The 71,535-nt window shown below is 41.2% G+C and overlaps 4 protein-coding genes across 6 annotated transcripts; all 4 read left to right on the top strand.

Annotated features, from left to right (window-relative positions):
• Positions 1–266: 266 nt before the first annotated feature.
• On the top strand, positions 267–6,831 carry tspan36 (tetraspanin 36). Its single transcript, XM_076099438.1, has 7 exons — positions 267–480; positions 3,390–3,581; positions 3,670–3,744; positions 4,718–4,813; positions 5,343–5,489; positions 5,795–5,878; positions 6,138–6,831. The coding sequence occupies exons 1-7, from the start codon at positions 421–423 to the stop codon at positions 6,216–6,218; spliced, it is 735 nt and encodes a 244-aa protein (XP_075955553.1). The 5' UTR covers positions 267–420; the 3' UTR covers positions 6,219–6,831.
• Positions 6,832–14,900: 8,069 nt separating this feature from the next.
• mapk4 (mitogen-activated protein kinase 4) lies at positions 14,901–25,585 on the top strand. 2 transcript variants are annotated; one of them, XM_076099437.1, is made up of 8 exons: positions 14,901–15,267; positions 15,773–15,948; positions 21,540–21,684; positions 23,177–23,259; positions 23,563–23,641; positions 23,934–24,153; positions 24,310–24,475; positions 24,626–25,585. In XM_076099437.1, the coding sequence occupies exons 1-8, from the start codon at positions 14,901–14,903 to the stop codon at positions 25,583–25,585; spliced, it is 2,196 nt and encodes a 731-aa protein (XP_075955552.1). The 2 variants fall into 2 exon arrangements, with proteins under 2 accessions (XP_075955552.1, XP_075955551.1); XM_076099436.1 differs by having other exon boundaries at positions 23,563–23,665.
• A 4,249-nt stretch (positions 25,586–29,834) lies between these two features.
• me2 (malic enzyme 2, NAD(+)-dependent, mitochondrial) lies at positions 29,835–43,821 on the top strand. 2 transcript variants are annotated; one of them, XM_076099444.1, is made up of 15 exons: positions 29,835–29,983; positions 33,198–33,351; positions 36,294–36,427; positions 36,569–36,718; positions 38,005–38,080; positions 38,388–38,549; positions 38,640–38,853; positions 39,334–39,431; positions 39,779–39,892; positions 40,033–40,144; positions 40,343–40,485; positions 40,637–40,739; positions 40,966–41,036; positions 41,619–41,717; positions 42,072–43,821. In XM_076099444.1, exons 2-15 carry the CDS (start codon positions 33,238–33,240, stop codon positions 42,231–42,233), a joined length of 1,752 nt encoding a protein of 583 aa, XP_075955559.1. In that variant the 5' UTR covers positions 29,835–29,983; positions 33,198–33,237; the 3' UTR covers positions 42,234–43,821. The 2 variants fall into 2 exon arrangements, with proteins under 2 accessions (XP_075955559.1, XP_075955558.1); XM_076099443.1 differs by having other exon boundaries at positions 33,195–33,351.
• A 1,234-nt stretch (positions 43,822–45,055) lies between these two features.
• On the top strand, positions 45,056–49,634 carry elac1 (elaC ribonuclease Z 1). The gene is made up of 5 exons (XM_076099540.1): positions 45,056–45,316; positions 45,729–45,932; positions 46,527–46,585; positions 47,195–47,405; positions 48,337–49,634. The coding sequence occupies exons 1-5, from the start codon at positions 45,160–45,162 to the stop codon at positions 48,813–48,815; spliced, it is 1,110 nt and encodes a 369-aa protein (XP_075955655.1). The 5' UTR covers positions 45,056–45,159; the 3' UTR covers positions 48,816–49,634.
• Positions 49,635–71,535: the final 21,901 nt, after the last annotated feature.

The raw sequence follows: 71,535 nt of genomic DNA, 5'->3' as shown, positions 1-71,535 counted from the left end.
TAATCTTTTCTAAATCAAAGTGGATCCAAAAGCACATTAAATCAAATTAAGTTAAAAGTATTTTCATAGCTCAATGTTAAAACGTTTAGAGTTAAAGTCCTTGGATTTAAGATGAATTCGCCTGTGTGTGATTGTTTCCCCTCCCCTCGGAGGAAGTGGTATGTGATGTGATGTGATGTGATGTGATGTGATTCAGAGGGGGGGGGCTGAGCGGTTGTAGGACCTGCTCTGTTACATCTCCTCCCCAAAGCATGTGACCATGTGATCACAGTCACTGCAGGCAGACAGACGGAGAAAACTTGTGACCAAAGGCAGCAGGAGAAGCAAGCAGCTCGGCGCCCCGCGACATAAAGACTCTGCACCGCATCGCAGACTCAACGGTCCCCCCTTCACTCAACCTCTTCATCTCCGCCAGACAACATGGACTGCGGGATTTTCACGTCCAAGACCGTCCTCCTCTTCCTCAGCCTGGTGTTTTGGGTAAGGCGCGGTGTTATTCCTCCACCTGCGGGCAATCTAATTCATGCCGATGTTCTCTTTAGGAAGGAGAACTGTAAACGGCTTTGCCACCGTACAATCTTCGCCTTTATTTCCGTCGCTCGTCGCTATTTGTTGTTGTTCTGTAGTCTGTGTGTCGTGGGCGCTTTAAGTTTACACCCTGCAAATCGGTTATGTCCTGATAAACATCTTAGCCTGTCCCAGTTTTCTGACTGGTGGAGTCGTTATCGCTTCACTGAACTTCCTCATTTTGACTCTATCTCGATATAGTTCATATATCTGCGTAGGCCATTACAAACATGATTCAAATGATTCCTTACAGGCTATATGAGTAACATTTTCCAATCATGTGCATTTACGTCCAGCTGTGGTCAGGGTGACTGAGCGGGTTTATCTGTCACATTATCAGCCTGAACTCTGACTCACTTAGTTTGACCAGAGTTCATTATGTGGGTTTGTGTATTGTTTGCTCAGCCAATTCACCAGACTCTCCCCAGCTGTCAGCCACCCCTTCAGAGGAAATGGGTTTGAAAGGACTTCAACTTTTCTGCCCTGCTGTGGCTCTTGTCTGTGTAATTTGATTACTGTGAGAGAGAAAACTCTGCATTGCTTTCTCGTAGCCTCACCCTTCTGGTTTCCTCACCTGGAGCAGGTATATTGATTTGATTGTAGGTGTCTTTTCTTGTTTTTCTCACCAGTCGGGCATTACACACAGCATATCCCTACAACAACCGTATGTGACACACATTGAAGCGTTCTTGTTGCAAAGCAGTAAAAATGTATTGAGAGACCTCAAAGCTTCACACACATCTGGATTGGTCCTGTTTTTCTCCAACAGCTCAGTTATGTAGCCCGCTAATCTAAACAAGCTAAATCCATGTATTAGAATCTAACAGTAAGCAGGCCGAGAGTAACCAGTACGGTACTTTTTGGTTTGGTTTGCTTTTAGCATCAATTTTTGTAGTCAGCTTCACCATCATTACTGAATCAAGCAACAGTGCTGGTCTACGCTGTGAGAAAGTGCACATTTTGAACAAGGTTAACTGTAATTTGGGTATAGGAGATAGTTATTGAGAATTATTTATTGTTTTATCATAATTAAAAAAATTCCTTACTAAATCATATCGTGCAGCTCAACATTGTTCAAACCCCCCAAAAGGTTTATTTTACATTCTGAATTTTCAAAAGATTGCAGATATTTCATAGGGAAGATGTGTTCAAAAGCTCCACTGAACAATTAGAATATTTTTGATGTGACTGTAAGAAAAATGTTTTTTTTCCTGTTCAAATTGGGTGATTAAAGGCGAAGATCACAAGTTCAAAGGTCAATGTGCTATGAATGTTTGGAAGCACACGAGCAGAAATATCTTGTCCTGCTTTCTCCCCCAAAACTACCATCAAGTCCTCCCCCTGGACTTTGGTCTAAGACACAGTACTAGTACGTCTGTCACGCGGGTCCTGCTAAAATCACCGAGAGACATCGCCTCAGAGGTTTCTCACATTCCAGAGAGGTGGCACCGTGCATGGGCGCTGTATGTTGTGTAAGCCTCTTTGTGCTGCTTCTTAGGCACAGGATCAGAATTTCTGGAAAGATTAGGGGTGAGCGGTGGAGGGGGGGGTGTAACAACCCCACAGTGAATCCCGTGACTTTGGAGTGATTAACAGAAGTGAGTCATGTGGCTGAAGTGGAGGATGGATTGTTAGGCTGCACATCACACAAATGGAAACAAAGACAAGCACACAAACTATAACTCACACCATTACAGGGGAAGTGATACTGAGAATGACGCCGATCCGCAGACACCATGAGGGGGGATTTCTGACTTTAAGTAAGAAAGGATAGCGGCGCCGTCTTTTTGCCACACATTTAACATCCCTCGTGCATATTTGCCTGACAACATATTCTCATATTCTAGCTGAATATGATTCACACAAACAGTTACAGTATATAGTACAATTGAGTTTCAATACAGTGAGTTTCAAACTGTTGATGGGATAAATACTTAAGAGCCATTGTTTTTTCTTAACAGTCATCTCTGTTCTTGAAGTTTCTGTAGCTTTGACTATCGAGAGACTTTTGGGGGTTTTTAGAAGCAGAACTGCGTCATTTTACAATGAAAGGAACAATCTGTTTCAAAGCGGCCGGTGTGATTCCAGTCTGTACTGTGCGCGCACAAAATTGGCCAACCAACACGCACGTCTTGTGATTGGTGAGCTCACTGCTGAAGTATGAAAAGCATAACTACTAATGCCTACGTCACAGCTGAAAACACATCAGTGACCTTCACAGCCTGTGTTCATCACATGAGATCACAGCAGATAATAGGAGAACAAATCTCTTTCTGATTTATCTAACAGTCTTTCAACAAGCAGCTGATCAAGGTTACTTTCCTTACTATTTTTTGCTGTCAGGTCAGCAGACCAAGACTAAACTGACTTAAATGCCATATCAGTATTCATGAATGGAAGATTTAAAAATGGTTGTTTTCTCTCAAATGTGTGCTATTTGATGTACAGAATTTGAACATGTTTTTAGCTACAGCATAGAGAGGAAAACACACATCATGTGACAAATCCCTTCAGTTCTATCGATGTGTGTTGCTTTGTTAAATGCAAAAAATTAAGTACACTAATGGTTTGATTATTCCCAGAATAACAACGATGTCAAACATACAGAATAATAGGAAAACTAATGTCTTCTATTGATCATTAAAGAAGAAAAAACATGTTCTTTGTTCTCAGCGCTTAACTGATTATACATGTAATAGAAAAGCATTCTGATCTGTATGCAGACATGTTAAATGTTTATTCTCACCATAACCATATGGCTAAATTCTCAATTGTGAGTTAACACCTTGATGTGTAACATATGTCGTTTCTCCTCCCGGCAGGTTGCAGGAGCGGCGTTGGCCTATGTCGGTGCCTACGTGATCAAGAGCTATGGCAAATTTGACAGTTTCATTCAGGACAAGTACACATTGGTCCCAGCAGCTATCATCATTGGCGTCAGCGTGGTGATGTTCATCTTTGGTCTGGTGGGATGCTGCGCCACACTGTGGGAGTCCAAAGTCGGGCTTAGCTTCGTAAGTGTGTGTGAGCGTTCATGAGCTTTTTGTTTACCCTTTCAGTTTATTTTATGCACTCATTTTCTCCTGTTTTCTCTCACTGCAGTTCTTTCTGATCATCATGGGGATCTTTGCAGCAGAAGTGGCTGCTCTGGTATGTAGCTTCATCTACCAAGGCAAGGTGAGTCACAGATAATATGTGTGTTCTGTCACATTGGGCCTCATTCACCAAATCTCTTCTTGAAACACACACACGGTTTTCACAATGATTATGACATTCACCAATGTTAAAATGCTGATTAAATCATTTACTTATAGTAATAAAGTAGCCGCTTACAGTGTTCATTTTGGGTCTTTTCATACATTGACAGGATATATTAAAAAAATTATACTGTGACTCTATTTTTATATTAAGCAATGATGGCCTACAGTTTATATTCAGGCTTGATAAGAATTTAGAAATGCTCTAAAACATCCGCCAGGCTGTGGCTTAGTAGCCTATTTGCACTACTGATGTAACTGTATATGTAAACAGCACAATACTGTGTTAGGCTAGAGCCTGATTACAATTTGAAATACAATAACATATATTTTTTTATATATAAACATCAAATGTAGATATTTGAATAATGCACAGTACAGTCATTTGAAAAGCTTTTGAAACACTCAATAAAATTCAGTAAATAGCAAAGCTGTCTATTTCATTACTTCATAGAATAAATATACAAATGTCAATTAGGTGGTAATCTGCATGAGAAATAAGGAAAAAGAAAGAAATCATTATAATAATCATCCGCTTATAGTAATCAATTCGACCCGGAGAATCGTGATCACTACAAGAGGTTTCCACTGTATTTTACAAAGCATTATAATCTATTACAATATTAAAAATCACTACACTGACACGCTCACACTGAACGAGTGACATGCACCTTCTTTGTCTTACCTTCACTCCTGACACTAGTAAAGTACCATAAGTACCTCCACTTCAGAGACACACGACCCTGTAGGGTGTTTACTTGTGCTGATTAGGATCGACTGGCAGGATGTTTTGCTGCTGACAGTATGTTGTGTATTTAATTTAGTTTAAATTCTACTGTGGCACATTTGTACGTGCCTGCCAACATTGTGTTTTTTTTCTTATGTCTGTCCAGATAAACGGAGACCTGGAGCGCTCCATGAATGATGTCTTCATGAAGTATGATGGACAGGGCGCTGAGACCAAAGCTGTGGACTACCTGCAGACTCAGGTTGGTGTCATATCCTACTGTCTATAAATAGCTTTGGTTTCTCAGTACTTGCATTCTCTCTTAATTTCCTACTCTTTTGCTTTAATTTTACTCCTCAGTCTATATTTCTCTCTCGCCTTTTTAGACACGGATACTAAAACACAGTATATTGTTCATTTTGTTGGTGATATATTTGTTTTATTACTTGCTAGTACTGTATTTCAATATCACAGTATATGGTAAAAATATATAATGTACGTGTTCCTAATGCACCAAATTGACAGCTCTGGGTCTGTGAGATGTCATTCTGGGAAATGCAGTAGTAGTAGAAGATTAAGCAGGTCGATTGAAAGTGTGAGGGTCAAAAAATATCCAAGACATCATCACACATTCCCAAATAACTTTCTGTACCGTGACTCGCTTAAACATTATAGGTTGATGATGCAACCTTCTCATAAAGTGTCAGTCTTTCCTTTTCTCTTTTTGACTCATTTTGTTGTCTTTTAGTTGTATATTCACTCCTGTCTGTCCCCTCTTTGTCTTTGTGCAGTTGCAGTGCTGTGGTGTCATGAATTACACCAGCTGGTCCAACACCACCTGGTTTAGCAGCAACAACAACACCGTACCTGCGTCCTGCTGTAAAAACAGCACTCAGTGCACTGGCAGACTGGACCAACCGGACCAACTTAACACACAGGTCAATACTGCGGAAGCACACATTCCTCTATTTGACGTACAGTAAATACTGTGTGTACATGCGGTTACATTGAGCTGTTCATTTGGTATTGCCTTAGAAATGCTTTTATCTGCTTCTCCAACTGCGACTCGGAGAAGACTTTGAAACAGGATTTTATATTTCATTGAATGCTTTTAGGACTCAAAATATAAAGTCTACAAACAATCTCCCACCACTGAGGCATTAATGCAATAGCTACCCTTCAGACAGACATTGTTCAATGATGTACACAGTGTGCACTCACTGTACTTGTGCGTGTATTTTAGGGTTGTGAGGTGAAGCTGGATCGCCTCCTACAGGGTGTGTTGGGTTACGCCATGCTGGTCATTCTGGGCTTCGCCATCATCAAGGTAAAGACGGTCACATCCAGTTCAGCAGCTGTGAATGAGCATTACTGTAATTCCCACTCTCTGTTATCAGTATGCAGTGTGCGACACTCAATGGAGTCGTCCATTACACCACCACCTACTAAATGTGTAATATGTTGAATAATCTATTCAAATATACAAAATGAAAGTACTTGACCTGGTCCCGTCACATATCACATGAGCCTCCAGAAGATAGATTTTAAGAGCTCGAGTCTGACTACCTTTAACTTTTCTGTTGCAGTTCTTTGGGATGCTGAGCGTTTGTGTGATCACCTGTAAAACCGGCAGCCGGAGGATCGGCTACCAGCCTCTGTATGCCTAAACCACTTCAAGCAACCACCTACCACCTCATCATTTAGCTTGACTAGGTTTTACTGACCACTCAATCAGCAGTAACACATCCACGCCTAGTTGTATTTAAACAATGGCATGTAAAGTACACACAAGTGGCAGACAGTGTCTCGATATTAATTAAGGGGATCTTGCCAGAGCGTTCCTCCACATATGAAAGCAGCACGAATGTTCCTCTGACTTGTTAAATCATTTTGCTGAATGTGGTTTTCAATTTTGAGTTATTGTTGTCTACATTTTCCACTTTAGAGATTTTCCATAAGGTTGAGTGGCCCAAGGTCTCTGCACTGGTTCAGCCCAGCTACTGTGTTATTCTCTGATGAAGGACTTCAAACTGTATTTTAAGCTTTTTGTGATTGTGAACAAAAGGACAGCGGTTTAATGTTTTCTTTAGGGTTGCAATATTTATAGCCAACTGAATGACTCAATTTAATATTAAAAAATATATATATATATATATACATACACACGCGCACATTTTATGGTCAGTTAACTGTATTGAGTTATGTGACAATTCTAAATAGCTAGACTTTGGTTGTGTTTATCATGTTTCTAAATTAAAATGGGTGAACATTTCACAATAATTTGGAGTTTGGAGCAGTTCATATCACATCATTGGTGTTGTTGCCTTGCCTTCAGTGTTTTTTGTGTTTTTACAATCTTCCATCAGTCTATATAGATGGGTCATACTGGCAGTTGAACACGTGTATTATGTGTAATTATGAAATTAGGGGGAAACGGCTGTGTCTAATCCTGTCGTCGTGTTGTGTCATTTCCTAGCCTATTTTCAAAAAGCAGGATAATTTAACAGCAGACCAGTGTTGCAGAGCATCATATGAAACGTGTCCCAGAGCGGTTGTCTCTCTTACCTCTTGACTCTGCTGATAAAGAGGCCCTTAGTGCCGTACATACGGAAGATAGTAGCGTTCATCTTACATAAACCTTGTCAGTGTTCAGAAAGATTAATGCCAGTATATGTCCATGCTCATTATAGTCATCAATCATTGCAGAGCTCAGATTAAAGGATAAGTCACCTGTTGATGAGGCTGTGGATTCAACTCATTTAAACCAGTTTAATTCAAATCTAAAGTGTTTCTTTACCATTTTCATGTGTGATGCATTCAAACCAGCTATGTATCAACCTGATTGTCTCCCCATTATAGTATCCATTAGCATCAACTGCAACACTTTATCATGCATTATAGCCTGTTGCTGTTGTATGTGTAGTGGCAGTAACAAAGAAAATCCTGCAGGTGGTGTTAAAGAACCTGCTCTGAGTTTAGAGTCAAAACCAGCATTTGTCGTGGTGGAGGGGCCTAAAAGACAACTACTCTGTTCGGAGGTGGTAGAAGATAAATGAGTTATTGTTTTTGTATATTTAAGGACAAATGCATGCAGGAAGTCTGTGTTCAAACAATGGTACACATATGATTTGCAGATGTTTCAAAGCTCAAAGCCACACAATTATTTATCTGATTCATATTGACAAAACGTGTGTGTGCGCGTGTGTGCTGCTGTATTAATGACCTCCACTTAGGTCACTGTAAAGGACCTTGCTGCCCTGCCTCAGTCAGTGTCCCTCTCGTATCTCTCGACTGCATATCTTATTCAGTGCATATCGTTGCTGTTCCGCGCTGTGTTGACATTTAGACAGGCCCGTCCTTTTCAGAGAGGACTGTTGGCACACACAGGACAAGATAACCTTGTCGGCTCCCTCCTTCCTTAAGCTGTCTGTCTTTCCCGTCTGTTTATCTCTGTGTGAATGTGTCTGTTTCTCAGCTCACCTTTTCTCTCTTGCCATGCATCTTTCACTACCTTTTTTTTTAATTTGGGGTTTATTTGCATCCTTATTTCCTACCAAGACCACCTATCTGTTTTGTCTTCGTTTTGTTTTTAACTTCCCTCGCTCTGTAGTATCTCAAGTGTTCAATCTGAGCAGAGCAGCTGTATTTTGAAGTTAATTATCAGTAAATAACACAAGAACAAAAACCAAGAAGATTTTTATTGATTATTAGTTAATTTCGCTTGCTCTATGTGGGCCAGTAAGGTGAACGCTTACTTAGGGGTTCTGACAATAATAGATAGTTATAGATACTTTTCACTGTTGGGGCATTTTTCGATTGCTTTTCTAATTGTCTTTGTATTATAACTAAGGTGTAGGTCTTGGTGGTGTGGATGTTTTGATGTAGGATTGTGTTGTTTTGATGTTCCCCTTGGTTTAATATATTATTATTATATAAGTTATAATTTGGTAACAAGGTTACCAAAATAAAGATAGAAGAAAGTAAACCAAGCCTGCGAGAGAAAGCTCATACACCTTGCTGTCATCTTCCCCTTTAATTACAGGGGTGTTCTAGTGATTTTGGACCTCTATAAAGTTTGGGGACCCTTCCTCCTAAATGCCCAACTCTGAAATAACAACAGGCCTAGTAGTATCCTTCTTGTAGCATTTGCTATTCCCTTATGAGTTATCATTGCACAGATGTGCCCTCATCTGTCTGTCTCTCTCCTGTTTGGGCCGTCACATCTCTGGAAAAATATTCCTCATGCACCCAGCGCGAGTGGACTAAACCAGATGTTCTCACATGGAAATTTCAGCCTGACCTCTAATTAATTTATTTTCTTTCCTACTTAGACAGGGATCTGTTTGAGGGAGGTAATCTGAGGAGGACGCATACACAATACTGCTGCTCACTCCGTGCTGAAGGTAGATCAACAGGCAGTTTCTCTGTGACTGTGTCCAGTGAATTCCTTCATGACTGTAACATTTCTAAACTAAGTGCATTTTCTGGATTTTCTTTGTTCCAAATCTGCCAGATTTTACATCAAACAAGTAGCAAAGAACCCGGCTTACAGTTCCAGTTTGTTTTGGAGCTGTAGCACATAGTAGATAATGTGGACTTTTCCTCCTCTTTATGAGGCATTGATACAAACAAACAGGGAAAAAGTGCAGTTTCAAGGTTTTATTTTGATTCCACCTTTCTTTTCAGGGCAGACTCACAAAAAGTAATCACACATTGTCACGGTCAGGAGTGTGTGTTTGTGTAAATAGGCACCCACCACTGACACTTTCATGTCTCCATTCATCAGATGTTATCATTGTTAATTAGAGAGGGCAGAAATACAGCATTTACGTAGCTTGTCTACTGCTGCCTCTTCTTTTCTTCCTGTACTTGTATTTTTCCTTTTCTCTTTTTTTTCTGGTTCGTTTCCGTGTTTCTCGTGAGCAGAGTTATTTAAAAGATGCCAGTGATTTTTATCTAGTTTTTGCCTAACCTCCAGTGCCTAATGACTTTCCCTCTGTCTCCAGCTACTATTCCATTTGAAGTACTTATAGAAGAACCTGTGTTACTCCCCTGGAAATAGTTTCAGGGAATTTAAATCACAGATGTTTCAAATTACTTAAAAATGCCAACAAGAAGTAATTCTTGTAACTTTCACCTTGGCTGGTACAGCATAGCACAGTTTTATTTGCTGCCATCTCATCTATTAGTTAGAAATAACACCAGGTTGTGATGTTGCAGTGCTTCAGAAGCTGTGCCAGTGCAGTAAAATCAAAAATGCACACATAAAACAGTAGAAAGTATTGTTTCGTGCCTTTGTGTGGCACCACTGTAAGTCCCAGTCATGACGAAAGCATATCAAAACCCTGACATAGAGACAAGAAGACTGATCAGTCAAAGGCCATACTTTGATGTGAGCTGGTTGGAATGTAAATGATGAAATAGCTTTAATAGCTTCATGGGATTTCAAGAACACTGAAAGGGAAAGAAAGGACTTTCATCTTTTTTAATGCAAAATGGTCTTCCATACGTTTTCTGACAGCTTTCCTTCTCACCAAATAAAAACATTAAAAAAAATACTTTTCTCTGACGCAACTGCAACAAAAGTATTTGACAATTTCCTCTTCACTACATTCCACTTAGAAAGCTCGTCCTATCTGGCCAACACAGGAAAAGGTGCAGATACACGCCTGGAAGATGTCAAGTCTGTTTGAGAGCTTCACAGTTGTTTGGTAAGGGGTGAGCATTTCTCTGTCACTTTCATTTTACTAACAGCACCAGCTCTCTGATTACAACCTGCCCTCTGTTACAAAGGAATCACTGACCCATCGTTTGATGGCTTGCATTTAGTAAATTATTCATCAGATTTATACATAACCTTTGAAAATTTAACTAAATGTTTCCAATGAAATAACAAAAGTAAAAAGACAGTGCCGTCTCTAGGTTGGTGAGTGGACATCTTTAACTCTATAAGGTCACAGAATGCTGTGGATTCCCGTGACCTTAGATGTCCCATCACCCATGAATTTAATTTAATGAAGCCGAAATAGCACACCAGAACCATTCGTGCACTTAATACAATCTCAAAAGCAAGCGGCGATGCATGCAGGCAATCGGCTCAAAGTTGTCTTATAATACACGTCATACAATCTTGCCAAAAACAATAATAACTCACCGAGCATTCTGCCTGCTTAGCAGCGCCTGAGTTGCGGCAGGTTAGCGGTTAAGCCGAACACACCGTCCAAAACACAAACTGCAGCTGTGAGGTACACAGCAGTGTGTGCACAAGTCGTTCCGTTAGCTGTTAGCCAAACACACAGCAAACTGTCTCCCATTGTGAGCACAAAGTAGCAGATGGGGGGTCGAGGATGCACTTAGCTTTGTTATCACTAGTGGCCCCTACTGGTCAGGGGCCGGTTTAAGAGTCATGAGTGAGGAGTCAGCAGGCAGTCAATGGCTTTATGAAACAGGCAATGAAAGGTGTTTTGAGAAAGTGTGAGTCACCACAACCTTGAGAGGTTATTGAGCCTGCAGTCATTACTGGGCACTAAAATCTTGTGCAGTTTGCAGAAAACGAGATTAGCCGAGGACAGACCCCGAGGTGAACAGTCACTCACTAACTGACGCACACATGGACCCTTCATGACAATTCACTAGGCTAAGAGGATTGTTTGGTAACCGGAAGGTCGACGGTTCGATCCTTGGCTGGGATGTGTCCTGTGTCGAAGTGTCCCCGAGCAAGACACTGAACCCCTAACGGCTCCCCGGGCTCCTGTCATGGGCAGCCCACTGCTCCCTGTATACAGGGATGGGTCAAATGCAGAGACAAATTTCCCCCTTACCGGGATAAATATAGTATAATAAAAAAATAAAAATAATTCCACCAGAGATAATAATAACCTCTGACAACGTACAATAATTGTTGTTTTATTTTAATGGTAATAAATTAATTTCCAGTGTAATTAAGCTGTTTTTTAGTGTTTTTAAGTGTCATCTCACAGAGGGGATATGCTTATATGTATCCCCCAACAGTATAGACTTTCTACATATCTCTTGTACAACTTGAACAAATCTTTATTTCTCATTGGGGTCCATGACATTTCCCCCACATGCCATCCTTGCTGCTGTAAAAAATATTATTTCTCTATGAACAAAGGATTCTCTCTTGCGTTCTCTCTGGGGGAATCTCAAACACAAATGCTGCACATGCATGTCTGGATGCATGGTAGACGACTAATGATCAAGCTATGATAATCCAGCTAGAATACGATGGAGGTTGATTTGGACTCTCCTTAAATAGAGTTAAATATGACCCCTCTAACTTTCATATATTGTTACTTTATTTCATCGGTAGGTTTGGAGAGGTTAGGGCGCTCGTGCGAGAGAGAGAGACAGAGAGAGAGAGAGACGGAAAAAAGTGTGAGAGGGGATTGGTACTTAATCATCCATGGTGCAATGTGATAGTGTGTGAAGCCGCTGAGGTCTGGCAGATGTATCTGTATCGGGGTGATCCCTCTCTCCTCCCTCCCTCAGATCACTGCTCTGACAGAGAGCGGACAGAGTCGCCCACAATAACCGGCTTTTTAGCAGCCTCTGGTTTATCTCATCTCGACGGATCGCCCCCGGTGTATCATCTAAATCACACAGACATAAGAGGGAGAGAGATGCGGCCGTGTTTCACTTTGCTTTCCTTCCAAGGACCCGTTTCTCTCTTCTATCTTTCCCCCGGATCTTTGTTTCTGGACGGCAGACTGCGGCTGCCTGATGTTCCGGTAAGTAGCTGCTGATGGTTGCTGCTGTTACCTTTCTTTCTTCTTCCTCTTGTTATTCCACACCGAACATATACTAAAACAACGTGAAGCTGGTTGAGAGGGATCTGTTTGTCGTTGGTATACTTATTGTTTCTTTCTTTAAAGAAATGGGGCTTTGTGTTTTATGCACTTCAACCTCTCTGTTTTTGTTCTGTCAGATGGGGCGTTACTGTATGTAGACACACAAAGGCAGCCGCATGAAGCCAGTGTGCAGAGAGGATGCAGCGGTTCCCATCTTAACCTAAACTGCTTGAACGCCTGTTGGGAAGTAAATTAAATTAAAAAGAAGAAAGAGAACAGCAAGGGACGCATGAAGCAGCTGCACACAGAGTACAACAGGATGGACCCTTCTCTGTTCCCATCGACTATCATTGGTTCAGTGTAGAAAACAGTTCAAATGTACTGCCTTATCATAAATGAAAGGATATTTCAAGCCAGTGTGATATATGTAAAAAAAAAATGTTGACAATTGGCTTCACAATTGCAAATTAATACATTTTACTGCACTGCATCAAAGAAATTATTATTCTTATTTAACATGTATTCTAGTTGCATAGCTTTAAGAAATATGGAAAATAAATGCACAGAGCGACCATCTCCAGTGGTTATGCATTATATATAAAGTTAGCCCAGTGCTGCGCCTCCCACCCAGCAACACTGTCAACGCTTCCTCTCTCTCTGTCTCTCTGTTCTCACCCCACACTCTTTCAGCCTCCGACAGTCAGCCCGATGGAGGTTTTGAAGGCTGTTAAAGACTAGTTATTGAGAGCACATCCCGTGTTTCCAGAAAGGTAGAGAGGGAGAGAGCTAATACTCAAGCCTGCCCTCAGGCCTTTGACAGCAAAGGGATTTGTTCTATGGATTGATGGATTGTTAGAGTTCTTACAGCCCAGGGATCTAAGAGTGCGGGAAAGTGAATGTGTTTGTTTTCTACCACTATATGACCCTTTCAAGGGGTGAAAATATAACTAAAATGTCAGGTAGGTTTATTAATCTTTAATCAGACAAAATTAAAGTTATGTTGTGTGATGCAAACGGAAAATGCAACAAGAAAAGTGTTTTTCATTGAAAACAGTGCTGCCCTGATAAACTACTTCGTCCTGTCAAATTGTCCCCCCTGCTTGGAAATGTCAGAAGCGTCATACAGCAGATATTAAAAGCATCATTGAATTGACGTGATTATGCATTAAGTTGCTGGTGTAGATTAGGTTTCACTGCCTTTCAATGTTATGTAAAGGCAACCCTCCTGGGACAGACTCTGTTAACACACTGGCTCTGTTGCTGTGCAACTTTCATCTTTATCTTCTCTCCTGTTCACCCCAGTTCTGCTTTTCCTCTCCAGCAGCGGCAGCAGCAGCGGCAGCAGATGTGTTGAGCGACTCACCTAATAGCAGCATCTTTCCACGGTGACCGCCACCTGATGCTGAAATCCCTACATTCATGAGAAGGCAACAGGAAAAGCAATTAAAGGGATTAAACGCATGCACACTTACGGGGATTTGCCGCTGTCCAACTGTGGATCTCACACTGAATGAACTTGTCTGACTGACTCATGGAAGAAGAGGATGAGTCTCATTGAATACAACTCATATAACACCAACCTCCTTTCTTCGACACCATCGAAGGCTTTGACTGGTCGATGATGATTACAGATTTATAAAAAACACAGCAGAGAGAGAGAGAGCGAGAGAGAGAGAGAGAGAGAGAGAGAGAAAGAGAGTGCAGAGCAGAGCAGAGCTGGACGTCTGCCTGCTGCTGTCCCATGATGCATCTACACATGTAAGAGCAGGATCGGCCACACAGAGGGCTGTTTCTATGGATACCCCAGCCCTGGGTAGTATTACAGTAATAAGACTCACTGATAACCTCACTATCTCTTGTGCGCAAAGAAAATACGGTGAGAGATGAGAAGTGCATTGCTGCAGCAGACTAAGGCATCAAATAACATCTTTGGATCAGAGAAAGATATCGTCATCAAGTGTCAAGAGGAAAAATGTTGAAGGAAAAACCTGTTATTTTTAAACATGTTCTGTGGATGCTTTATCCTTGTCCTAAACACCCCAAATGTTGTTATGTGATTCCCAGTGGATTCTCAGCTGGTTCAGTGAAAGGCTGATTTATTAAGAATCTACCCACGCCCACGAAGGACAGGAGGAGGAGGTGAAGATGATGCACAAAGACACTACCTAGGCTTGAAGGAAATACCTTATTTTTTAACCTGCTTGCAAGTACAGCTCGAACTCCTCGGCCCCAAATCTGGATAAAATAATCCTACTGCAACATTTGCGGGTCCCTAAAACTGCCACCACCTCTCACCGGATAAATTGTGAAACTGAATTTGGGTCTTGTCTACATGAAAACAGACATCTATGTGCACCAGCTATCAAGAGAAAAGTCAGGTCTTAAGTTAGGGTTCTGGACTCAACAGAAAGATGTAACATCATGTGCATTAGACAATAACAAAGCACATTTAATCTAAATATTGTGGAGATCCATCCAGCTTGAGGTACCTGGAATCTATCTGTCATCTGTTCACTAACACTTTCAGACTGAGCTATCATGGCCAGACAGGACACCCCCCTCTTCCTCCATGGCTTTGACCTGGGTGGTCACTTTGTTGACCTTCGACCTCTTGGCACGGGTGTTACAGGCCTGGTTCTCTCAGCTGTGGACCAGCGCACCGGACAGCGTGTGGCAATCAAAAAGCTGGTGATGCGGGATGCTGTGACGGTGAAGCACGCTCTGCGCGAGGTCAAAATCACCCGGCGGTTGCACCATGAAAATGTGGTGAGTGTCCATGAGGTTGTGGCGCCGTTTGGACGACCACTGCCCAGAGACCCGACCCAGCTGAGTGCCCTATACATCGTCCAGGAATGCATGGAGACGGACCTGGCTCGGCTGCTGGAGCAAGGTCCGCTAACCACAGGTATGGGAAACAAAAGGGAAATAAATTCAAGCTATAAACAAACACACAGTATTATTCTTCTTGAATTTGGACAGTTAAAGTCCTATTTTATTTGCACTACAGTGTGGCGCTTCATGTTGAAACACTATTGTTTTGTCGCTGCACTGCTGGCTGGATTTCATGGCAGTCCTTTTGAGACTCTCTTACTGAGACTACTTTATTCACAATTCACACATTTGAAAATCACATCACGATTTTTGCCCGAAATGTGTTGATTCATTCATTCAGCTTGTTTGCTTCCTTTTCATAAACATGCTTGGTAAGTATTGGAATAATGCAAATCATCATTTTGACATATGTGCCATAAAAGTTTTGCCCAAATCCACAAGTCATTACCCAAGTACCGTTCACTCGTTCATGTTGTGACAAATGACTGAGTTAGGAATAGGCATCGTTCTGGTAATTACACGAGTGAGAATAGAAGCGCTGCTGTGTATCCTGACACCTAATTTTTGTCCTTCAACAGGTCACGCTACTCTGCTGTTCTACCAGCTGCTGAGGGGACTGAAGTTCATCCACTCAGCTAACGTCTTGCACAGAGATCTGAAGCCTGCCAACATATTCATCAACACAGATCAACTGCTGCTCCAGATTGGAGACTTTGGGCTGGCCAGGATAGTCGACCCTCATTATTCTCATAAGGTAAAGGGGAAGGAAACCCACCACACAAACACACACCGCAAGCAGAGTCACACTCACACATACAGAAATGATGATGGTTGCCTTGGTTATATGCATTATGTTAGTAGTTGGATATCTTATTTCTCAAACTGAAAAGACTTTGACTGATTACCAAACATGACATAGACGTTTAAAATAATCAGCAACACTTGTACGAACATTTCCAGCCTTAACCTAAATACTCCGAGTGATCTTTCTGGGGCATGTATGTGTCCAAGTGTTCTTTTGACCAGAGGCCAATAAAAGCCTGTGATCATTATTTTCTTTCTCTGATTTACTTTAATCCATAATCTTCAGAGGACAAGCATAAAAGATTTCTGTCCACATAACATTGGCTGCATTATCTTGTTTTGGTACTTTTTCATACTTGTTTTGCAAAAATGTATTATATTTTCAATATTCAAGCCAGGAAAATTTATTCAGTTTGGAGGATTTTTGATTCTCCACATTGCAGTCTGAAGCAGTGTGGGCCGTTCTTCTGCTGACGGATGAATCTATGGGATAGTATTGTCATATTATCATTATCTCTGCTGCCTCTCATTGAGGTAGAGCTGTTATCAAGGAGGAGAACTCCTTGAACTCCGGGCCTGTGTGGTTATCAGACAGCAGTGCACAAATCCTTGTCCTTGTGTAGCGATGGAAAAACCATAGGATGGGATACTATTGCAAAAGAATCCACCTATAGAAAATCAGTATGTTTGCACACATGTTTTGTCCCCATCACAATTGAAACGTGGAATAATTGATGTCAGCCTGGTGTCCTCTCAATGTGGTCTCAGGTGACATCATCCGTCTGATTCTGACAAAGATCCAGATTCTACAAAGTACACCGCCTCACCAAATACAGCCAGAATCACAACATTTCAAACTTGAAACTAAAAGTGTTTTAGGTGTAACTCCTTCACCTCTTTTCACCTCGATTGCAGTACAACCAGGCCTCTTTTTTTCTATTGCATCTCCGATTACACACCCCCATGTCTGATGTCTTTCACACAAGGCCTCCTCTCCAGCCCCAAACCCTGCTATTACAGTAACATCTTCTTCACAAACCTGGTATCGAGTTTTGTGCTAATCAAACTCAGTGATTAGCCTGTCTATTGTACATAAAGGCTTCTGAGAGAATAATGTGACAATTTACTGCTCCATTGTTCTGCTTTATTATGCACGAAGATCCCACAGCAATGCTGTAACACTAGCAGGGCAGGGCAGGATGTGTGTGTGTGTGTGTGTGTGTGTGTGTGTGTGTGTGTGTGTGTGTGTGTGTTTGTGTGTTTTTTGGGTCTGTGCATGTGAAGAGGAGCTCTTGCGAAAGGCGATCTTTGTCAGCTCAGAACAGGGGATCAGCTGGATGCAGACACAGGGGGTGCGTCTGGAGGGAAGGATGAGAGGCGGGGGGGGGGGGGGAGGGGGGGGCGGCAGAGAACAGATGAGGAGCAAGGGTGATAAATATTGAGTCACGGAAGGGTGAAAGGAGGGGAGGTGAAAAGTGCAAAGGCAAAGAGAGAAGGAGGCTGCGCAAAAGACAAGACAAGAAAGAGATCAAACAGAGAAAAAGTGAGAGAGACAAAGGTAGTTTGGGTCATGCAGGAAGACGGTTTACTTCTATCTCACTGCTCCCCTGTGTGTATGTGTGTGTTTTGGGTGCATATTTTGCTTTCACATTGTGTACCTACAGAAAATGCTCTGCCTGTCATAGAACACAATGTTCAGATTACTGCACTGTTGCAAGGTAGGTATGTCAAGAGATAGACAGATAGATAGACAGATAGATAGATAGATAGATAGATAGATAGATAGATAGATAGATAGATAGATAGATAGATAGATAGACGGATAGATAGACAGATAGATAGATAGATAGATAGATAGATAGATAGATAGATAGATAGACAGATAGATAGATAGATAGATAGACGGATAGATAGACAGAGGGATAGATAGATAGATAGATAGATAGATAGATAGATAGATAGATAGACAGAGGGATAGATAGATAGACAGACAGACAGATAGAGAGAAAGACAGACAGACAGACAGACAGACAGACAGACAGATAGATAGATAGATAGAAGGATATATAGATAGATAGATAGACGGATAGATCAATAAATAAATAGTAAAGTAGTAAGGCCTACGCTTAAATGTGTCTGTCGTGTGCATATTTTATGTTTATAAACATGCATAATTCACTTCCACAACAAGTACTGCATCTCAGCTCATTCGGATAGTATTTCTCTCTTGTCTGGTGCTGCAGTATCAGCCTCTTTCTTTGCAGACGTCAGCCTCAAAGCTTTGATAATGGGGATGCATTAATAACCAATAAGACTGCTGGCTGCACATTACATTCTAATTTTAAACTGCTGACATGGTTTGAATTGTTCTGCCGTGGACATCGGAAGTTAGTTAGGAGTCTGGCAGCTGATGTGTTTGTAAGACATCAGTTTGTCATTGGTCATTAGCGTTAAGATTGTATTACCGGAGTGTGTGTGTGTGTGTGTGTAAGATGATGCTGTCCTATTTGTGATGCTGTGTTGACACCAAAGCAGATGCCTGCAGTGAATGTGCTAGCATCCTCTCTCTAATTTAATAATGCAGAACCGAAGCGCTGCTTTTTCAAAAAGAAATGTGGTAATTGGCGTGGGTAGTATTGACTTCAGCTGTGATGGGAAATTCACAGATAGTGCTAACTTTCATATTTGGCCATTAAACAAGATTGGTGGCTCTGTTTTTATGTCTCGTTGGCATTGCTTTCAAATAAGGTCCTTGCATCACTGTTGAACTTTATCAGGTTTTATATTGTCATATTTGGATGATTGCTTATAAACTGCATGTGTGTATATATGTTTGTGTATGTTTATTCATAGATGAGATGCGGAGAAGGAATAGGAAGAAATAAATATCCTACTCCTTTTCAAACTCATTTATTGAATTTAAGTATATGTTTATTGTTCATGGAATTTTTATTATTTTGTTTTCATCTTTTATTATCAGTTTTTTAAAATATTATAAATAAGTAAATAAAATAATAAATAAAACAGTAACATTGGCTAGTTTTGACTGAACAACTTATTTTCAATGAACTATAATCCCTCCAAATAAATCACTCTTACATGTTCTTATTGCTTTTACAGTGTCTTACATGGTCTGTGTTTTCTCACTGTGTGTTTTGCCAGCACACTGTGACTGTTAGAGTCGAAGTGAGGCTGTTTGACGAGCTGTCTAGATGTGCGCCTCTGACAGGCAAACTCAGGGAAAAAGAGATGACAGAAAGGTTGAAAGGAGAGAGAAGGGAAACATCGGCCGGGAAAACATTATTTGTGATGCTGTTTTCTGTCAACGGCAGTAGGAACTTGGAGTGTGTATGTGTCAATGTCACCTGCTGAGGCAGCGCTGGATCTGCACAGAAATTATTCATGACCTGGATGAAGGAGAAAAAGGGGGAGGAAAGGTGAATGAGGAAAGATTATTGGAAAATAGAGAGAAAAGAAGGGAAGGGAGTGACGGAGAAGGGAGTAGGAGCAGACAGGTGTAAATAAGCAGAGTGGAGCTGCATCTGACAAGAAGAGAAGGAGGGATGAAACAGGTGAGAAAGGAGGTGAAGCAAGCGGGGTGGCAAAAAGAGAGAGATGGAGTGAAGTGTGAAGAAAGAGGACAGGGAGGGGAGACAGTCATAGCTGAAGGTGAGATATAAAAACACTGAGATAAATTCAGATTAATGGAACGGATGGAGAGGAAAATGCGAAGTGATGACGGGGGGAGAGGGTCGAGAGGAAAGGAAAGGAGTGAAGAAGAAAGCCAACAAGCATTTTATAATGTTGAATAGCTGTGAATAGTCAGAACATCTACATCTGTGCATCAGTTTGTGAAACAGAGACCTAAATATGTTTCTTTTTCTGTTCAAAGCAGTTTCCAAATCTGTTTCATGATTAACATCAAACCATTTTGCATCCTTAAAATGTTGTCCTTTTGACACAAAACATGGCTACTCCCTGAAAGACACTGTCTTTCAAATGCTTATCAGGACCCAGACATGAGAGCTCACATGTAGAGGCTTATCAGCAAAGAGGGACAGTCAGATAGAAGACAAGGTGAGTGTGTGTTTGTCAGACCATCATTGAGCACTTAGCATCAGTTTCTGCTCTGTCATCTGCTGGCACACAGTCGGTGATGAGGGAGGGCATGGAGGGGGAGGCAGTAACTAAGGTTCAGTAGGGTTCAGTAGTAGACAGCAAAGAAGGAGTAGATAAGCAGGGTACACATAATGTAGGGGTAAAGAGGAAAGGAATGATTGTAGAGGAGAGGTGGCACAAGAGGAGCAAAGGGAAGAAGAGAAACAGCAGGGCTGAAGTTCAATTCATCGCTCCTTATTCACAGATTTAACGATGTTGTATTCTTTGAGTAATGTAACTCCATAGAAAGCTGGCGCGAAAAAACTCAAAGAGCCGTTTTGACACAAATTCTTCGGCCAGGCTGAATTTTATGTAGGGGCACGTTGCTGGAAGTGATGTATAAGAGGGAACATCGGCGTGGGTGGCCCACAATGAGTGAAGGCTCTGAGTCATGTCCTGAACCTGCTGATCAAGACAAAACTCACAAAAATGATTTTACCTTTTTCAAAAATGAAGAGAGAACTAGAACTTTTCAGCTGTCAAATGAAATGTAAAACCATTTTGGGCCAAAATGTAATCATCATCGGGGCTATGCCCTGCTTCGTAGGATGACATGCTGGTGTTACAAGTGGCCCGAGATGGCCCAAGCCATGAGCAATTTAGTGTTGTAAGTGAAGGGAGTTTGAGATTTAGTAAGGTCGGAATGGAGCGATTACAGAAAGTGAGAAGTGGAGGGATATATAAGAGGCGACGAGAGCATTGATAATAGCAACAGGCAAAAAACGTCTAGATAAATCTGGTTTGTATGTGAATATACTTGCCTGTGGCTCATCTCCATGCTCAGTGTTATTCGCAAGGTGAACATTTACAAAAGTAAAAGGCAGAAGGGAGTCTTGTCGCAGCAGCCCTAATGAGAGGACGTGTGCTGTTAAACAGCAGAGCATCAAAGGCTCGGTGAAACTCAGTAACTGCAGGTAGAGATTCATGGGAATGTTTTTAGTTTCCATCCATGCTGATGTAAACTGATGATGTCTTTTTAAACATATTTATATAATATTTGTATATACACCTATTTCTTTCACATACTTGTGACAGTCCTGTCTATTCTTCACCTTTATTTGTCCAGCTTTGTTGTCTCTGTCCCTCGCTGTTATGTCTTTTTGAGAGCAGTGCAAAAAACTTTAGTCAAATTTCTTGCTACGGGTACACATACTTGGCCAGAAATACGATTCTGATTCTTATTCTTGCACCACCACTACAAAATGACTACCAAACAAACTGTCAGTCAAGTGCATGCAGGCTTACAAGTACACTGCTAATGGTGAGAACTGCTAACAAGCCAGTCTGCTGCATGCTCATCACTAAGGTACTATATCATTCTGTCTTTTAACTTCCCTCTTTCACCTATTTTTCTCTCACTCGCACCCTCGCCTCCCTCTCCAGGGCTATCTGTCCGAGGGTCTGGTAACTAAGTGGTATTGTTCCCCCCGTCTGCTCCTGTCCCCCAACAACTATACCAAGGCCATTGACATGTGGGCCGCTGGCTGCATACTGGCTGAGATGCTCACTGGACGCATGCTGTTTGCAGGTACCTCCACTGTTTGTCACACGGTGTCCACAAAAACACCCATGACCTTGATGTCCTGCAGGAACATCATGATTTTGCTCATCATTTATTTGATGGCATATTCAAAAATGATTACATCATTAGTATTCAGGAGAAACATCTTTTTAACAAAAGTCCCGCATGGTCTTTTTCTACCATCTTAGCAACAATAAACACTGACCTAAATAAGATAGAGCATTTAAATCAGGCTTATTTGAGTGAATATAGTACAATCAGGTAAATCAGTGGTATTCAAACACATCCTGTGAGTCTCTTGTGAACTTATGTAAAGTTCTTACTTGCAAAAAACAGTGCTTATGGATAAGGTGGCATCAAGTGAGAGCTATTAGGACAGTTTTTCTGTCCAGAGTGTCCTCTACCAAAGATGCTTTATTCTCTTTCTTCAGGCTAGTTCTTTGTCTGACCAGAATAACAATGATGATAGAGAAATTCTCGCTGTCTGAAGCAGATGTAGTTCTTCCTTACAGGCTTTTTTGACCTCCACCAGCCCTCTACACCACAGGAGAGATGGTGCCATAAACTCGATGGCGTCATCTGTTCCCTGGTGTTCCTCTCTGCTAGAATTTCACACATGGATTGTTAGATATGTTTGCCTTAAGCACCGGAGATTACATGTCACAACTATTTTTGTTTACTGTAGGAGAAGCAATGCACTTTCATCAAAATACACTAGCACGGTTTGCTTGATGCTCAGTGGTGAATGTGTTGATATAGCACCACCTTCTGGTTACCACTGATGGAAACATTTAAAGGGCAAATTCCTAACTCTATCCAATGGGTGTAAAAGGCTGCACTGCTCTGCTCTGAGCTGAAAGGGTCGAGCGAGTTGCATTTCTGCTTACACCACGGTCAGTGACTTCAAAATGTTTTTTCTCCAGCCATCAGTTGTCAAAAGTAAAATTGAGTGTTGAGCTTTACAGCATCTTATTAGTCCAAGTCCGACCCCCAACAAACTCGGTTAGATGTTTTAGCTTATAAAGGTTTAACATTAGGATTGGGCCATGGTTGGGTGTAAATGTATGCCAATGTTAGTAGGATTTGTATACGACCTGCAAGTAAGTGCTGGTAAACAAGTTGCAAGTATTGCAGAAACAAAACTTCCCTGGTGGACAAAATGCTATTTGTGGCCTCATAGTTAGGGTGTGACCAGACCCTACCTCAACACATTTATCAAAGGGAGGAGAAAAACATTAAATTTCAATTACTGTAATTCAAATTTAAATGGCTGTTATAAAGGTGGTGATTTCTAGATACATTTAAATTGAAAACCATTTAAATAGTTGACTGCAGAGTGTTCCACCCTATCTGCATATTTGTATTGAACCTTATACCTAAACCATTTTTTTCTCTCGACAGCTCACACCAGTTATTCCTGTGTTTAACTCTAATTGGTCACCTTTTTTTTTGTTTTTTTTTCTCTACTTGCCTCTGATTGGCCGGTTCCCTCTCCCAGGAGCTCACGAGCTGGAGCAGATGCAGCTGATTCTTGACACAGTGCCAGTGTTGAGAGAAGAGGACAGGCAGGACCTGCTACAGGTGACGCCTCAGTGGCTGCTGCTTGTCCTATGTCTGCAAACTGATCGTTTAAATATGGAACAGGGTGTCATTGTCATGCAATGTTTGCAGCGTCAGTCTAAAAAAGATTCAGTCGACGGACAAGGTTAAATGTGCATTCCATTTTTTCCGTCATGGGCCCTGGCTGTGTTTTGCTTTCTACTAGAATACGCTTTAGTAAGCATATTCAAGTTAACATAGTGGAGTGTCTTGAAATGTAAAAAAAGAAATAACCACAGAGGAATTATGCACATATTTCAACCTCACTGTCATCCTTTTCCCTAGGTGATGCCTTCATATGTCAGTCATGGATGGAGAGTCAAGAAACCCTTTTCTGAAGTGCTTCCTGAAGTGGATGCTCAGGGTGAGCAGAGGGAATTGAGTGGTGGTAAGAAGAGGAATTTCAAGCAGTATGAAATAGAACAGGGACCATTAAGAGTGAAAAATATACAGCAGACAGCAGCTTCTCTGAGCTGTGAAGGATGAAGAGATGATTGGGTAGGCTGGAGAGATTTAGAGGTCTAGCACAGATAATTTAGCCCGGAGAGAAGACGGTGCATGAGAATATTTTTTTTCAAGAAATGCACTTCATGGATACTGCATATTATTTCACCTCCTCTTTCTCCTTCACTGATCCCTTGTCCTTCTCCTCTCAGCTGTGGACTTCCTTGAGCGTATCTTGACCTTTAACCCCATGGATCGGCTGACAGCTGAAGCGTCGCTATCCCACCCGTTCCTCCAGCAGTACTCCTGTCCAGAGGACGAACCCACCTCATCGCATCCCTTCCGTATCGAGGACGAACTGGAGGACAGCCTCGTCACCGAGCAGAGCCTCAGCAACAGCAACAGTCAGGCCTCCAGCATCCATTGGGAGAGGTGTGTAGATTTTTGTTATTTGCTGGAACAGAAAAGTCTCGCAAAGCATAATGAGACACAATAAACTATTTCTGCCGTAAATACATATATCAGACTGAATAAACAGCAAAGTTATTATAAGACTAATATTAATACTTAATTTCTGCCCATCTGCAGGTACGAGAACAGCTTATCAACAGATATATCCTGGCAGCAGTCAGGCGGGAGGTGTCGCTGCATGCCCCCTGGCCACACGACTTCTGACCTGGGAGACACCACAGAGGATGAGGAGGTGCAGAGAGACCCCCGGGCCAGTACCACCTCACTGTTAGAGGAGGCGCAGGTTGGATAAGCTTTGTCATTTCCCCCCATTCTATACTAGTAACAAATTAGAACGAGTCAAAGCACTGAAACACATAACATGAATATGTCCTCCTTCCCTTTTTTTTTTACCTTCTCCATCCCCTTGCTTCTCCCCATCTATCTTGTATAGGTGGACCCACGTAAGTATTCCCACAGCAGCTCAGCTGAACGCTTCCTGGAAAACTCTCACTCCTCTCTGGAACGGGCCTGTGGTTTGGCGTACGGGGAACTGGACTGTGGCCGCTCCTGTGACTACAAAGTGGGCTCTCCTTCGTATCTGGATAAAATTGCCTGGAGGGAGGGCAAGCCTCAACACTACTCAGAGCCTAAGCTGATCCTGGATCTGTCTCATTGGAAGCGTAACACTAGCAGCCTCCCCGTGCCTGCTGACCCTATTGGTAGCAGCAGTGTGGAAGACCTGGGAGAGATGAAGGAGGAGGAAATAGAAGAGAAGGAAGAGGAGGAGACAGGGGATTTATTCCAGGAGATCTCTCGCTGGGTTGAGAGCACCCAGTCTCGCCTGCACTCACCCAGTCCCAGTCCTTCTTTGGAACCGCGTTCACCCTTTTGCTTCACCTCCTCTCCCCCTCTCCCTCTCTCCCCAACTGACCTCCCAGCTCCAGTCTTCCACTACACGGAAGTTGTCCGGCAACCATCAGATGAATATGATGAAGACAGACTGAGCCCACTTCAGCCAGTCATGTCTTCCTGTAATTCCCTTCCCTCACTTCTCCCCTCATCTCCCACCTCTCCGCTTCCTCCTCGGTCACCTCAAACAGTGTCTCCCCCGACCTCGCCACTTTTTCTTTCCCCAGAATCTCAACCCCTTTCCTCTACTTCCTCCACTACTCAGCCAGTAAATGATGATTCCTTGGAGTCACTTCCTGTCAAACAAAAAGAGCGGCTGTTCGACCTGGACGTGTTCATATCCCGAGCACTGAAACTGTGCAGGCAGAATAAGGAGAAAGCAGAAGGGAAGAGAGGAAAGGAGGGAGGATGGAGGGAAGAAAGCAAACAGACAAATATGAATCGAAAGGTGCCCAGGCTTCCAGAGCACAGGACTCCACCACCACAGACTCCTAACTCTTGATGTTGAATTTAAACTTCAGGTCCACCACAGTATAGCTTCATACTGGGGAGCACTTCCAAATGCTCATAGTGCTTTAGGGGTTCTCATGGTTGAATATGATGCTTGAACATATGATGCTTGACTTTAGTGTTAGCAGTCTTTTTGTCACTATTGCAATGACACACGGTGACTAAAATTGCTCCTAAACCAACAATCCTGTAGCTTTGTCAAGAGGAGCTCTCAAGCAATAAGAGGTCAAAAAGCATTTGGATTTAACTCAATTAACCATGCTTAGTATTGCAAATATCTAAGATTTGTTCTACATGAGAATATTTAGAAATACTTTTCTAATTAATGATTGTGGTATTAGTGGTTTGCGGTCTTTTGGCAAGTTAAAGATGGGTCAGACCTTGAATCGATAGCTACTTATTCTGTGACACAAACATCTGCCTGTCTGACTATAACAGTTATAAAGGCTATTTTAGACTGGATAACAGTAACAAATGGTGAGAGATCACCCAATCTGTTTTAAGTTTGTGTTATTTGTGTTTCTAAAGATCCCTTGCTGTGTGTCAGTCAGTCAGTAATCCTTTCAAAATGTCAGACAGTCTTCCAATGGTGATGTCCACCGAATAATGATAATGACACGGAAAATGCTTTTTCCAAATTTCTCTGAATGTATAAACCGAAAACAATCAGTAAAATGATGCTACCTGGTGAACCATAAGGATTTTATCTGTTGCTATTTTACCAGTCCCACAGTGAGTTAATGAGCTCCATCACTGCTACATGCTACTTGTATACAACTGTTGTCATATTTAATTCTATAGTATAATTCCTAAATTAATAATGTTATTGTGTTTAAGTATTCTTTGCTGAATGTTAGGATACAATTTCTGTTTATTTGGAGTGAGTTGTATTTTGTTTAAATGTGAAATGCTCTATCGTAATAATTTATGATCTAGTTAAATTGCAGTTTCATATCCTGTCGGCCTGATGCACCATTCAAGGTCATCATCTGCTTTACACTTAGTGAAGAGATACTATCCTCTGTAGTAGACAGTCAGATATCTGTCGCTATTTTGCTCACTTAATTGTTAGCCACCGAAAGCTATAATGCTAACAACAGTAGCCTATATTTTGGACAAAGTAGAAGCTTCACAAATTTATAGGAAATTATTTGTACTCAAAACTCCTCAATGCTGCCTGGTTACCATATTCATTTTATATGGTAAAGAAAATAACCAAACATGTATTTTGAAATACTTTTCTATCCAGCGTGGAAGACAGTATACCCTCAGAATTGCATTTATTCTGACATGTGATGTCTTTCCTTCAAGGTAACGGAATCAGGTAAAAGACACAGTCAGAGTGATTGAACAGATGTCGGCTGTAGGCTTGTGCCTCGTACTTTCTCAGTCAAGTGCGTCTGACATTCACTTCACTCCTCAAACTAAAAAGCTGATAGTGAGGATATGGAAACGGCATTAAAATGATTAAGATTGATTAATTGCTGCTCTAGTGCCAAAAAGAAATACAGTTATAATCATGTGTCCCATATTCTGTAACCTAGAAGAAATAGGCTTCCACCATACCTGGTTTCACTGTTTGACATGAAGGTGTGCATGTATACAAGGGTCCAGCTGTTGGGAATGCCAGAGGCACAATACTGAGATGCATATAACACACTGCCAGCACAGCTACAACACCTCAGAATAAGACATGTTTTATCTGTTTAGTGATCTTCCAGTCCAGTATCTGATACCCATTCCGACTAACTCACAGTCATTTAGCAACAAGTCTTTCATACCCTCTTACCCTCTATTAATGTTATCCTCTATCCACATCATTCAGTCTACACACAGAACACTAGGACAGCGAGTCTGTCGCAAGAGCTGAGAGCCTAAGTTAAGAAGATATTCACTTTCCCACAATGCAGCAGTACATGTATATCTTTCTCTGTCATTACAAGCTGTTAACTATTAATGCTCATGTGAAGTTGATCTAACACTGTTGACTCTTTCACCGTAGGCAACATTCACCGGTTGTGAGCAGATCATCACTTAGATCATCACATAGGATGAGCCATACGTGAGGATTGATAACAGTACAATATAGCAAAGGCAGGTATATTCAATAGACATAAGCACATTCAATACTAGCACATTCAGAAATGCCGTTTTTCCTCAGTGACAACTCCACTATTGTCAATGCTGATTGTTAATAATAATGTACCTCTAAGGTACTATACATAAGCTGGACTGCTGGACTAACTGATAAAAGTGTGCAAGTGAAGTGCAAAACTGTCCATTTTCTGATCCAGAGCAATTTATCTATTTATAGAAATGGATAGAAGCTGTGCTGCAGTCAAGCTAATGAAAAGGAGTCTAGTTTTTACCTAAATGATCACATTTAGCATTATACAGTTTCCTCTGCAGGTAACCTAAGCCAGCAACAACATCATTGACAAACAACAGAAGCACACATGTGGTTACTGAGCTTAAGTTCATTTGTTTAAGTGTGTGAAGAAATCTAGAAAATGTGCCTCAGTTCACCTCAATGCTTCCAGCTTGCTGAATGTAACATAACTTCTCCCCTCTGCATGGCTTTCAAAACTATTCAAAAAGCTTAAACTTTGTTGTTTTTATTATGTGTCACTTTTTTGGATTCATATTTCTGTTGGCTCTTGTCTATTTTGTACCCGCGAAGCCCCTTGGCTTTTTACTAGATGCTCAATATTGATTGATAATATCTCTTTTTGCAGTTTCTGCTGAAGAATTAATAAAACATTACTTAAACTATTGTTTGACCTAATGTTTTCTATTGTTGTGGTGTTTAGATAACTGTAAGGGCCTGAGGGGCAGGGTAGTGGCTGGCTGCTACATTCCTGCCAGAAGGCTCCACCCTCTCCTTGATGAGAGCATTGAGATCAGGTGTGGGAAGAGACACACCTGATCCGGATCTCCTCATCAGGGAGGTGAACAAAAGGCCAGGAGAAACGGAGCAGAGGGGGACGACGAGAGGAGAACCAGATTGAGCCGGTAAGTCGGCTAGCGGCCCGGCTGGTTTAGTTTAGTTTAGTTTAGTTATGTTATGTTATAGAGTTAACTGATCGAGCTCTGGAAGGAGCTACGTTTCCTGTTGTTTTGTGTTGGTTGAGGTTTGGTGGATTAAAAACCCTTAAAAACCTGCAATACTGACTCTGCCTGTGATTGCTGCGCTGCCACTAATTTCTGTCCTCCGTGCATTCCTGTTACAATAACAAATATTGCTGTAATTATTTATTGAAGGATATTTTGTATTTGATTAATATAAATATTGATTTTTGCTTTAGACACTGCGACACCACAGTGTTTAAAGCCAAAGCCCAATGTCCTTATACAATGGCCTACACACAACTCACCAGAAAAACATAAACACATACAAAACAGCACAGAGCACAAAGAGAAATACAAAAAATGAAATAACCAATGAAAATTACTCTGTCATCCATGACAACATGATTGATCCCTAAGCTTGAGTTTGAAATGATCCATTGAAATGACTTAGGCCCTTATCATGCGTGATATTGTACTTTAGTGGTGCATATTCCCAAACAACAGTAATAAACCAAATTACCACAAAACAAACTAAAATACAGAGAATAGATCTGGGAGCCTTAAGCAGTTGCCGGGTTGGTAATCCACCCCATACCATGTCATGTCGCCAATTTGGGGCAAGATTAGCCCAATGCATTGTGAAATCTGAGGTTAGGTAACCAATTCAAACCAGAACTCTTTTGCCTTCTCCTGTCTAGCAAGTAATTATATAATCTTGTTCCACTCTTCTCTGGTGCACTGTTTTTATTTTTGCTTATTTTGCACAAACAAAACAACAAAAAGGCACAACATCTTAGTATAGATTGTGAGGAAAAAAGGTCAAAATGGTTTGCAGATGGGATGCTAATGAAAGTTATTTGTCATTTCAACCCATATTCTATCTCAACCATATAAAAAATACTGCTGATTAAATTGTCTCAGGACAATCATTTAAAAAAGAACAAAACAGGTAAACAGAACAACGTGCAAAAAATAATAAAGCATGAACAATTTTTTGTTTGCTAAAAAACAGACTTGTCCTCAAAATGAGATGACTGTCTGTTACAGTACTTATGACAGTGCCTCTCCAAAAATCTTGCGCTTGTTACAGTCTTTACGGTAACCAGGAAGGAAATCCCAACATGTGATTGGATGAGCGGGTGAGTTCCTCGACACTGCGTGAGTCTCCTCACACCACCCTGCTGCGTCTGTGGCTGCCGTGAAAGGACAAACCAAGCGGTCAGACAACAGCATTTACACAGCAAACCACTGGAAAAATATGCTTTATAAACAGTAACATATGCGACGGGAGTAACTGCAGTATTATACTACTTAAGAGCAGGTAAGCCGAGTCGCTGTTCTCTTATAAATTCCAAGTTTGTGTGTCATCTAACAACTTTCCGTTTCTGTACCAAGAATGAACGCTAGTGCGTAGAGAGGTCTGAATGAATGACAGCATGTAAATCATCAGGCTAGCATCATCATCCGGGGTGTTGGAGTAACGTTTCAGTCTCAGTTTAACAAACGTTGGTTCTGTGGTGCTCAAATAACCTCACAGCTTGGTCCGTTTTACTTCTGAGCTAGTTAGCGTTTTAGCAGGTTGCAGTTGTTGGCTGCATTTTTGTCTGTGGCTGAGATTGCGAGGCTAACTAATGAGGCTAGCTTACAGTTTTGTTTTTGTGTGTAGGTAACGCTAGTTGTTATGCTCACAGTTATATTCCCTCTCCACTAGCATCTCCTCACTGAAGATGAAAGTAGAGACTGAAGGATAACTCTTTCATTCCTGTGAGTTATGCATTAATGAGAACATGAAGACATATGATCAGACCAACGGTTTTACTATACTTACTGTGGTCATCACCACATTTACAGCACACCGGATGTTAGTACACAGCCACTCAATGTCAGGTGTTGCCTAAATCTAACTGCTACAAATGGGCTTTGATACTCGACACTGTTACTAATGAAAACAATAGATGGACACGCCTTTGTGTCAGAGAAAGGGAGAATAAAGCTACTCCCTGTACTGTAATAGATGAATGTTTGTCAACTTAACATACTTAGACATATACTCCAGTATTACTTTTGCTTTATACCAGTGTACTCTGATACTCGTGAAATTCACCTCATAGACCACAGAGAGCTTGCACATGATATCCTGTGTGTTGGTGTGATTGATTGCTTGTTAAACTTTGAAAAGATGCATAGTTTACATACGAGAGCACTGGCTTTCTGTTGGTGAGTAATATCCTGAATGAAACTTTATTAAATTATGCCTACTGCAGTCAATACAGACATTGTTTGCACAAATTATTTCTGTATGCACAGTAATGCAATACTTAACTGTCTGGCTAGATCGTATCCTGGTTTCCTCATCTGATTAGAATAATAATTGAATGTACTAGTAACACATAGGCCTATGATGTGTGTTTGTATTTCTATTTCTTTCCTGAAGTGTCTCCAGTCAGGTGTCTAAGTAGTTAATTCAGACTTGTTGTTCCAACAATGAGACAAAACTGGATCATTACGGTTTCTGTGCCAGAATTATTTTGCTACTTACTTGGCGAGCACATCTAATAAGCTAATAAGACGTTGATATGAAATATTCTTTTACAGTGTATAACACATTCATAGAGGTTGCATTAAGGCTGCCCCCCCCCCCCCCCCCTGAATATTACATCATACATTTTGGCACAGCTTTGATGCTGATTTCTAGGCAGTGTTTCCTGTAAGCCAGGACTCTGCCAGCTGGCTGTGCTTATAATTTCTTTCATCAGATTTTCTGGTCAAAGAAAGTCAGCACATGATCGCACCACAGTGTGGCCTCTTAAACTGTTCTTTCAAACGAGCAGGCTAATAGAAAATTACATTCATGGTTTACTAAGAACTATTTAAGGTCAGTGGTAATTTGTAAACTATTTTTGCTCATCAAAGTAAATCTTTAGTGATTCAACACAGGGATTGACATAAAATAAATAACTGTTGCAACAAGCACCATTGGATGAAGCATGATTAGCATCTTATTTATCTTATCTCCATTTATTTGGTCTTTCTGTTTTGTGTGGGTGATTATTACTATGATAACATGGGTAGACAAGCAAGAATAGTGTTCGTATAGTGAAGAATGGAGGAGGACAGGAACATTTTAACAACACAGATGAGTGAATGCTGTTTGTTACATAAACTGGCTCTAGGTTTGTTATTTTGCCACCTGAGCTCAGCTGCATGGTTCCAGGCCATGTGAGTAAGATCTCCAGCCTTTTCCCCCAGTGTAACCGTTCTATAGGTTTAAATCATAATAAAGTATTCTTTTTTTGGTAACAACTGACAGTTTACGCCCATTTCCTCATGTATTTGTATTTCAAAGTAATATTTATTTTACCATACTGCTGGTCTCGGTCACTAAATTAAAGGGAACTAAATTAGAAACTGCATGCGATAACCGTCACGTTGCTGTTCCAACACATAACTTGCTTACAGGTCCAGTTGCATTTCCTCAGGGTCAGGTCTTGACATTAAGGAAGGCCAAAAGACGTTTGCGCTGGATAATAAAATGAATTAAAACCAGAGCCAGTGCAGAAATTAACGTGTGTAATAGTTAGATTGAGAAATTATTCTGCCTACATTCCCCTTGTGGTCTACTTTGTAATATGCGGATTCTTGAGCAATCTTCCCTTAGTTTATTGACACTCACCTAAAGCACAATATAGCATTATATCTAAATCATATGTGGCAATTTAGGTTGTTATCTCAGTCCAGTTTGGTGGGAAAGCAGCATTTACACTACGCACAGCACAAGATAGCTTCAAATCACATGTCACATGCATGACATAGCTCTTACAATGATGAGTCTATTCCAGGCCACCACCAACAACAGCTGCAACTATAGCATGTGATAGGCTACGTGTTATCTGTCTTTCGATCTTTTCTATCTTGTTCCCTGCCTTCATGTGGAGCTCATCGGGGAAAAAGGATTATGACAATCTTTCAAAGCTTTGTTTCTCAGGTCACGCTAAATCACTTCTGTCCACATCCAGATTAAAGACGAGCCGCTGCTGTCGGCATTTGTAAGTCGAGTGTGGGTCTGTCCATGCACAAGTGCGTTCGTAGGCTTCCATGATTAAGTGTGTGTCAGTAGGCTGACAGTCTTCATTGCAGAGAGCCTAATGTCATACCAGGGTGCGATAAGGGTATGATGATGTCATATGATCAAAGGTTGTGGCAGCGGTGCACTTCAGGTTTTGACTGTTGGGAACAAGAATAGCAAAACCTTAAAGCAATAACTATCAACAACCTGTTGACACTAACAAATTGTTTCACATGCATTCGCACCATAGATATAAAAATTTGTGAGAAGCGAACTGTAATGGCCCATGGTAATACAAACTACCGTACATAGATAGCAGCATCCCAGAACAGCTACTTACTACGGCCAACGTTTAACTATCAATTGTAATTCTCCCCAGCAGGAAGAAGAAGATGGAAATGGATAAGCCATGTCTCCACAAAACAATAGGTTATTTTGTCAACTTTGTTTCTCTTTCCTTCCTCAGCAGCTTTCCACCAGTCTACCTCCTAGACCAGTGACTGACCACCATGTTGTCCAGGTTGAAGACAACCTGGTCCCTGAGGCCCTGTGTCTCTGCGTGCAGATGGGCACACACCAAAGAGAAGGGCAAGCCCCTCATGCTCAACCCTCGCACCAACAAAGTGAGTGGATTACTGACTGTGTGTGTGTGTGTGTGTGTGTGTGTGTGTGTGTGTGTGTGTGTGTGTGTGTGTGTGTGTGTGTGTGTGTGTGTGTGTGTGTGTGTGTGTGTGTGTGTGTGTGTGTGTGTGTGTGTGTGTGTGTGTGTGTGTGTGTGTCAGCAGGGCTGGTAGACACTTTAATTGATCCTCAAAGTATAACATTTCTACAAGAAATTGAATATGTCATCATTTGCATGTAATGATCACCAAATACACAATTACCTATCATGCAAGCACATGCAGTTACTCAGGACAACATGGCATTATAAAGTACTGTCAAGAGCTGCAACAGTTAATCCTACAGTAAGCACGGGATTGGTTCTGCTGAAAACTAGAAAAACTTGCCCATCAGATTCAATTGTTTTCCAGAAGCTGCTTGGTGGCTGCTGGCAAAATCAGCGCTAACTGTCGTATTAGCAATGGTTGAAATTTTCAAGTCTGTTGGATATCAGATCACACCCGGCATCACTGTTGGGTGTGATCCAACATGTCTGTTGAATTGTTGCCAGCTTTCTTTGTGCAACAATTGCTTCCTATTAAGTTTGGGGCTGTTTTTTTCTATGCTGCAAATGCCTTCATTTGTACTCCTTTGTCTGTATTGTCTCATGTGTATATTTTATTTCATTCTGCTTTAAATTATGTGTGATTCTTTATGTAAAGCGCTTTGTGTTGAAAAGGTGCTAAAGCTGCCATGCCTTGCTTTGCCATGCCCGTGTTACCACACCTAACAGCTGTCGCTTCTGCATTCCTGTTTTTTGGCGATTCACAAAAAACCCGGCACTTTTTCAGCTGGTGTAACTTGCTCTTTAAATGTATTTAATGCCTCTACTGACATGTATCACATTGTTTGATGTCTTGCATTTGACATTGTTGGATTGTGCTGTGAATTGATTGCCTGCAAGGGTTTTTGTCAGGTATTTACAACTGCTGAAAGCTACAAATGACATTTGAAACATGAGGCTGTAGCTGCTTGAGGTGACAGGATCTCACTTTTTGCAGGTTAGGCTTAATTTAGCCTAGACTACACATGTTGTGCTAAATATAGACATTCCAGCCAACATGTAAACTGGTCAGAGGCTACAGTAGCTGGTTGATAGTCCTAGAAATACTGTACACACAGTAACCACATTGCACTTTATGCCTAATTCCTCATTGTTTATTTTATCTATTTGGATCTAGTTTAGAAATTGATTTGCAGTGTGAAAAAACTTTGTGAAGAAGGCCACAGGCATTTTTATACTTCTTCTTTTGAATTTCTTCCAGCATTTAAGTTCACTGTGGCCGTTGTGTCTTGCACTTAAAAACACTTAAAACGGCATCAAGCAAGACCAAACGAGCAGCATGCTTGTTACTCATAGGAGGTCTGTATGTGACTTGCATCAGCAGACTGAATCGTCGTAAGTCTCATGACTCATCATACCTCAACAGTTGAGGTATAGTGTTGCAGAAATGCATTGTTAATGATATTACACTGTCAGCAAGACTGACTGGCTGCGTTCCCAAATTCCTCGGCCGAAATGTTATCTTTAAAAGTTGTACAATACAAATTTTCATCATGTGGATGCAAACTAAATAATATTCTTGTCGGTAAAATTTGTAAGCCTGATGGATGATCTGTTTTGGGAAATTTCATTAGCACATTATAAATGATGATCTTAAGAGATAACTTAAACCGATTTACTGTCCAGTTTTGAAACTGCATTGAAAATCATGTCAATTTATTTGCTTTGTTTTCTTTGGAAACTGTTAGGTGTTTGAATTGACTTTCAACGGACAAATCATAGGATATACAGAAAAATATATTTAGGACATTTATATGCAAATAGTACTGCAAATATCAGCTTTTTGGGAAATTCATAATTTTTTATTTGATGGATTATGCCCATTTTTTTCAGCCGTTGAGTGAATCACACAATATACACAAACAAAATGCATACCAATTTGAACAAACCAAGAACCATTTAAACATGCAATTCCATGTAGAATGAGAAAAAAAGTTGATTCCAGAGGTTTGCAGCATGTTGCATTATCTTGAGAGGAACTGAGTACTAGAGCTGAGTGAAGTGAAATGCCCCCATCAGCATGACTCAGCATTTTGCCAGTGGAGCAGCCCCCAGGATTCATCACTCTCACAGAATAATCTGCCCTTTCCCGAGCCCCAGACGCAATGCTTTCCATCTGCTGTTTCCATATTTCTTTCAGAGATGCGTTCATAAACCAACATACACTCCTGCATCCACTGCAGGATCATAAAAAGCACTTTGTGTCCCTCAACCCCTCCTCTTCTCTTCTATACATGGGGTGTTTCTGCACAGGGTCCTCCTTATTGGCTTATTTGAGGCTACTCTCCTTTCTTACCTACTTTTTCTTTCCATCCCCAACTGTAAAATTGCTTTCATGTGGTCTCCACCTTGAACCCAGCTGTCCTCCTGTTAAATGTCAATAGGTCAGCCCTGAGTAAGGGCGCATATAATAAAATCCGCCCTCTGGTGGCAAAAAGACATCATAGCATGTGAATGTTTCCTGCAGCAAGGATTCCGAAAATTGGTCCAGTAATTATTTTTTATTGTTTATTGTTATTTTCTATTGTATGAAACTTAAAAGCAGAACACCCTGCAGCACAGAGGTGATAATAAAGCTCTATTACCCAGAAAAATGTGAAATGATGTCTATAAAATGTATATATCATACAATTTTAAAATGTTCTTGACAGTCTGTAGCTATGTAATACCCTAATATAAATAGCACACTTTTCTTAGATCAGAGTCAAAAACTTTAGTGTAAAAAGTTAACATCCTGCTGCGTGTGGAACTCTTAATCATGAGTAGGTATCACAAGATAGATGCCTACATTCTCTTTGTCTCCCTACTCACCCCTCTCTCTTTCTTTGTGCTTTCCTCCAGGGCATGGCCTTCTCTCTACCAGAGCGACAGATTTTAGGGATACATGGTCTGTTGCCTCCCAAAGTGGAGACTCAGGACATTCAGGCAATGCGCTTCCAGAATAATCTCAAGAAGATGAGCGATCCCCTACAGAAGTAAGGACGTATTTTGCATTGGAGAGTATAGTCACAGTATGAGTTTCTCTGTTTTGCATTTTTGTATTTATTAATAATCATATGTGTATCTGAAATATCGCCTTCTAACTTTTCCTCTCTCTCTCCTACTTTTTCACTCAGGTATATCTACTTGATGGGCATCCAGGAAAGGAATGAGAGGCTTTTCTACAGGGTGTTGATGGAAGATATAGAAGAATTGATGCCAATCGTCTACACTCCCACTGTAGGCCTGGCCTGCACACATTATGGGCATATCTTTAGAAGACCCAAGTAAGCATGCAGTAAAGCTAAATCAAGAATCAAGTAGTAAAATAGAAAACAAAAAAAGTCCTGGGGTCTCATTTATAACCCTTGCGATTTTGGAAATTGAAAAAGGAATTGCGGACTGGCAAACAACACCAATGCCCAATCAACCAGCACAAATCCAAATCACAACCAACGCCAACCTACCAAAACACAACCTATACATAACCAACCAATCAACCAACACACAACCAACTAACCAATCGGCACACAACCAACCAATAAATAACCAACCAACCAAAACACATCCACCTAACCAACCATTAGTCAACCAACCAAAAACAACCAAGACACCTCCAACCAAAACACAACCACCAAAACACAACCAACCAACCAAACAAACAAAACAGAAAAAAACACAAAACACAGCCAACCAACAAACAACCAAAATACAACCAAACACAAAAATCACTAACCAAGTGAAACACCACCAACCACCCAAACAGAACACAACCAACCAAGACACAACCAACCAACACACAACCTGCCAACCAACCAACCAATTAACCAGCACACAACCAACTAATCAATCATCAACACACAACCAACCACAAACAAATAAAAGTCAACCAGCCACAGCCACCAAAACCAACCAAAATACATCCAAGACACAACTAACTAAAACAGAACTGAGACACAACCAACCAATGCCCAACCAAACACAAACCAAAACACAACCAACCAACACACAACCAACCCGCCAATAAATAACCAACCAAAACAAGCTAACTAACCGTAACTTTACCAACCAACTACCAAGACACTTCCAGTTAAAACACAACCGAGACTCAACCAACCAATACACAACCAACCAAACTAACAAAACGAAGAAAAAAAACACAACCGACCAACCAACACACAACCAAAATAATCAACCAAAACACAACCAACCAATAAACCAACACTTTACCGACTAACAAACACCACCAACCAACCAAAACACAATTTCTCGCCATATCCATATCTCGCAAGCCAATCAGAACAGACACATTTTTTTCAGGAGGGGGGGCTAAAAGAGACAGGCAAAACAGAACATTTCAGGCAGAAGGTGAATACAGTAATATTCAGGCAGACACTATGATAATTGTAATGTATGTTCTCATAGAAACCCCAAATGCAAATATGGGCACAATATGTCCCCTTTAAAGATGTTTTTGTTGTGGAGATATGTTTTTTTGTTTTCCTATAGTTTGTAATATATAAAATCTTTCCTTGATGAAGTTCTCATCCCATCATCTTGTTTCTCTCACCAGAGGCTTGTTCATCTCTATTCGGGACAAAGGGCACATTCGTTCCATCCTGGACAACTGGCCAGAGACTAATGTTGCAGTGAGTACCTGAACTCCTCACCACAGTAACACCACTCAAAGAGTGTACTTGAGTCGTTCATCCCTCTCAAACCCATAGACTGGCGATTTTAGAAATGAGCTGTGAATATGCAGATATTGTTTAACAACTATACATTTATCAAAATCAGTTAAAAATGTCACAGTAAGTCTAGGGAAGTATTTTTAATCAACCCAGCACTGTTCACAGTACATTTACCTGCTAGTCCAGTTTATAGTTGTCACAATTGTGCGCTTGTCAAACGTTTGCAATTTTGCCAACTTTTGTTTCCATCTCCCTTCTTCTGTAGGCTGTAGTAGTAACTGATGGAGAGCGTATTTTAGGATTAGGGGACCTGGGTGTATACGGAATGGGCATCCCTGTCGGAAAGCTTTGCCTGTACACTGCCTGTGCTGGCATTAGACCTGAGAGATGTCTGCCTGTGGCAATAGATGTGGGCACAAACAATGAGGTAGGATGGTTATGTGTATGTTTTCTGTATACGGTATGCTTGCACATGCATTTTGCTTTATACATTTCTCCTTGCCCTCCCTCTAATCAGACTCTCCTCAAGGATCCGCTGTACATGGGCCTGTACCAGCAGCGAGATCAGTCTCAAGCTTACGATGATCTGATTGATGAGTTCATGGAGGCTGTGGTGGAAAAATACGGACAGGACACACTGATCCAATTTGAGGACTTTGGGAACCACAACGCCTTCCGCTTCCTCAGGAAGTACAGGGAGAAGTACTGCACCTTCAACGATGATATCCAAGGTTCACATTTAACCCTTCACACAGCATAAAACACAGCCATAAAGTTTACATGAATTAAGTTCACAAAAAGTTTTTTAAAGAACCATGTTTTTAGATTGATTTTCTACCCTCCAGCCACCTGTTTCTTTTCATTTCACCATGAAAATAAAATTGCAGAAACCTGATACTTGAATTAAATAATCCATTTCATTGAACAAATTGTGACCTTTATTCACATTGCGGCTGCAAGGAAATACAGTTAGAAGTAGGAACCTTTTTGAAAACTCACCTGTGCTTAGGTCGAGGAACCACTGACCGGGGAGATTTGGGTGCTGAAACACAATGCGTTCATGTTGTCTGAAAGGCAAATCAAGAAGGCTGAACAACAAGCACACCATAACTAAATCATTAAGTGAACCCTCCTATCTAAACAAATAGGGATTCATCTGTTCTCTTCAGACACTTTATTGTTTACTGTTGTGTTCCTCTGCATGTTTCCAGGCACTGCGGCTGTAGCCCTTGCTGGTCTGTTAGCAGCTCAGAGAGCCCTTGGCAAACCCATCACTGAACATCGGGTGCTTTTCCTGGGAGCTGGAGAGGTAAGATCATCTTTATCAATTAGTCAGTCAACTCAAGTTCTCTTGGTTTTGTTTTGTTTTTGTCTTTTGCTCTTTTTTTCTATCCAATTTGTAATATATATATATCAAAATACATTCTACAAGCCATACTACCGACCAGAGCTGGTAATGCCAATAAGAAATGATTATCCAACATTACTTAAGATCTTAAAAGAATCCAAACTGATGCTGAACATTGACCAGAACCTTTCTGGGGAAACGGTGGATTTGCATAGGCATTCTCTTATTAGAAAATAAGGGTTACATTGTATTAAGGATACACTGTCTTAGCATTTAAGTGTAACTTATAGTGAATATTTCCTCTTTAGGCTGCCCTTGGTATTGCCAATCTGATTGTCATGGCCATGATGGAGAGAGGGTTGACCCAAGCTGAGGCCAGAGAGAAGATCTGGCTGTACGATAAAGATGGCTTACTAGTAAAGGTTAGTCTGTGTGACCATTATGTGTCTGTGTGGCTTCCTGTCTGGCTCACTGTTGATATACTGTATTATTGATGAACAGAGGTTTTACTGTATTTATATTTATGTTTGTGTTGCCACCAATGTACTGTTTGTGATTCCAGGGCAGACCACAGGAAACCGACTCTAACCAGGAGCCATTTGTTCATGACAGTCCAGGGACTGTACAGAGCTTCCTAGAAGCCGTCAACACCATCAAACCCACAGCTATCATTGGTGAGGAACTTCTGACTTTCTGTATTTGTGTCTGTGTATTTGATCCAGATCAGGTCAATTTAATAACTTTATTTTATATTTAGGCTATTTATGTGCTCATTAAATCATCCTTAGTGTGCTGTAATTGCAGGCTCTGCTAATGCAGTATTGATGGATCACAAGCACAGTCTGACCAACAGTTCTCTTTCCTACTTCCAGGTGTGTCAGGAGCTGGACGTCTGTTCACCCATGATGTCATCAAGGCCATGGGAACCCTGAACGACAGACCAATTATCTTTGCCCTGAGTAACCCAACCACTAAAGCAGAGTGTACAGCAGAGGACGCCTACACACTCACCGATGTACACAGTTCTTTCTTTTCCTTTCTTTCTTTTTGACTAACTCCGGAATTAGGCATTAAAAGTTCCTGTGCTGTCAAATCACTCTTCTTGATATTGTCCTTTCTATTTCTCCCATCATCACTCTTTCACCCTTTGTTTCTTGGTCCCATAGGGTAGATGTCTTTTTGCCAGTGGCAGTCCATTTGGTCCAGTGACTCTGAATGATGGCCGCGTCTACACCCCTGGACAAGGAAACAACGCTTACATCTTCCCTGGTGAAAGAAAAAATAAAATGAATATTCATCATTTATATTAACGACCACAAGAGAGTATGGATTATCTACAGATTCCCTGGACATTAAAAAATACTGTGAATGACTTAACCAACCAGCCTAGTGTTTGTACAATGTTTTCACTCTACGGAAAATAATTGGATGATAAACAAACTCTGCAAAAAGCAAACGCAGTCTGTTGATAACACATGATGTGTGTGCTTTGCAGGTGTGGCCTTGGCTGTGATCCTGAGTGGAGTGAGACACATCAGTGACACCGTGTTCTTAGAGGCTGCCAAGGTCTGAAGTCATCACTAAGTATTTCTCTGTCTATCTCTTCTTTTAACTTTCTTTACCTTTCCCCCACCCCATCCTGCACTTTCTTGCTGACTCGGTCATGTGTACATGTGCTGTATATGGTCAGAGAAACCCTCTTTAACCCTTTGATGTCTCCTCTCCCCTCTCTCTAGACTAACAGATAACAGATGAGGTGCTTTAAAAAAGGCTAATGCTGCTTTGCACTTTTTCCATCTATGTTCTTCCCTCTTTCGTATTTGATTTGATTACACTGGTCAATGAAATTAATGATATAAATCACAATATGATGTCTTGCCAGCATTCTTTGTTCAATATTTAAATATTTTGCATGAAGAAGACACCGTCACTTGCATGTGTGTTAATATGAGTAGTAGTGGTTTGGTCTTGTTTCTTTTATATCTTGTTATGTTGTTTTATTGAAAAGCACATATTGTTTTTATGACTTCACATTTACGTAGATGGCAAACAGCAGAGAAATGTGCCGTTGGCAATAGTAGTAGTTTTTATGTTTTTGGACCCCAGAAATTCATCTTAACTCTAAAAGTATTTTCTTACTCCTTCCAGACCCTTGCAGAGCAGCTGACGGATGAAGAGCTGAAGGAAGGCAGACTCTATCCTCCTCTCTCCAACATCAGAGAGGTCTCTCTCCAGATGGCTGTCAAGGCAAGTCTCCTGAAAATGATCATTTCTCTTGCTGACAAAACTAAAGACCCCGACTGAATGTTTCGGCTGTTGATGAACCTGTTATTGTTAGTCCAAACCTTAACTGTTCTCGCCTAAATTTAGCTTCTTCTATCATCGTCCGCTGTAACATTATGCTACTTGGCTTTGAACAACTTAAGATGACATTTTGATGACACAACATTGCTTCCCAGTCTTGTTTGGCTGTAGTTGTGGAGTAGCGTTTGGTTAGTTTATCTTTCATTGATGTTTGTCCGCGAAGTACATGCGTCTGTGTTTTCTATTTGTATCTGCCTCTCAGTATTTCTCAATGCTAAACTTTTCTTTTTGCTGTAGGTGGTGGAGTTTGTCTATGCTAAAGGTATGGCGTTTCGCTACCCTGAGCCTGAGGACAAGGAAAGCTTTGTACGTGCAACTGTGTGGGACACCCACTACGACTCCTTCGAGCCAGATACCTACGACTGGCCAGGTGTCAGCTTCACCCCCAAGACTGACTAGAAGCAGCCCACTCTCTGTGCTCTTTGTTTTCCACTTACCTCTTAATCACAGATATCTTGAGATGATCATAATTACCTTAGTGCAGACATCTGCTTATGAAAAATAGGCAGTACTAGCCCCTTTTTGCTGCATTTGCACTAAACACGTATTATTAGAACTGTGAAAGGGTATAGAGGAAGGTGGAATTTGAATGAGGATATATAAATGGAAATGGACACTTTCACTTCACATCCCAGTTCTTTATCACCTCTGCATCACATGTAAACCTGCACAGCACCTGGAGGGCCCCCTGGTGGTGGGAAAAGGCGGTGTGGGAATCTGGTTTCAGTGTTGCAATCTTGAGATACATTTTAATGATCTATGTGCTGTTTCAAAAAGAAAAAATGATATAACAATATGACAGTTACTTAAGACAATAAATTCTATGTGATTGTCATACAAGCAGAAACCAAAACTCCACACTTGCATCCAATTCAAAACATCCAATTTGAACGATAGGTCTATTAGATTGCGTTGAGTGGAAAAACAAACACTGCACACTTTGTCTCAGCTAAAGGTCAAGATTGGCCTTTACAAGGAGCTAGAGATGACTCCATGCATTGTTGTACGTTTGTGTTGTCATCTACCACCTTTCTTTTTAGTCATAATTAACCAGGAAATAAGTTACCCTTTTGTTAGGAAATGCCATTTACAATACTATCATCTTTTTCACCAATTTTATAAGGTAGTCACTCCATTTTTAATGTATTTGTAACTATAATTTGATGCAAACGAGTTGTGTACACTCCTGATTCAGAGTTTAGCCTTTGGTTAGCACTTACTACTACTCTGACTATATGTAGCTACCTAAAGATTGCCAAACTTAATGCATGCATTAATATGCAGTTCGGATATTAACATTGCCTTTTTTCACATCATGTGGGCCTCTGATGGCTTCACTAATCCAACCAATGCCCGGTATACAACATGCGGTTAAAGACTCCTTTTTCACGTATGCTTAAATCGGGCAACATTGCTTATCAGAGAAGGTCTAGTAAAGCAGAGGGTTAGAGTACTCGGCCTTTGTGTGCAAACTAGGAGAGAAAGAGAAGAAACATTGTTACTCAGGACAGAAATGGAGGGATGATCTAAAAAAAGACCTCTGAAAAACATGATGAGATGTTATGAGGGAACGTTAAATGAAAATGATACCTAAAAACACCAGAGACCAACGTCCACTCCAGCATTTCTTTTGTTTGGATGCTTTTGTCACGTTGTATTTATTTCTCCAAATCTATTTGATTTGATGGGAGTGTATTTCGTTGTGCTGCCCTCATGCTGTATATTCATTAGAAAGTCTCTCACCAACACCTTTTATAATGAGTTGTGGTAAAAAGAATCCATCCCTAGAAATGACCCCTTGGATAAATGCAATATACAAATTGAACATAAACTATACTCTAAATATTTAAGAAAGCAAAGTGCAGGATAAAATGATTGGATTAAAAAGTGTGTTCTATTGTAATTCTATTTTGTGTACTGTGCATAAATGTTTGTAGAACCTGATACTGTCTATGGAAAGAGTGTTTATAAAGTTGTGTTAAGTAAATCCATGTTTGTTTTTGGCAGCTTGGTGTGTGGGTCTCACTCCTTGGAACATATTCAACAGAACAACAAATTGACAGGCTAGGCTTCTATTCCCTGTTTGGGTCTATGATCATTAATGATAACGGATGAAACTAACAGTCAGATTATGGCAGATTAACACAAGAAAGATATTCTAAATTCTACCTTAGGCAGGTTTATATGTATAGCACAAAGTGCTGTGCATAAGACATGAACTGCATTAAGAAAAACACAAGCCAGTATACAAAGATAAAAAAGTCAAATGAAATAGCAGGTTCACTACATTCTGAAAATGACATGTTCATGTCCTTACTGGCATTTTTAATGTGCAGTACTTGATGCTAAAGTAACGGTGCCTACAAGATGATCATATAGATTGTTACTGACAATATATGTTTCTGATGAAGAAACATATATTGTCAGTAACAATCACGAGAAAAATAAATATTTTCAATCACGAGAAAAATATTTTTTCTATTGACACAAACATTTGCTCGAGCATTTCTTTTAGATGTGTTGTGTCAAATCCAGTGAGTATCTATGCAGTTCAGTAGTCACAGTTATGGCAGATGGCAACTTCCTCAAGGTTACAAAGTATACTAAGTATCTAAGTACCATAAAAACAACAAAAAATGTGATGTATAATTGTGGGTATTTATTTTATACTTTGTACTCCCTGATTTGAACGTCTTCCAGACTCTTTCCTCACAAATTGAGATAAGAGAGAATAATCTATTTACCCGTTTTTGTCAAAACAGCTTCAATGACAAAATCAAATATTTGATGAATAAATAAATAAATGTCCTCTGATTTCATGTTTTTATTTTGTTCCATTTTTAACCCTTAATGTTTCTGAGTAAATTTAATATGACAGGCTGGACACACGTGATCCGTCCTCTTTGTTTACCTTATTTTACGTCTCCATGCGTCCACTGGTTACCCCGTGTTTGACGTCACATTGCAATGATTTGTGGGTAATTCCCTTAGGCAAAGTCAGCATCCTATGCTGACTTACGGTAAGGGTTCATAAAGGGCTCAACATGTCTGCCAGAGAGCCTCAAACACTCGATGATTTGACAGTGGGACAGCACTAAACCCTCACGGACTTTGCGGGAGCGCGCCTCAAAATCCGTGAGTCCGTGAGGGTGGATATTGGGATTGGGCCCTAGACTTCTCGAAAATCTGACTTTACCTAAACGCCGCACCGTCGCTCGTTACACGTCATCACAGTGCGACTGTTTACAGTACTGAGTGTTGCATACATGCCGCCTGAGTTCTACTCGTAGACTGTTTTCACCCGTCGTCTTGTAACTTTGGGAGGATGACCATGGATGTGACTTTCCTCGGGACCGGCTCGGCCTACCCGTCTCCTCACCGCGGTGCCTCGGCTCTGGTGCTGCGGACTGAAGGGGAGTGCTGGCTGTTTGACTGCGGGGAGGGAACCCAGACCCAACTGATGAAGAGCCAACTCAGAGCCGGTGAGTGAGTGAGTGAGTGAGAGAGAGAGAGAGAGAACAATATTTGAGTTAATCCAAATTCCATTCAATTTAGGATGATTTTATGATGCATGTTCAAGCACATGAAAAGGGTACAAATCATTTAAGTGCTTGTAACTACTTACTTTTCACCCCTGACTCTTTTAAACGCCATTGCTTTTGCTATGACTAGACTTTTTCTTTTAATCTCGGGCGAACATAGCCTCTGATTAACATAAATGTCTTAGTCTCTGCCAGAGCCTTGAAGATGTTGGACTACAATGGATGACTGATGTGATAACTACAAGACATTTTAACCTTCTTTATTTGCTGCATTTTAATCCAGCGTTTCAACTCACCACATTCCCATCGTACCACCTGTTGAATGTAATGATATGTTGTGTTTTCTACCCAGGTCGAATCACCAAGGTGTTCATCTCGCACTTGCATGGAGATCACCTGTTTGGTCTGCCTGGTCTCCTTTGCACTGTGAGCCTCAACACCAACCCCGAGCAGCAGAACCTGAATTGTGTGGAGATCTACGGGCCGCGGGGCCTCCGCCACTTTTTAAGGGTGACACTTGGCCTCACAGGATCACAGCTGCTCTTCCCTTATGCAGGCATGTACAAAATGTACAACCTCTAATGTGTCCACACTACGGCAGCTTTAAAAAACACTGGTGCTCTATTAGTACCACAACCAAAGTAAACTATGGGTTGCACATTCTGATTGTTTCCGAAATTTCACTTACTTTGCATTTGTGAGTTAAAATGCAACCTTCAGGAGGAGATGTTGCAGTTCATTCCGATACTGCATACTAGTTAATCAATTTAGTCCCTTTTATGTCAAAATGAGTATATGTACAACTTTTGAAAAAAAATGGATTTAGGTAGCAAACATGTATAGCATAGTTAAGTGCAGTTTTTACAGCAGAGCAAATCTACCTTATGTATGTATGCTACATGTGTATGCTACACAATGGATTTCTACCCATACCAAGACAGATTAGTCAGTAGCAAATCACAGCTATGCTATGGTTATCATGTTTAAAACATTTTATTATATGGAAACTACAACACATTTTCAGCCCTCTTTATTTTCTGTAAAATCTTCCACCTCCAGCCTAATTTATGTTATTCATTGTAATCGTTTTATTGTACTTAATTGTTTCTCTTGTACTCTGCTCTCATTTACATTATGTATGTTGCTGTAGTACATGAGCTGGAGCCCACAACCGACCAGAGTCCAGAAGAGGGACAGCTCAGCCTGGAGGTAAGTGACTGATTCCTGCATGGTAATAAATCTCACTTTAGTTCTATATAGTGCAAAACCCTATATAACAAACTTTCACTCAGGCTGCACCGATATGTTAGTTTCTGGATTTAATTTATTTTATCTATGATATAAAAGAGGACAGTCTTCATGGATCTTATTTGCCTACTGGCCTATAGTTTTGGTCTACCACATATTTAGGCCCGGCCCGACTCAAACCGCTTTTTTTTAACCCCACTCCACCCTGAACCACCAAAGCATGTAATGGGCATCAACCTATAGTACCGTAGCATCATTTTGCAATCATGACATTTAGCAAAATCCATGTGTACTTTGTCCCTATGCATTATACTTAAAGACTTCCCTTTGTGAGGTCAATTTATATCCTTTCCTTTATCTGCATCCGTTTTGCAACGTTAATGTGTGAGATTTAAAGCTGAGGTGTCCAAATGTCAACTAACTAAATCAGCCTCATTTGTAGCTTGACTCCCATCCATTTATTTAAACTAAATTTGAAAATATTTCCTCAGCCCAAGAGACGGTGGTAACGGTGTTCTTCACCCACACAGGAGCATGTCATCTTTAACGTTCTGTGTTGTGTCTCTTCAGATGACAGCGGAGTGTGGTCCTCTGCACCCTCAGGAGCAGCCGGGCAGGACGATCTTCCTGGATGTCTCCAGTGACTGTTACCTCCTCTTTGAAGACAAGAAGTTTGTGGTCAAGGCCTTCAGGTTGTTTCACCGCATCCCCTCCTTTGGTTTTTGCGTTCAGGAGCATGACCGACCCGGAAGACTGAATACTGAGCTCCTGAAGGAACTAGGTAAATGCACTTCATATCTTTGTATGTTACTCTTCTGTTTACTTTAACACCGGTAGTGAAAGATGACTGAAAAATATGAATCCACACCCTTCCAGTACCAGTTATATATTTATAAATGATTCCACAGTTAAATAGCACTAGATTTGTGTTTCTAATTGAACATGGGAAGCATAAAAGCACAACATGAAGATAATAAGAGAAATGCGGTTTACAGGATATGACGTGAAAAAAAAAAAGTGGTTAAAGAAATCATTGATGGCTTTATAGTTTGCATAAATCTCTGTAATTCACTACTAAAACCGTGTGTACTGTCAAAAACCACGTTTACGTTTGTTGGCAGCAGGAGGACGGTTAGCTCACCTCCAAGCCCTCACGTTTAACTGCTGGGGGCTGACTTAGAGATCATCAACATATGACTGTTCTCAACAGTTTGTCAATACCTTCATGCTGACTTTCCAATATACGTGACAATTATGATTAAAACAGTAAAGTAAATTGGTCTCATGTAGCACACCTATTTTCATTATACATATGTATACATTTATTCTACATAAATATAAAGTGTTTGCATTAACTTCCATGTAATGTGACCCAGAGTCTCAGATTTAATATTAACATATAAGACTTTTTTTAAATAACTTTTATTGCATATTATAGTATGGCGTTTTTATGATTTTTTTATTATTATATACTATTCTATGACAGACTATACTATGACATTTGTTATGACCGACTATGACGTTTTTACTACATACTATACTGTCGCTTTTTTATGTTGTTTTTTAAGTCACCCAAATTTAGATCCGATATACACACAGGTCACACAAGACTATGACACATTTGTGGTACAATATGCTAAATCATAGAAAGTAAATGCTCTCCAAATGGTACTTGTGGATTATTGTGAATGGTCTAATTTTGTGTCCTTCAGGCCTGAAACCAGGGCCGCTTTATGGGCGGCTGAAAGCCGGCAAGCCTGTAACTCTGGAGAGCGGGCGCGTCGTTCTGCCTACTGAGGTGTTGGAAGAAGCTATTCCTGGTAGGAAAGTCTGCATCTTTGGAGACTGCAGCTCGGTTCTTGGGGAAGGACCACTGAGGTTGTGCAATGAAGTGGATGTTCTGGTTCACGAGGCCACACTTGGGGATGAGCACCGAGAGAAAGCAGTGGACCACGGACACAGTACACCTGAAATGGCGGCAGCGGTGGCTCGGGCTTGCTGTGCGCGGAGGCTGGTGCTGTACCACTTCAGCCAGAGGTACAAACCCTGCTCCATGCGGAAGGAAGGGGACGAGGATGATGTGTCAGAGCTCAAGAGGCAGGCAGAAGATGCTCTACAGGGCAGTGATGTAGAAGTGACTCTGGCTGAGGACTTTCTTACGCTGCCCATTCCTCTCAGAAGACCACGGTAATGAACTACTAATTCAGTTTTTATATTGCCTTATTATATATTGACAATCTCAGTTCAACTCACTCACTAGGTTAAGCTTTTAACTGTCAGCATCAACACTTTTTGTAATGAGACTGTAGATTTTCAAAGTTGGTGAGTCTGAGCACTTTTACTGTAAAGTTGAGCTTGTCAGCTCACTCTTGAACTTGGAAACAGCCGTCGACAACACAATCTCTGCTCAAGGTGCCCTTTCTTGTCTTCGACCGTATCACACGGCCTTCATCAACAGATCCACTGTCAAGCTCACGGGTGGCTCAGACACTTGGAAAGTTCTATGTAGGATTCCATGACAACTGATCATTATACTAATTGTTATATAACAATGCATTGATTAGTAATAATCCAAATGTGACTCCATTGATTCCCCAACAAAAAGACCACATTTTAAGCTAATTTATTTAGTAGAAAGTCTTTAAATGAAATAATATGAATAATCAAGGGGTAGAGGGAAGAGAAGAGCTCAGATATCTTTTCAGAGAAAGCTCATGGAATAGCATTTCTCCCTGTTCAGACAGAGTTGCAGATATTAGCTACTTACTTTTGTTTTTTGTCTTTTTTTACAGTTTTATTCCTTGTTTTAAAGAATAAAGTTACGTACAATAATGTGTGTGTGTGTGTGAATGCTATTTTATTGTGCCTTTCATAATGGTGCTATCAAACTGGTCCTCTGTTTTCTGTTGAACAGCCACATTGTGTAAACTGACGGCATACTTGAACAGAGAGCAAGAAACAATTTGCTTTGTGTGTTAAACTATAATAAAGGAGTTATGGAGCAACCAAATCTTTGCTAATCAGTTTTGTTTGTATTCCTTTTTTATCTTCATTGTCATTATTTTTTTGTGCATGTATTCATTTTTCAGCATCACTCTGTCCCATATAGTTTTTTATTATAAGAACTATTAATCACAGCTACTCTTTGCTGACATTTTATTTTAGCTTGATGGTTGCATAAATACAAATGGTTGTATTTGTGCGTGTGCGCATCTCTTCATTATTTTTGACCTGAATAGTGGTGAATTAAAATCCTTATTTTACAAACCTATTGTGCTTAGTTGTGTAATTTTTAACTATAAAATGTAAACTGCACTAACAGTCCCTAAATACCCTGAAAAAACAATAACAACCCATGCCCCTTTGCAGCACCTTTCATCAGAAGCATAAAATGGGGCAGCACTGACCACTTGTGGCTCAAATCAAACATCGCATTTGTTTTTCTCTGAAGAAGTAGTAAAGTGAACTGTTAGTTGTGACCCATTCTTAGTCTAGAGTTTCTAATCCACCAAACCCACACAGACACTGAGAGAAGATCCAGCTATGATCCAAAAAACAATGGGAGATAGAACATCTTGATACCAAACAATCCTGTTTCCCCATCTGCCACAGACAGATCTCATTTCAAAGCCCACTGGCAGAAGGCAGGGATGTTTACAGTAAAGTCCAATTATACGTTTTCCGCCAGAGTACATCCCATGAACCATGAAGCCCATGAATTACAGCTGTCATAAGTACCGTTATTTAGAACTGAGGCAGTGAGCTGCCCCACATCTTTATCCGGTCCCTATAAATCACGGCTGCTTTCTCTGTGGAGGAACACTAGCTGTTGCTGTTTGAGTGAGGCAGGACACTTCTGTGTTTGGGCAATCTGTTGTGATGCAGAGGGTAGGCTGAGCTGACCGACACAGTAGAAGGACCTGAGAGGGGACTAACCCCATCGCTGCTGCTGCTTCCCACAGAGATGTGAAGCCCTCCGTCGGGACCAGACAAACGGTAACTGCAGCATTTTACGCAGGAGGGAAGGATCTCTTGTGATTCCTATCACAACTTGCTCATGTGTCTTGGATAGAGAGAAACTACATGGGTTGTGTGCAAAAGCAACCTTATATGTATGAAGGCTTAAGCATGCATGCAGCAAAAGGCTATCAGCGGGCTGCTGGAATCTAATTTATTGTTGAGAATCCAAGATTAAATACATGTTAAGGAAAATGATTCATCTTTCATTCATATATTTAAGAATTACACAGCAACCAGCAGGCAACAGTGAGAAAGCCTCCAATCTCTATTGCAACCCAGGCCATTCTTTTATTTTTCATTTATATATTTATACAATTACACATCAAGCAGGACGTGAGAACAGTAACAACGACTCCAATCACTTGGTTCCTATCCAGACAACACATTTTCCTTGCCGCACCTGTAATGTGAAACTAAATGGAAAAAAGCACAGTCACCTTTTTTTTTTTTTTATCAGGTAATGCTTTATGTGTGCATTTGCTGGGGTGATTCACCTCATGGTCATGTGGACTACATTGAATTGGTGTATTAATACATTTGATAAATGAATCATAACAAGGATGATTTATGAAACTGTCACATTTTCTTCGTGGCATATCTGAAAAGCACGGATTGGGGACAGAAATATAAATGGCACTTTTTTTTTTAATTCTCCGGTTTGGTTCTATTTACACAATAAGCACAGAGGGAGGGAGAAACTCATCTGAAACTTCATTGTCAGCTGATCAGAATTTGGGGTTTTAAGGGTTTGTAAGTCAAATAAAACGCATAGGCAGTAAAAGACACACACAAACAAATACATAAGAAGAAAAACCTCATGAAAGTGGTGCAAAGATCATGAGGAACATAATCACCATTAAGATGCTGCCCGTAACACTTTAGTGATAAATGTCACATTCTCTGTGACACGAAGTTTTGTCTGTGGTTTACTAATATTCACTAGAGAGTTGAAAGTCAACACATTTGTGCAGTTAAATTATTTGACAGACATTATGCTGTGCAAACCATATCATTTTGAAATAAATGTTTTTTTTCTGACAAATTATTAATGGAGCAATGTATGACATATAGATATAGGATGCACAGAGCCTCACCAGGAGGCATCATATCATTGTGTATATTTTGTGTAAAGGAGGTAATGGGATCCATGTGTCTAATATATACAGATACGCAATTAGTCAAATAACAGCAAGCTTTTTGCTACACATACACCTGGGGCCTTGCGGCCCGGGAGGGTTTGGTGTCCTGGGGCAGTTGCACATTCCTTGTGGGTAATTCAGCCATGTATGAAGTAAATATGCCTCAAGTGTACTGTGATCTCTATTGGAGAGGAGCAGTTTGAGGCAAAGCAACTCATCACAGAAAGAGAGACAGATTGAAAGGATGGATGGATAGATATATGGATAAGATAGTGTGGCATCACAAGGGGCCAGGTATTGGAGGGGTGCTACATTCCCTTTGTAGATCAGCAGCCACACCATAAAAATGGCCGCCGATCTACATACTACAGCTCCCAGAATGCCTCAACACCCACCCAGGTGTGGGTGTTTAAGCCACCTAATTGAGGCAGGACTAAAGAGCTGCAGGAGGCAGAGGAGAGAAGGAGAGAGCACACGGCTGGAAGGAGGTCCGAGAACAAACTCGGACTGGAGAACTGCATAAAGTCCAGTACAGAACCAGACTGAGAAGGATTGAAAGAAAGAAGACCCGCTAGCCTGTGAAAGCGAGGACATTCTAAGTTGAGTTTTTTTCTAATACTGTTCAGTTTAACGAACCATTATCCCCACTTGAATGCTTTTGTTTGTTTTGGACTTTTGATTTAGATAAAGAGAGATACCTGAGTTGCCTAGTAACAGAAGAATAAAACTTCACCTTTTTCTAGGAACCTTTGATTTTTGTCTGTTTTTGTTAATTACCTTGCACCACCTCACCCTAGCCTGCCCGAGTGACTTCTCATGACATTACAGTAGACAGACGGATATAAAGAAAGAAAGGATGGATGGACTCTCCGAAAACTGGTTTCAGCTCTCCCATTAATTTGCACTTGTTCAGTATTTTTACACAGTTAAACACAGTTGACAGTTTTTCCCTTATTCAATTCAATTCAATTTATTTTTGTACAGCCCAAAATTACAAATTTGCCTCAGAGGTCTTTACAATCAGTACACATGCGACATCCTCTGTCCCGGAACCCTCACATCGGAACAGGAAAAACCCTTTAACGGGAAGAAAAGAGGGAGAGACCTGTGGGAGAGCAACAGAGGAGGGATCCCTCTCCCAGGATGGACAAAAGTGTAATAGATGTCATGTGTACAGAATGAACAGCATAACAGAGTTACAACACATATGACAGAACCACGGCAGGAGGCAAGACCATAGTCCAGGTATAACCAGGATCCATGGAAACCTGCGAGGCGAGAAAGCACAGAGACTCTGGGGAAGAAGCAAAGTTAGTAATGTGTGTTAAAGGTATCGTGTCAGACAAAGAGTCAGTCAGACAGACGGAGTCAGAAAAAAAGACAGACAGACAGAGTCAACCAGAGATTGTAATCATTGTAATCAACCCTTTATCAACTATCAATCTCTCCTTTATGGTATGAATAAAGAGTCGGGCAGAAAGTCAAAGAGACAGACAGAAAAATCACACAGACAGACAGATACTCAGAAAGACAGACAGACAGATAGAAAGTCAAAAAGAAAGTCAGGCAAAACGTCAGAGACAGACAGACGGACAGAAAGTCAGACAAAAAATCAGAGCGACAGGCAGAAAGTCAAAGAGACAGACAGAGTCAGGCAGAAAGTCAAAGAGACAGACAGAGTCAGACAGAAAGTCAGAGAGACAGACAGAGTCAGGCAGAAAGTCAGAGAGACAGACAGAAAAATCACACAGACAGACAGAGACACAGTCAGAAAGTCAGAGAGAGACAGAAAAATCACACAGACAGACAGATACTCAGAAAGACAGACAGACAGACAGAAAGTCAAAAAGAAAGTCAGGCAAAACGTCAGAGACAGACAGACGGACAGAAAGTCAGACAAAAAATCTGAGCGACAGAAAGTCAAAGAGACAGACAGAGTGAGGCAGAAAGTCAAAGAGACAGACAGAGTCAGGTAGAAAGTCAAAGAGACAGACAGAGTCAGGCAGAAAGTCAGAGATTGTAATCATTGGGTCGTTTATCAAACAGTTACAAAAGTCCTCTTTAGGTCCTACCACCACCAGAGGCTCATAGAAGTTAATCTAGGGACTTAATAGGGAGTCATATGCAACCCTTTATCAACTATCAATCTCTCCTTTATGGTATGAATAAAGAGTCAGGCAGAAAGTCAAAGAGACAGACAGAAAAATCACAAAGACAGACAGACAGACAGAAAGTCAAAAAGAAAGTCAGGCAAAACGTCAGAGACAGACGGACGGACAGAAAGTCAGACAAAAAATCAGAGCGACAGACAGAAAGTCAAAGAGACAGACAGAGTCAGGCAGAAAGTCAGAGAGACAGACAGAAAAATCACACAGACAGACAGAGACTCAGAAAGACAGACAGACAGACAGAAAGTCTAAAAGAAAGTCAGGCAAAAAGTCAGAGACAGACGGACGGACAGAAAGTCAGACAAAAAATCAGAGCGACAGACAGAAAGTCAGAGAGACAGACGGAGTCAGACAGAAAGTCAAAGAGACAGACAGAAAAATCACAGACAGATAGAGACACAGACAGAAAGTCAGAAAGAAACTCAGGCAAAAAGTCAGAGACAGACAGAACGTCAAAGAGACAGACAGAAAAATCACACAGACAGACAGAGACTCAGAAAGACAGACAGACAGACAGAAAGTCAAAAAGAAAGTCAGGCAAAAAGTCAGAGACAGACGGACGGACAGAAAGTCAGACAAAAAATCAGAGCGACAGACAGAAAGTCAAAGAGACAGACAGAAAAATCACACAGACAGATAGAGACACAGACAGAAAGTCAGAAAGAAAGTCAGGCAAAAAGTCAGAGACAGACGGACGGACAGAATGTCAGACAAAAAATCAGAGCGACGGACAGAAAGTCAGACAGAAAGTCAGGCAAAAAGTCAGAGACAGACGGACGGACAGAAAGTCAGACAAAAAATCAGAGCAACAGACAGAAAGTCAGAGAGACAGACGGAGTCAGACAGAAAGTCAAAGAGACAGACAGAAAAATCACACAGACAGATAGAGACACAGACAGAAAGTCAGAAAGAAAGTCAGGCAAAAAGTCAGACAGACGGACGGACAGAATGTCAGACAAAAAATCTGAGCGACGGACAGAAAGTCAGACAGACAGAGTCAGAGAGACAGACAGTCAACCAGAGATTGTAATCATTGTGTTGTGTATCAAACAGTTACAAAAGTCCTCTTTATCCGACCTACCCCCACCAGAGGCTCATAGAAGTTAATCTAGGGACTTATAAAACAGTTGCAAAAGTCCTCTTTAGGTCCTACCACCACCAGAGGCTCATAGAAGTTAATCTAGGGACTTAATAGGGAGTCATATGCAACCCTTTATCAACTATCAATCTCTCCTTTATGGTATGAATAAAAAGTCAGGCAGAAAGTCAAAGAGACAGACAGAAAAATCACAAAGACAGACAGAGACACAGACAGAAAGTCAGAAAGAAAGTCAGGCAAAAAGTCAGAGACAGACAGAACGTCAAAGAGACAGACAGAAAAATCACACAGACAGACAGAGACTCAGAAAGACAGACAGACAGACAGAAAGTCAAAAAGAAAGTCAGGCAAAAAGTCAGAGACAGACGGACGGACAGACAAAAAATCAGAGCGACAGACAGAAAGTCAAAGAGACAGACAGAAAAATCACACAGACAGATAGAGACACAGACAGAAAGTCAGAAAGAAAGTCAGGCAAAAAGTCAGAGACAGACGGACGGACAGAATGTCAGACAAAAAATCAGAGCGACGGACAGAAAGTCAGACAGAGTCAGAGAGACAGACAGACAGTCAGGCAGAAAGTCAGAGAGACAGACAGTCAACCAGAGATTGTAATCATTGTGTTGTGTATCAAACAGTTACAAAAGTCCTCTTTATCCGACCTACCCCCACCAGAGGCTCATAGAAGTTAATCTAGGGACTTATAAAACAGTTGCAAAAGTCCTCTTTAGGTCCTACCACCACCAGAGGCTCATAGAAGTTAATCTAGGGACTTAATAGGGAGTCATATGCAACCCTTTATCAACTATCAATCTCTCCTTTATGGTATGAATAAAGAGTCAGGCAGAAAGTCAAAGAGACAGACAGAAAAATCACAAAGACAGACAGAGACACAGACAGAAAGTCAGAAAGAAAGTCAGGCAAAAAGTCAGAGACAGACAGAACGTCAAAGAGACAGACAGAAAAATCACACAGACAGACAGAGACTCAGAAAGACAGACAGACAGACAGAAAGTCAAAAAGAAAGTCAGGCAAAAAGTCAGAGACAGACGGACGGACAGACAAAAAATCAGAGCTACAGACAGAAAGTCAAAGAGACAGACAGAAAAATCACACAGACAGATAGAGACACAGACAGAAAGTCAGAAAGAAACTCAGGCAAAAAGTCAGAGACAGACAGAAAAATCACACAGACAGACAGAGACTCAGAAAGACAGACAGACAGACAGAAAGTCAAAAAGAAAGTCAGGCAAAAAGTCAGAGACAGACAGACGGACAGAAAGTCAGACAAAAAATCAGAGCGACAGACAGAAAGTCAAAGAGACAGACAGAAAAATCACACAGACAGATAGAGACACAGACAGAAAGTCAGAAAGAAAGTCAGGCAAAAAGTCAGAGACAGACGGACGGACAGAATGTCAGACAAAAAATCAGAGCGACGGACAGAAAGTCAGACAGAAAGTCAGGCAAAAAGTCAGAGACAGACGGACGGACAGAAAGTCAGACAAAAAATCAGAGCAACAGACAGAAAGTCAGAGAGACAGACGGAGTCAGACAGAAAGTCAAAGAGACAGACAGAAAAATCACACAGACAGATAGAGACACAGACAGAAAGTCAGAAAGAAAGTCAGGCAAAAAGTCAGACAGACGGACGGACAGAATGTCAGACAAAAAATCTGAGCGACGGACAGAAAGTCAGACAGACAGAGTCAGAGAGACAGACAGACAGTCAGGCAGAAAGTCAGAGAGACAGACAGTCAACCAGAGATTGTAATCATTGTGTTGTGTATCAAACAGTTACAAAAGTCCTCTTTATCCGACCTACCCCCACCAGAGGCTCATAGAAGTTAATCTAGGGACTTATAAAACAGTTGCAAAAGTCCTCTTTAGGTCCTACCACCACCAGAGGCTCATAGAAGTTAATCTAGGGACTTAATAGGGAGTCATATGCAACCCTTTATCAACTATCAATCTCTCCTTTATGGTATGAATAAAGAGTCAGGCAGAAAGTCAAAGAGACAGACAGAAAAATCACAAAGACAGACAGAGACACAGACAGAAAGTCAGAAAGAAAGTCAGGCAAAAAGTCAGAGACAGACAGAACGTCAAAGAGACAGACAGAAAAATCACACAGACAGACAGAGACTCAGAAAGACAGACAGACAGACAGAAAGTCAAAAAGAAAGTCAGGCAAAAAGTCAGAGACAGACGGACGGACAGACAAAAAATCAGAGCTACAGACAGAAAGTCAAAGAGACAGACAGAAAAATCACACAGACAGATAGAGACACAGACAGAAAGTCAGAAAGAAACTCAGGCAAAAAGTCAGAGACAGACAGAAAAATCACACAGACAGACAGAGACTCAGAAAGACAGACAGACAGACAGAAAGTCAAAAAGAAAGTCAGGCAAAAAGTCAGAGACAGACAGACGGACAGAAAGTCAGACAAAAAATCAGAGCGACAGACAGAAAGTCAAAGAGACAGACAGAAAAATCACACAGACAGATAGAGACACAGACAGAAAGTCAGAAAGAAAGTCAGGCAAAAAGTCAGAGACAGACGGACGGACAGAATGTCAGACAAAAAATCAGAGCGACGGACAGAAAGTCAGACAGAAAGTCAGGCAAAAAGTCAGAGACAGACGGACGGACAGAAAGTCAGACAAAAAATCAGAGCAACAGACAGAAAGTCAGAGAGACAGACGGAGTCAGACAGAAAGTCAAAGAGACAGACAGAAAAATCACACAGACAGATAGAGACACAGACAGAAAGTCAGAAAGAAAGTCAGGCAAAAAGTCAGACAGACGGACGGACAGAATGTCAGACAAAAAATCTGAGCGACGGACAGAAAGTCAGACAGACAGAGTCAGAGAGACAGACAGACAGTCAGGCAGAAAGTCAGAGAGACAGACAGTCAACCAGAGATTGTAATCATTGTGTTGTGTATCAAACAGTTACAAAAGTCCTCTTTATCCGACCTACCCCCACCAGAGGCTCATAGAAGTTAATCTAGGGACTTATAAAACAGTTGCAAAAGTCCTCTTTAGGTCCTACCACCACCAGAGGCTCATAGAAGTTAATCTAGGGACTTAATAGGGAGTCATATGCAACCCTTTATCAACTATCAATCTCTCCTTTATGGTATGAATAAAGAGTCAGGCAGAAAGTCAAAGAGACAGACAGAAAAATCACAAAGACAGACAGAGACACAGACAGAAAGTCAGAAAGAAAGTCAGGCAAAAAGTCAGAGACAGACAGAACGTCAAAGAGACAGACAGAAAAATCACACAGACAGACAGAGACTCAGAAAGACAGACAGACAGACAGAAAGTCAAAAAGAAAGTCAGGCAAAAAGTCAGAGACAGACGGACGGACAGACAAAAAATCAGAGCGACAGACAGAAAGTCAAAGAGACAGACAGAAAAATCACACAGACAGATAGAGACACAGACAGAAAGTCAGAAAGAAAGTCAGGCAAAAAGTCAGAGACAGACGGACGGACAGAATGTCAGACAAAAAATCAGAGCGACGGACAGAAAGTCAGACAGACAGAGTCAGAGAGACAGACAGACAGTCAGGCAGAAAGTCAGAGAGACAGACAGTCAACCAGAGATTGTAATCATTGTGTTGTGTATCAAACAGTTACAAAAGTCCTCTTTATCCGACCTACCCCCACCAGAGGCTCATAGAAGTTAATCTAGGGACTTATAAAACAGTTGCAAAAGTCCTCTTTAGGTCCTACCACCACCAGAGGCTCATAGAAGTTAATCTAGGGACTTAATAGGGAGTCATATGCAACCCTTTATCAACTATCAATCTCTCCTTTATGGTATGAATAAAGAGTCAGGCAGAAAGTCAAAGAGACAGACAGAAAAATCACAAAGACAGACAGAGACACAGACAGAAAGTCAGAAAGAAAGTCAGGCAAAAAGTCAGAGACAGACAGAACGTCAAAGAGACAGACAGAAAAATCACACAGACAGACAGAGACTCAGAAAGACAGACAGACAGACAGAAAGTCAAAAAGAAAGTCAGGCAAAAAGTCAGAGACAGACGGACGGACAGACAAAAAATCAGAGCGACAGACAGAAAGTCAAAGAGACAGACAGAAAAATCACACAGACAGATAGAGACACAGACAGAAAGTCAGAAAGAAAGTCAGGCAAAAAGTCAGAGACAGACGGACGGACAGAATGTCAGACAAAAAATCAGAGCGACGGACAGAAAGTCAGACAGAGTCAGAGAGACAGACAGACAGTCAGGCAGAAAGTCAGAGAGACAGACAGTCAACCAGAGATTGTAATCATTGTGTTGTGTATCAAACAGTTACAAAAGTCCTCTTTATCCGACCTACCCCCACCAGAGGCTCATAGAAGTTAATCTAGGGACTTATAAAACAGTTGCAAAAGTCCTCTTTAGGTCCTACCACCACCAGAGGCTCATAGAAGTTAATCTAGGGACTTAATAGGGAGTCATATGCAACCCTTTATCAACTATCAATCTCTCCTTTATGGTATGAATAAAGAGTCAGGCAGAAAGTCAAAGAGACAGACAGAAAAATCACAAAGACAGACAGAGACACAGACAGAAAGTCAGAAAGAAAGTCAGGCAAAAAGTCAGAGACAGACAGAACGTCAAAGAGACAGACAGAAAAATCACACAGACAGACAGAGACTCAGAAAGACAGACAGACAGACAGAAAGTCAAAAAGAAAGTCAGGCAAAAAGTCAGAGACAGACGGACGGACAGACAAAAAATCAGAGCGACAGACAGAAAGTCAAAGAGACAGACAGAAAAATCACACAGACAGATAGAGACACAGACAGAAAGTCAGAAAGAAACTCAGGCAAAAAGTCAGAGACAGACAGAAAAATCACACAGACAGACAGAGACTCAGAAAGACAGACAGACAGACAGAAAGTCAAAAAGAAAGTCAGGCAAAAAGTCAGAGACAGACAGACGGACAGAAAGTCAGACAAAAAATCAGAGCGACAGACAGAAAGTCAAAGAGACAGACAGAAAAATCACACAGACAGATAGAGACACAGACAGAAAGTCAGAAAGAAAGTCAGGCAAAAAGTCAGAGACAGACGGACGGACAGAATGTCAGACAAAAAATCAGAGCGACGGACAGAAAGTCAGACAGAAAGTCAGGCAAAAAGTCAGAGACAGACGGACGGACAGAAAGTCAGACAAAAAATCAGAGCAACAGACAGAAAGTCAGAGAGACAGACGGAGTCAGACAGAAAGTCAAAGAGACAGACAGAAAAATCACACAGACAGATAGAGACACAGACAGAAAGTCAGAAAGAAAGTCAGGCAAAAAGTCAGACAGACGGACGGACAGAATGTCAGACAAAAAATCTGAGCGACGGACAGAAAGTCAGACAGACAGAGTCAGAGAGACAGACAGACAGTCAGGCAGAAAGTCAGAGAGACAGACAGTCAACCAGAGATTGTAATCATTGTGTTGTGTATCAAACAGTTACAAAAGTCCTCTTTATCCGACCTACCCCCACCAGAGGCTCATAGAAGTTAATCTAGGGACTTATAAAACAGTTGCAAAAGTCCTCTTTAGGTCCTACCACCACCAGAGGCTCATAGAAGTTAATCTAGGGACTTAATAGGGAGTCATATGCAACCCTTTATCAACTATCAATCTCTCCTTTATGGTATGAATAAAGAGTCAGGCAGAAAGTCAAAGAGACAGACAGAAAAATCACAAAGACAGACAGAGACACAGACAGAAAGTCAGAAAGAAAGTCAGGCAAAAAGTCAGAGACAGACAGAACGTCAAAGAGACAGACAGAAAAATCACACAGACAGACAGAGACTCAGAAAGACAGACAGACAGACAGAAAGTCAAAAAGAAAGTCAGGCAAAAAGTCAGAGACAGACGGACGGACAGACAAAAAATCAGAGCGACAGACAGAAAGTCAAAGAGACAGACAGAAAAATCACACAGACAGATAGAGACACAGACAGAAAGTCAGAAAGAAAGTCAGGCAAAAAGTCAGAGACAGACGGACGGACAGAATGTCAGACAAAAAATCAGAGCGACGGACAGAAAGTCAGACAGACAGAGTCAGAGAGACAGACAGACAGTCAGGCAGAAAGTCAGAGAGACAGACAGTCAACCAGAGATTGTAATCATTGTGTTGTGTATCAAACAGTTACAAAAGTCCTCTTTATCCGACCTACCCCCACCAGAGGCTCATAGAAGTTAATCTAGGGACTTATAAAACAGTTGCAAAAGTCCTCTTTAGGTCCTACCACCACCAGAGGCTCATAGAAGTTAATCTAGGGACTTAATAGGGAGTCATATGCAACCCTTTATCAACTATCAATCTCTCCTTTATGGTATGAATAAAGAGTCAGGCAGAAAGTCAAAGAGACAGACAGAAAAATCACAAAGACAGACAGAGACACAGACAGAAAGTCAGAAAGAAAGTCAGGCAAAAAGTCAGAGACAGACAGAACGTCAAAGAGACAGACAGAAAAATCACACAGACAGACAGAGACTCAGAAAGACAGACAGACAGACAGAAAGTCAAAAAGAAAGTCAGGCAAAAAGTCAGAGACAGACGGACGGACAGACAAAAAATCAGAGCGACAGACAGAAAGTCAAAGAGACAGACAGAAAAATCACACAGACAGATAGAGACACAGACAGAAAGTCAGAAAGAAAGTCAGGCAAAAAGTCAGAGACAGACGGACGGACAGAATGTCAGACAAAAAATCAGAGCGACGGACAGAAAGTCAGACAGAGTCAGAGAGACAGACAGACAGTCAGGCAGAAAGTCAGAGAGACAGACAGTCAACCAGAGATTGTAATCATTGTGTTGTGTATCAAACAGTTACAAAAGTCCTCTTTATCCGACCTACCCCCACCAGAGGCTCATAGAAGTTAATCTAGGGACTTATAAAACAGTTGCAAAAGTCCTCTTTAGGTCCTACCACCACCAGAGGCTCATAGAAGTTAATCTAGGGACTTAATAGGGAGTCATATGCAACCCTTTATCAACTATCAATCTCTCCTTTATGGTATGAATAAAGAGTCAGGCAGAAAGTCAAAGAGACAGACAGAGTCAGGCAGAAAGTCAGAGAGACAGACAGAAAAATCACACAGACAGATAGAGACACAGACAGAAAGTCAGAAAGAAAGTCAGGCAAAAAGTCAGAGACAGACGGACGGACAGAAAGTCAGACAAAAAATCAGAGCGACAGACAGAAAGTCAAAGAGACAGACAGAGTCAGACAGAAAGTCAGAGAGACAGACAGAAAAATCACACAGACAGATAGAGACACAGACAGAAATTCAGAAAGAAAGTCAGGCAAAAAGTCAGAGACAGACGGACGGACAGAAAGTCAGACTAAAAATCAGAGCGACAGACAGAAAGTCAGAGAGACAGACAGAGTCAGACAGAAAGTCAAAGAGACAGACAGAAAAATCACACAGACAGATAGAGACACAGACAGAAAGTCAGAAAGAAAGTCAGGCAAAAAGTCAGAGACAGACGGACGGAAAGAAAGTCAGACAAAAAATCTGAGCGACAGACAGAACGTCAAAGAGACAGACAGAAAAATCACACAGACAGACAGAGACTCAGAAAGACAGACAGACAGACAGAAAGTCAAAAAGAAAGTCAGGCAAAAAGTCAGAGACAGACGGACGGACAGAAAGTCTGACAAAAAATCAGAGCGACAGACAGAAAGCCAAAGAGACAGACATAGTCAGACAGAAAGTCAGAGAGACAGACAGAAAAAGCACACAGACAGATAGAGACACAGACAGAAAGTCAGAAAGAAAGTCAGGCAAAAAGTCAGAGCGACAGACAGAAAGTCAGAGAGACAGACAGAAAAATCACACAGACAGAAAGTCAGAAAGAAAGTCAGGCAAAAAGTCAGAGACAGACGGACGGACAGAAAGTCAGACAGACAGAGTCAGAGAGACAGACAGTCAGGCAGAAAGTCAGAGAGACAGACAGTCAACCAGAGATTGTAATCATTGTGTTGTGTATCAATCAGTTACAAAAGTCCTCTTTATCCGACCTACCCCCACCAGAGGCTCATAGAAGTTAATCTAGGGACTTATAAAACAGTTGCAAAAGTCCTCTTTAGGTCCTACCACCACCAGAGGCTCATAGAAGTTAATCTAGGGACTTAATAGGGAGTCATATGCAACCCTTTATCAACTATCAATCTCTCCTTTATGGCATGAATAAAGAGTCAGGCAGAAAGTCAAAGAGACAGACAGAGTCAGGCAGAAAGTCAGAGAGACAGACAGAAAAATCACACAGACAGATAGAGACACAGACAGAAAGTCAGAAAGAAAGTCAGGCAAAAAGTCAGAGACAGACGGACGGACAGAAAGTCAGACAAAAAATCAGAGCGACAGACAGAAAGTCAGAGAGACAGACGGAGTCAGACAGAAAGTCAAAGAGACAGACAGAAAAATCACACAGACAGATAGAGACACAGACAGAAAGTCAGAAAGAAAGTCAGGCAAAAAGTCAGAGACAGACGGACGGACAGAAAGTCAGACTAAAAATCAGAGCGACAGACAGAAAGTCAGAGAGACAGACGGAGTCAGACAGAAAGTCAAAGAGACAGACAGAAAAATCACACAGACAGATAGAGACACAGACAGAAAGTCAGGCAAAAAGTCAGAGACAGACGGACGGACAGAAAGTCAGACAAAAAATCAGAGCGACAGACAGAAAGTCAAAGAGACAGACAGAGTCAGGCAGAAAGTCAGAGAGACAGACAGAAAAATCACACAGACAGATAGAGACACAGACAGAAAGTCAGAAAGAAAGTCAGGCAAAAAGTCAGAGACAGACGGACGGACAGAAAGTCAGACAGACAGAGTCAGAGAGACAGACAGACAGTCAGGCAGAAAGTCAGAGAGACAGACAGTCAACCAGAGATTGTAATCATTGTGTTGTGTATCAAACAGTTACAAAAGTCCTCTTTATCCGACCTACCCCCACCAGAGGCTCATAGAAGTTAATCTAGGGACTTATAAAACAGTTGCAAAAGTCCTCTTTAGGTCCTACCACCACCAGAGGCTCATAGAAGTTAATCTAGGGACTTAATAGGGAGTCATATGCAACCCTTTATCAACTATCAATCTCTCCTTTATGGTATGAATAAAGAGTCAGGCAGAAAGTCAAAGAGACAGACAGAGTCAGGCAGAAAGTCAGAGAGACAGACAGAAAAATCACACAGACAGATAGAGACACAGACAGAAAGTCAGAAAGAAAGTCAGGCAAAAAGTCAGAGACAGACGGACGGACAGAATGTCAGACAAAAAATCTGAGCGACGGACAGAAAGTCAGACAGACAGAGTCAGAGAGACAGACAGACAGTCAGGCAGAAAGTCAGAGAGACAGACAGTCAACCAGAGATTGTAATCATTGTGTTGTGTATCAAACAGTTACAAAAGTCCTCTTTATCCGACCTACCCCCACCAGAGGCTCATAGAAGTTAATCTAGGGACTTATAAAACAGTTGCAAAAGTCCTCTTTAGGTCCTACCACCACCAGAGGCTCATAGAAGTTAATCTAGGGACTTAATAGGGAGTCATATGCAACCCTTTATCAACTATCAATCTCTCCTTTATGGTATGAATAAAGAGTCAGGCAGAAAGTCAGAGAGACAGACAGAAAAATCACACAGACAGATAGAGACACAGACAGAAAGTCAGAAAGAAAGTCAGGCAAAAAGTCAGAGACAGACGGACGGACAGAAAGTCACACAAAAAATCAGAGCAACAGACAGAAAGTCAGAGAGACAGACGTAGTCAGACAGAAAGTCAAAGAGACAGACAGAAAAATCACACAGACAGATAGAGACACAGACAGAAAGTCAGAAAGAAAGTCAGGCAAAAAGTCAGAGACAGACGGACGGACAGAATGTCAGACAAAAAATCAGAGCGACGGACAGAAAGTCAGACAGACAGAGTCAGAGAGACAGACAGACAGTCAGGCAGAAAGTCAGAGAGACAGACAGTCAACCAGAGATTGTAATCATTGTGTTGTGTATCAAACAGTTACAAAAGTCCTCTTTATCCGACCTACCCCCACCAGAGGCTCATAGAAGTTAATCTAGGGACTTAATAGGGAGTCATATGCAACCCTTTATCAACTATCAATCTCTCCTTTATGGTATGAATAAAGAGTCAGGCAGAAAGTCAAAGAGACAGACAGAGTCAGGCAGAAAGTCAGAGAGACAGACAGAAAAATCACACAGACAGATAGAGACACAGACAGAAAGTCAGAAAGAAAGTCAGGCAAAAAGTCAGAGACAGACGGACGGACAGAATGTCAGACAAAAAATCAGAGCGACGGACAGAAAGTCAGACAGACAGAGTCAGAGAGACAGACAGACAGTCAGGCAGAAAGTCAGAGAGACAGACAGTCAACCAGAGATTGTAATCATTGTGTTGTGTATCAAACAGTTACAAAAGTCCTCTTTATCCGACCTACCCCCACCAGAGGCTCATAGAAGTTAATCTAGGGACTTGTAAAACAGTTGCAAAAGTCCTCTTTAGGTCCTACCACCACCAGAGGCTCATAGAAGTTAATCTAGGGACTTAATAGGGAGTCATATGCAATCCTTTATCAACTATCAATCTCTCCTTTATGGTATGAATAAAGAGTCAGGCAGCAAGTCAAAGAGACAGACAGAAAAATCACAAAGACAGACAGACAGACAGAAAGTCAAAAAGAAAGTCAGGCAAAACGTCAGAGACAGACGGACGGACAGAAAGTCAGACAAAAAATCAGAGCGACAGACAGAAAGTCAAAGAGACAGACAGAGTCAGGCAGAAAGTCAGAGAGACAGACAGAAAAATCACACAGACAGATAGAGACACAGACAGAAAGTCAGAAAGAAAGTCAGGCAAAAAGTCAGAGACAGACAGAACGTCAAAGAGACAGACAGAAAAATCACACAGACAGACAGAGACTCAGAAAGACAGACAGACAGACAGAAAGTCAAAAAGAAAGTCAGGCAAAAAGTCAGAGACAGACGGACGGACAGAAAGTCAGACAAAAAATCAGAGCGACAGACAGAAAGTCAAAGAGACAGACAGAGTCAGACAGAAAGTCAGAGAGACAGACAGAAAAATCACACAGACAGATAGAGACACAGACAGAAAGTCAGAAAGAAAGTCAGGCAAAAAGTCAGAGAGACAGACAGTCAACCAGAGATTGTAATCATTGTGTTGTGTATCAAACAGTTACAAAAGTCCTCTTTATCCGACCTACCCCCACCAGAGGCTCATAGAAGTTAATCTAGGGACTTATAAAACAGTTGCAAAAGTCCTCTTTAGGTCCTACCACCACCAGAGGCTCATAGAAGTTAATCTAGGGACTTAATAGGGAGTCATATGCAACCCTTTATCAACTATCAATCTCTCCTTTATGGTATGAATAAAGAGTCAGGCAGAAAGTCAAAGAGACAGACAGAGTCAGGCAGAAAGTCAGAGAGACAGACAGAAAAATCACACAGACAGATAGAGACACAGACAGAAAGTCAGAAAGAAAGTCAGGCAAAAAGTCAGAGACAGACGGACGGACAGAATGTCAGACAAAAAATCAGAGCGACGGACAGAAAGTCAGACAGACAGAGTCAGAGAGACAGACAGACAGTCAGGCAGAAAGTCAGAGAGACAGACAGTCAACCAGAGATTGTAATCATTGTGTTGTGTATCAAACAGTTACAAAAGTCCTCTTTATCCGACCTACCCCCACCAGAGGCTCATAGAAGTTAATCTAGGGACTTATAAAACAGTTGCAAAAGTCCTCTTTAGGTCCTACCACCACCAGAGGCTCATAGAAGTTAATCTAGGGACTTAATAGGGAGTCATATGCAATCCTTTATCAACTATCAATCTCTCCTTTATGGTATGAATAAAGAGTCAGGCAGCAAGTCAAAGAGACAGACAGAAAAATCACAAAGACAGACAGACAGACAGAAAGTCAAAAAGAAAGTCAGGCAAAAAGTCAGAGACAGACGGACGGACAGAAAGTCAGACAAAAAATCAGAGCGACAGACAGAAAGTCAAAGAGACAGACAGAGTCAGGCAGAAAGTCAGAGAGACAGACAGAAAAATCACACAGACAGATAGAGACACAGACAGAAAGTCAGAAAGAAAGTCAGGCAAAAAGTCAGAGACAGACAGAACGTCAAAGAGACAGACAGAAAAATCACACAGACAGACAGAGACTCAGAAAGACAGACAGACAGACAGAAAGTCAAAAAGAAAGTCAGGCAAAAAGTCAGAGACAGACGGACGGACAGAAAGTCAGACAAAAAATCAGAGCGACAGACAGAAAGTCAAAGAGACAGACAGAGTCAGACAGAAAGTCAGAGAGACAGACAGAAAAATCACACAGACAGATAGAGACACAGACAGAAAGTCAGGCAAAAAGTCAGAGACAGACGGACGGACAGAAAGTCAGACAAAAAATCAGAGCGACAGACAGAAAGTCAAAGAGACAGACAGAGTCAGGCAGAAAGTCAGAGAGACAGACAGAAAAATCACACAGACAGATAGAGACACAGACAGAAAGTCAGGCAAAAAGTCAGAGACAGACGGACGGACAGAAAGTCAGACAGACAGAGTCAGAGAGACAGACAGACAGTCAGGCAGAAAGTCAGAGAGACAGACAGTCAACCAGAGATTGTAATCATTGTGTTGTGTATCAAACAGTTACAAAAGTCCTCTTTATCCGACCTACCCCCACCAGAGGCTCATAGAAGTTAATCTAGGGACTTATAAAACAGTTGCAAAAGTCCTCTTTAGGTCCTACCACCACCAGAGGCTCATAGAAGTTAATCTAGGGACTTAATAGGGAGTCATATGCAACCCTTTATCAACTATCAATCTCTCCTTTATGGTATGAATAAAGAGTCAGGCAGAAAGTCAGAGAGACAGACAGAAAAATCACACAGACAGATAGAGACACAGACAGAAAGTCAGAAAGAAAGTCAGGCAAAAAGTCAGAGACAGACGGACGGACAGAAAGTCACACAAAAAATCAGAGCAACAGACAGAAAGTCAGAGAGACAGACGTAGTCAGACAGAAAGTCAAAGAGACAGACAGAAAAATCACACAGACAGATAGAGACACAGACAGAAAGTCAGAAAGAAAGTCAGGCAAAAAGTCAGAGACAGACGGACGGACAGAATGTCAGACAAAAAATCAGAGCGACGGACAGAAAGTCAGACAGACAGAGTCAGAGAGACAGACAGACAGTCAGGCAGAAAGTCAGAGAGACAGACAGTCAACCAGAGATTGTAATCATTGTGTTGTGTATCAAACAGTTACAAAAGTCCTCTTTATCCGACCTACCCCCACCAGAGGCTCATAGAAGTTAATCTAGGGACTTATAAAACAGTTGCAAAAGTCCTCTTTAGGTCCTACCACCACCAGAGGCTCATAGAAGTTAATCTAGGGACTTAATAGGGAGTCATATGCAATCCTTTATCAACTATCAATCTCTCCTTTATGGTATGAATAAAGAGTCAGGCAGCAAGTCAAAGAGACAGACAGAAAAATCACAAAGACAGACAGACAGACAGAAAGTCAAAAAGAAAGTCAGGCAAAACGTCAGAGACAGACGGACGGACAGAAAGTCAGACAAAAAATCAGAGCGACAGACAGAAAGTCAAAGAGACAGACAGAGTCAGGCAGAAAGTCAGAGAGACAGACAGAAAAATCACACAGACAGATAGAGACACAGACAGAAAGTCAGAAAGAAAGTCAGGCAAAAAGTCAGAGACAGACAGAACGTCAAAGAGACAGACAGAAAAATCACACAGACAGACAGAGACTCAGAAAGACAGACAGACAGACAGAAAGTCAAAAAGAAAGTCAGGCAAAAAGTCAGAGACAGACGGACGGACAGAAAGTCAGACAAAAAATCAGAGCGACAGACAGAAAGTCAAAGAGACAGACAGAGTCAGACAGAAAGTCAGAGAGACAGACAGAAAAATCACACAGACAGATAGAGACACAGACAGAAAGTCAGAAAGAAAGTCAGGCAAAAAGTCAGAGAGACAGACAGTCAACCAGAGATTGTAATCATTGTGTTGTGTATCAAACAGTTACAAAAGTCCTCTTTATCCGACCTACCCCCACCAGAGGCTCATAGAAGTTAATCTAGGGACTTATAAAACAGTTGCAAAAGTCCTCTTTAGGTCCTACCACCACCGGAGGCTCATAGAAGTTAATCTAGGGACTTAATAGGGAGTCATATGCAACCCTTTATCAACTATCAATCTCTCCTTTATGGTATGAATAAAGAGTCAGGCAGAAAGTCAAAGAGACAGACAGAGTCAGGCAGAAAGTCAGAGAGACAGACAGAAAAATCACACAGACAGATAGAGACACAGACAGAAAGTCAGAAAGAAAGTCAGGCAAAAAGTCAGAGACAGACGGACGGACAGAAAGTCAGACAAAAAATCAGAGCGACAGACAGAAAGTCAAAGAGACAGACAGAAAAATCACACAGACAGACAGATTCAGAAAGACAGACAGACAGACAGAAAGTCAAAAAGAAAGTCAGGCAAAAAGTCAGAGACAGACGGACGGACAGAAAGTCAGACAAAAAATCAGAGCGACAGACAGAAAGTCAAAGAGACAGACAGAAAAATCACACAGACAGACAGAGATTCAGAAAGACAGACAGACAGACAGAAAGTCAAAAAGAAAGTCAGGCAAAACGTCAGAGACAGATGGACGGACAGAAAGTCAGACAAAAAATCAGATCGACAGACAGAAAGTCAAAGAGACAGAGTCAGACAGAAAGTCAGAGAGACAGACAGAAAAATCACACAGACAGATAGAGACACAGACAGAAAGTCAGAAAGAAAGTCAGGCAAAAAGTCAGAGACAGACGGACGGACAGAAAGTCAGACAAAAAATCAGAGCGACAGACAGAAAGTCAGAGAGACAGACGGAGTCAGACAGAAAGTCAAAGAGACAGACAGAAAAATCACACAGACAGATAGAGACACAGACAGAAAGTCAGAAGGAAAGTCAGGCAAAAAGTCAGAGACAGACGGACGGACAGAATGTCAGACAGACAGAGTCAGAGAGACAGACAGACAGTCAGGCAGAAAGTCAGAGAGACAGACAGTCAACCAGAGATTGTAATCATTGTGTTGTGTATCAAACAGTTACAAAAGTCCTCTTTAGGTCCTACCACCACCAGAGGCTCATAGAGGTTTATCCAGGGACTTATAAAACAGTTACAAAAGTCCTCTTTATCCGACCTACCCCCACCAGAGGCTCATAGAAGTTAATCTAGGGACTTAATAGGGAGTCATATGCAACCCTTTATCAACTATCAATCTCTCCTTTATGGTATGAATAAAGAGTCAGGCAGAAAGTCAAAGAGACAGACAGAGTCAGGCAGAAAGTCAGAGAGACAGACAGAAAAATCACACAGACAGATAGAGACACAGACAGAAAGTCAGAAAGAAAGTCAGGCAAAAAGTCAGAGACAGACGGACGGACAGAAAGTCAGACAAAAAATCAGAGCGACAGACAGAAAGTCAAAGAGACAGACAGAAAAATCACACAGACAGACAGAGATTCAGAAAGACAGACAGACAGACAGAAAGTCAAAAAGAAAGTCAGGCAAAAAGTCAGAGACAGACGGACGGACAGAAAGTCAGACAAAAAATCAGAGCGACAGACAGAAAGTCAGAGAGACAGACGGAGTCAGACAGAAAGTCAAAGAGACAGACAGAAAAATCACACAGACAGATAGAGACACAGACAGAAAGTCAGAAAGTCAGAAAGAAAGTCAGGCAAAAAGTCAGAGACAGACGGACGGACAGAAAGTCAGACAAAAAATCAGAGCGACAGACAGAAAGTCAGAGAGACAGACGGAGTCAGACAGAAAGTCAAAGAGACAGACAGAAAAATCACACAGACAGATAGAGACACAGACAGAAAGTCAGAAAGAAAGTCAGGCAAAAAGTAAGAGACAGACGGACGGACAGAATGTCAGACAAAAAATCTGAGCGACGGACAGAAAGTCAGACAGACAGAGTCAGAGAGACAGACAGACAGTCAGGCAGAAAGTCAGAGAGACAGACAGTCAACCAGAGATTGTAATCATTGTGTTGTGTATCAAACAGTTACAAAAGTCCTCTTTATCCGACCTACCCCCACCAGAGGCTCATAGAAGTTAATCTAGGGACTTATAAAACAGTTGCAAAAGTCCTCTTTAGGTCCTACCACCACCAGAGGCTCATATAAGTTAATCTAGGGACTTAATAGGGAGTCATATGCAACCCTTTATCAACTATCAATCTCTCCTTTATGGTATGAATAAAGAGTCAGGCAGAAAGTCAAAGAGACAGATAGAGTCAGGCAGAAAGTCAGAGAGACAGACAGAAAAATCACACAGACAGATAGAGACACAGACAGAAAGTCAGAAAGAAAGTCAGGCAAAAAGT

This window comes from Anarhichas minor, unplaced genomic scaffold (genome assembly GCF_050575085.1).
Source record: "Anarhichas minor isolate MPS153535 unplaced genomic scaffold, ASM5057508v1 ptg000025l, whole genome shotgun sequence".
In the NCBI taxonomy this organism is placed as follows: Eukaryota; Metazoa; Chordata; class Actinopteri; order Perciformes; family Anarhichadidae; genus Anarhichas; species Anarhichas minor.
The sequence above is the reverse complement of the archived record's forward strand: the minus strand, read 5'-3'. Positions and strand labels throughout refer to the sequence as shown.

Coding starts and splice junctions, on each gene's coding strand:
- tspan36 (XM_076099438.1), top strand. CDS start 421: ATGGACTGCGGGATTTTCACGTCCAAGACCGTCCTCCTCTTCCTCAGC. Junction 481..3,389: donor TCCTCAGCCTGGTGTTTTGG/GTAAGGCGCGGT, acceptor TCCTCCCGGCAG/GTTGCAGGAGCGGCGTTGGC. Junction 5,879..6,137: donor TGGGCTTCGCCATCATCAAG/GTAAAGACGGTC, acceptor TTTCTGTTGCAG/TTCTTTGGGATGCTGAGCGT.
- elac1 (XM_076099540.1), top strand. CDS start 45,160: ATGACCATGGATGTGACTTTCCTCGGGACCGGCTCGGCCTACCCGTCT. Junction 45,933..46,526: donor GCTGCTCTTCCCTTATGCAG/GCATGTACAAAA, acceptor ATGTTGCTGTAG/TACATGAGCTGGAGCCCACA. Junction 47,406..48,336: donor TGAGCTCCTGAAGGAACTAG/GTAAATGCACTT, acceptor TGTGTCCTTCAG/GCCTGAAACCAGGGCCGCTT.
- me2 (XM_076099444.1), top strand. CDS start 33,238: ATGTTGTCCAGGTTGAAGACAACCTGGTCCCTGAGGCCCTGTGTCTCT. Junction 40,740..40,965: donor CAACGCTTACATCTTCCCTG/GTGAAAGAAAAA, acceptor TGTGCTTTGCAG/GTGTGGCCTTGGCTGTGATC. Junction 41,718..42,071: donor CTCTCCAGATGGCTGTCAAG/GCAAGTCTCCTG, acceptor TTTTTGCTGTAG/GTGGTGGAGTTTGTCTATGC.
- mapk4 (XM_076099436.1), top strand. CDS start 14,901: ATGGCCAGACAGGACACCCCCCTCTTCCTCCATGGCTTTGACCTGGGT. Junction 23,260..23,562: donor ACAGGCAGGACCTGCTACAG/GTGACGCCTCAG, acceptor CCTTTTCCCTAG/GTGATGCCTTCATATGTCAG. Junction 24,154..24,309: donor TCCAGCATCCATTGGGAGAG/GTGTGTAGATTT, acceptor GCCCATCTGCAG/GTACGAGAACAGCTTATCAA.